Raw genomic sequence first — 72,089 nt, 5'->3', positions numbered from 1 at the left:
GGGTGGAGAGTCTACATTCAGGCCCCTGAACTGGTTTGCAGCAGAAAATGCACTTAAGACCTGGTTCCAGACACTTCTCTTTCCTTTTTCCCCTTCTCACATCCTGGATGTGTCAGAGGCCTTGATGAGACTCATTCCTCAGTTTCCCTCCTGGTCAACTCATAATAAGACTGGTAATAGGCCACTTCTCTGGGAACTCTGCCTAACTCTTGCTAATGTTGGGATTCAGGAATGCTACCCTAATACATGGCACCTGAGAACCTGAGAGAACAGCAGGAGCAAGAAGGTCATTCTCTGACCTACCGCCCCTGAAAGTTAGTCATAAGACCCTCATGTGACAGGTGTCTTGCCCTACAGCCAGAGGAAAGAAATGAAGACACACAGATGCCAACAAGAATCTGAACAAACAGGCCTTCCTAAATTCCCTGTTAATTCTCATACTTCAATCCCCCTTTTGGTCCAATAATGCTTTTACACAAGTGTTCATTCTTCACCGAACCTAAGCATAAAAATATGCATTTTCCCCTGGGTCTTTCAGTTTTCATTTATCAAGGCTCCTATGTCACTTAAAACTTTAGTCCAAAAATTTGTTTTCTCTTTTAATCTCTGTTTTGGTACAGGGGTGTCAGCTGTAAACCTTGCCTTGCATGAGAGAAAGATATTATTTCTCTTCCCTCCACTGATACTCCCATTCTCCCATACACAAACACTACCAGAGGGTCTGCAGTCTACATGCCCTGCCACAGTTGGAAATCTCCCATCAATGGATGGATAGGCCAGTGACACACAAGGGCTGCCGACCCTACATCTCCTACCATTTGCTGTCAGGACACCTATGCTAGAAGTTCCCGATTGACCCTCTCCCATACAGATGCCAGACTGCCCCGAGCCCGGATTTACTTTTCACTTTGGACACCAGGCGGTTCTCAGAGCTGAATTTACATAACTCTCACAACCACTCCTAGGGGTGGATATGTCAGGCCCAGGGTTGAGAAGAGAACACATGGCCACACATTAACTGCAGCTGCTGAACAAGCGTCAGCTCCATCCCCTGTACTAACACGTGGCTCTGTCTTGGTTCCAGTCTTCTGTGCGAGCTTCCTGTGTCTGAAGCAGTTTCTGGCTCCTTAAAGTGAAACAGCTCAAAGCAAAACCCTGTCCACAGTTAGAGCTCACAATGAAATTCAGTTTTATTTCATTATCAGGGACTGCATGGTGACCGAATGGTGCAAAAATAGCAATGAGGGTGATGCAACAAGCGAAAGGGAAACTGAAAGCCTGTCGTCACGTGGGATCGGAAGAAAGGGACGGGGATTCCACGTGGCTGAGGACAGTGTCACTTTCTTCACGGAGCAGGCAGTTCTTCTGGGTGTCTGGAACATGCTTCTGTTATTCTGGTGAAAACTTTAGCTCCTTGAATGGTAGAGAGAACCAAAAAATAGGGAAGTAAACTGTGCCCTGTAGACAGCTGGTGTGTGTGAAGTAGCAGTGACTCTGTCTGCAGCGTCGGGATACTAGTTAGGTCACCCTCGGCTCAGCCAGCCAGTAAATGGCTATTTCTGCCTCTCCCTTGTGAGCAGTTGAGCTGGCGCCACAGTTCCTGGCAGTTGTCTCAGAATTGCCTCGCCTTCCTGTGCACAAACTTAGAACATTAGGGAATAATCTCCAAACCTGACTCAAACAGAAGAGCTAACATGTAAGGAGCCTTAGTAATGCCAGGTACCATCCTGAGCACGTTATATAAATTAAAGCAATTAATCCTCACCACAGTTTTATGACACGATCTTAATTTTACAGATAAGGAAACTGAGCACAGAGAGGTTCATTTCCTTTTCCCATGTTAAGAAATTCAGAAATAGCACCCTGGTCCCAGAATTCTCCTAGGAACATTCAATGCCTCGTATACTTTTCCACCTCTCATTTCTAGACCATTTCTTAGGGAGAAAAACTTGATCTCATTCCTAGTTCTCATTTTTCACTCAGTTTTTAATTTCATAAAATGTCCAATTTTGCCACTTAGCACTGGCTTCCAAATGGCTTGCACACCTTGGTCCTTTCTCCCATTTTCCAGGTTTTACAATGTCTTTGCATCTTTCCATCAGTTCCAAAATGCTAGTTACTTTGTGGATGAACCTCCATTTTATCCCCTGCTCTGAGCCTATTGCTCTTTGCAGCACAGCACTCACATTAGAACACTTAACATTCTGTTCTGTAGCTGATGGCTTGTTTTTTCCCGTCCCTTCCAGATTAGGCTTTTAAAGCCTGATTGTATCCCCAGTCATTAGCACAGTAGCCCATGGTGGGAACTTAGGTTTTGTTTATTAAATCCATACAATGCTAAGAATATGTGCTTTGATGAGCTTCTGACCGCCAAATATCAAGGGAGTAGTCTTGGCACAGTTTGCGGAGGGCTTATTTAACCAATTCTGTGGACAAAAATTGGAGCACCTGCTATCACCATGAGCACTTTGATAAGCAATGTAACAAAAACAATAATTAACATTTAAAAAGAACACAAATTATATTGAAAAGAACTTAAAATACTGTTTTAGCCAAGTGTAGTCCAATACATGTGGGTCTTGTGCTCTTTCTTAGACTCTTTTTGCCATGACGTGACATCCAAAAACATATAAATTCATCATCAAAAGTCTTTAAAATGAGATATAGGCTCTCACTGACGTCTCTTGAAGAGATAACAAAGTGGAAAATTATATCATAAAACTATTTCATAAAACATAGTTCCTGTTTTATCAGGGTATAGAAAAAATGGAAAACTAACCAGTTCATTTTATGAGAATGAAATGATACAACCCAGATAACAAAATCAGAAAATAAAATCATAGGACATTCTTATAAACATGACAAATATTCCATGTTAAATATTAGCAAATCAAACCAAGTGATGTATTATTTATAAACAACTAGAATTTGCTCAAGATCTCCAAGGTAATTGAAGATAAGAGAATCTGTTCATGTAATTCACTACATTAGTATGTGACAAGTTGAAAAAACATACAGTAATCTCAATAGGTCCTAAGAAACTCCGACATTAATTAAAAAATAATACCTAGGCCTGCTGGAACTTGAAGAAGTAGCTTAACTCTGATAAATGTTATTTCATCTCTTAGGAATGCTTTTTACTGTCAGTAACAGACAACTCCGCTATTGAAAGCTGAAATATTGAAGATGTTTGTTCATTCTACATAAACAGGTCTGTAGTGTGATATTCCCACCAGCAGTGATTGAGAGTTCCTGTTGCTCCATATCCTTGGGAGTATTTGGCAGTGTCAGTATTCTGCATTTCAGCCATTCCCGTAGGTGTGTAGAGCCTCTTTACTTTTTATTATAGACCTAGGCCTAAAGTAGCAAGGAGAACCTGAAGGATGTGACAAAGAGGCTTTTCCCCCAAATGACCAGCTGTTTGTCCCAACATCAGCTTTTCCTACTGGCTTGAAATACCACTTTTTTTTATATGCAAAGTTTCAGTAAATTCAATTGTCTTTTTCTCAACCTTTATTCACTTTTCTTGACTGATTTCTCTGTTCTTACAATACTACTGCTTGGTTTCAATTTCTGTAGCATTAAGGATCATTTGGTATCTGACAAAGCAAGTTGATCGGTATATTTCTTCCTTTCTCAGATTTTCTTGTAAATTATTTTTTCTTGATACACTGTGCAGTCAGCTTGTCAACTTCCATGTAAAAATCTTGTTGAGATGTTGTTTGGGAATGCATTGGGTTTATACATTAATATGCAAGGCCGAAATTTAAAAGAATGCAGAAGATTTTTATATACTAATAGAGAAAAATCACTAAGATCTATTGTTAAGTGAAAAAACAAAGAGTAATATATATGGAACCATAACATTTATGTTGTTATTAAATATTTCTACATGTACAGGTTTATAAAATACATGGGAAAATGACTAGAAAGATACCACCCATTTAAGTATTAGACATGTGGTATTGGGGTGGGTCCTCCAAGAGGTCAAGCATAGGCTTTTCTCTTGTATGAATTGTTAGAATTTTTGACCATGACAATATATTTATGTGTATTTTATAAATATAAACAAACTCATGAAATCCTCTTTAAGCCTTCAAAGTCACACTCATCATAGCAGCCACACATCTTTGAATCTGCTTCTCCCTCTGCCAGCCCCAGCCTGCCTCGCTCCTCTTGCTGCACTCTGGAAAGTCCAGTAAAACTTTGTCCCCCTCTGAGTAGCTGCATTTGTGCATCTCCATACTTTATCCCAATGTATCCCACAGAAGAGATAACCAAGTAACACAGTTTGTCCCTTTTCAGAGGGTAAAATGGGGGCCCTAAATACTTCTACTTGAACATTTTTCTGTTACGTAAATTTTAATATAAAATATTTAGTAACAGTAAAAGGCAGTGTGTTATAAGTGTCACATGGAAGAAGTTTTAATAACTAAAATAAGAAGGGATGCTGAGAGCTGAGAGATTTCCATGAGGCTCTCTGTTAGATATTTTTCCTGTATTTAACTGTGATAAAATGTTGACTTCCTTAACACTGTCTTTATGGGCTCAGTTCTTACTAGGACCAGCCTATGGCCTATGGCTAACTCATTACTGACATTACCCTCTTTATAATCACCAAGGACCTGACTGACAAATTCAGTAGACTTCTCAGTTTTAACAATAGTAAAAACAATCAATTTTAGAGGCTGTATATTATTCTACATTAAATATATTATCCTATTTAATGAAATCAATAATCCTGCAGGGAAGGTATTATTATTCCTTTTTTATAGAGAAGGAAATTGAGGCTACTTAACAAGGATAAAAGTATTTCCCAATGTCACACAATTAATCCATAGAGAGCCAGAATTTAAACATTAGTCCAGAGCCTGAATAACTCCCATGCCCTTACCCGCAATGACATAATCATAGTCAGATGTTTGTACAAGACTTTTAAAAACTTTATTTAAAAATTTTAATTGTGGTGAAATGCATGTAACATAAAATTTACCATTTTAACCACGTTTAAGTACACAGTTTCAGTAGTGTTAAGTACATTCACACTGTAGTGAAATCAATATGCAGATGTCTTTTCATCTTGTAAAATTGAATCTCCATACCCATTAAGCAGAAACTCCTGTTTCCCCCTCCCCTTGAGACCCAGATACTTTCTGTATTTATGAATTTGACTATTCTGGATACCAGATATAAGTGGAATTATTCAGTATTTGTCTTTTTGTGACTGGCATATTTCATTTTGCATAATGGCTTCCAGGTTCATTCATGTTGTAGCACGTGTCAGAATTTCCTTCATTTTTACTCTGAATACTATTGCCTGGTATGTATAGACCATATTTGTTTAGCTGTTCATCTGTTGATGGACACATGGGCTGCTTTCTACCTTTTGGCTATTGTGAATATTGCTGCTAAGAGCATGGGTGTACAATTTGAGACAGTGCTTTCAATACTTCTGGATATATGCCCAGTACTGGAATGGCTGAGTACATAGCAATTTTTTAAATTCTGCGGGGGGGGGGGGGGGCGACACTATAGTGTTTTCCATAACTGCTGCACCATTTTACATTTTCATCAACAGTGCACAAGGGTTCCTATTTGTCCACATCCTGTCAACACTTGTTATTTTCTTTCTTTCTTTCTTTTTGTTTTTCTGATAATAGCCATCTTAATGGCTGTGAGGTGGTATCTCATTATGGTTTGATTTGCATTTCCCTGATTATTAGTGATGTTGAGTGTCTAATCATGTGTTTGTTGGCCATTTATGTTTCTTCTTTGGAAAAATACTATCTAAGTCCTTTGTTCATGTTTGACTTGGGTTTTTTTTTTTTTTTTCTTGTTGTTGTCTGTGCAAGACTTTTAACCTCCTTTACTGTCTCAAAGTCTTGTCCTTTGGCTTCTGAGACACTATACATTCCCAGTTCCTCTCCTGCCTTATTGATTATAGCTTCACAGTATTTTTGACCCATTCTTCTTTCTCTCCCAGCTCCAGAAATGTAGAGGCATTAATGAATGAACAAGAGGCATCCACATTATTTTAAATAATTACTACAACAAGCTCAGCCATCAATAATTATTTGCTGAATATCTACTATGGATACAGTTGAGAAAAACAGCAACAGCAACAGTGATGATCTTATATATGAGTGACAACTATGTACCAGGCATTTTGTATCCATCGTTCATTTACTCTCACAAGTCTCTGAGACAGGTCCTGTTATTAGCCCCATAATGCAGCTGTGAAAATTGAGCCACAGCAAGCAACAGGAAACTGGCCCAAGGACCTGCAGTGAACTATGGGAGAGGCTGAGAAGCATTCCTGCTTACTAGGAGTCTATGTCCAAATGAGGATACAAGAGCAGCCTCCCAGACAAGATTAGAAATAATGCAGCATTCACAAAAACACTAATTACTATGTCAACACAACTACTACATAATATGTTTAAATTTTCACTTTTTTAAACAATTTTTATGATCCCCCTTCACTGTCCTGCAAATGGAATAAGACATTATGAAACAGAAACTCATGATCACTACTCTAAAGGATCAATTAGCCATTTAAATGACTCAGGGATAAAAGAGTGTGGTATTTTCTTGCCCTTAAAGAAATATGGAAAGACAAGAACATGGGAAATGAATACAATTAATAAGGCTGTCTAGATCAATATGTCAGATAGGATAATCCTAACTTTTATAGGAATTTACAGAAATAAAAGAGAAGAATTTGTATTAAGCCAAAAGGAATAGGCAGGGTTTGAAGTGACACAGAAGAGGAGGGATGGGGAGAGAGCACAGATAAATTTGTAGGAAGTTCGCCTTTACTATCTACTTCTCCTAAAGCACCCTCTCACCTCCTCGGTATTTCCATATATATTGTGTACTCCTCTCTCAGGGACTGGGTGAGTCTAGCCTAGTGATATTGGACATCCACATTTCCACAATTCTAAACCTTTCTGAACCACTTCCTGAGAATCAGGGACACATCAACTCACCTTCACCAGAACTCTTTAGGAAATTCTGTATTTGCTGCATAATTAGAGAATTGGGGGCAACATTTTTGTGCATACAAGCCTAAATTATTTGATATCCCAGATTTTCTCCTTTTCAAGCATCTCCCTAATCATCAGAGTATATGTATCAATGAATCAGGACAGTCAGTTGTGACTTCTCTTTTTCCTAGTGTTCTGTGAGAATGCTAGCTGCCTCCCTTCATACAGGGAAGAATTCTCCATCACTATCAAATCCATACACCTGAAATAGCTTAACAGAATTTAGTTTGTCAATTTTGGCTTTATTTATTCTGTGTAACTGAGAACATTACTGAATAATTATTATGTGACAGTCATTACCCTGAGATTAAGCTATATCAGTATGATTGACTGTCTAGTCTTGCCCTCAATAATTGTGAAGTGTGATGACTACTACCATCCAGGTGTTGAAGCCGTTCAACTGTGTCTTTCCTGCTCCATGGCAGCCTCATTGTCATAGACCTGGCCATTGTCCTAGCTCTGTTGAAGGAATGGTTAAGGGGGATATTTTGTTCTTAGGTACTTTACACAATTTTAAATTTGTTGCGTCTTCTTTTGCATTTATCTTTCACTTTATAAAAGTTATTCTCATGCTCCTCCATTCTTTTGTATTTTCCACCTTGAGGTTTGTGTTAACAAAGGAAAAGAAAATGTAAATAAAAAATGAGATAATGTACTTTCTTTGAGATTTTCAGGACATGAGAATTTCCCACTCAGTTTTCACTTTCCTAGAAAGTAAAAGTAAGCAATTATGAAAATGTAATACATAAAAGCAAACGGAAAGTAACCTAAAAAGCGAAAATAGAGGAAGTGACATGTTCTCTATCAAGTGCCATAATGTCGCTTTAGTAACTACACCAGCCAGGGATTAAGAACTCTTCAGAGTGACAGGTTTCAACCCAGCCAGAGAAATAGAATTCACTTGTAGCTGCAGACAGGTCTAGCAAGAAGGTAGCTGGCTGTTGCCTAAAGGGCTAATTTTCATCTTTGCAAGATCAGAGAATGAATCCATTTATTCGTTTGTTTACTTGTTTCATTTTCTACTGAGATTATCAAATTCTGGGGATTTAGTCACATTAACCCACAAACAGAAGGAACTGGGTTATTGACAGGTGGCTGTTTTGTTAATGTGACAGAGGTCAGCTTTCCAAGAAGCCATGGGATGTTAGTCATTTGGACAGGGCATTTACTCTGTATATATGTTCATGGTCACACAAGAGATCGTATGAGTCCATTTCTGTTGCTTATGACAAAAATACCTGGAATCAAGTAATTTGTAAAGAAAATTAAAATTTTTGCTTATAGTTTCAGAGGATGGGAGGTCCAAAGTTCAGGGAACACATCTGGTGAGGGTCTTTTTGGTAGTGGCTTTACAGCAATGCAGGGGTCTCACATAGCAGAAAAATAGCCATGAGACCAGACCAGAGAGAGATTAACCTCTCACAAACTCTTCTTTTAAAGTCCTCAGAACCACGCCCCTGACTACCATTACTAATCCATTCACTATGGCATGGTCCTACATCCAATTACCTCTTCAAGGCCCCACCTTTCAATTGCCATTTTATGATCTGCCACTCTCAACAATTACAGTGGGGATCTAAGCTTCAATGAGGTTAGTGGAGGGCATCTAGTCTATAGCAGAGATGAAGTCAGAAATAAAAATGATTATAGTGAGCTGAGAATTAATGGAAGGCTAGCAGATCATCTCAGGGAAACTTTCATCCAGCTTGCATAGCTGAGTGGATTAGTTTTCTCCATTGAGGAAATGGCTAACATGTCAAATGCTTATTTTGTCCAGGCATTGTAACAGGAAAATACCATCATTTGCTTTTCATAACAACCCATCAAAATATTTGTGATCATCATTTCAACAGAGGAAGATAATGAGGATCCCAAGGTCACAAAGCCAGAGCACAATGGGGCTATTTTATGAACCCAGGTAGTCCAGCCAGATTTTCTTGAAGTAGCCACTAGACTGTGCTTCTGACTGAGACGTTACACTGCATTCCTATTTTCCTTAGTTACCAAAAAGCACCATCTGCTCCTTCCACAGAAACTACACTACAGATGCATAGGATACAGCTACATTTTCACTTGCTAGTTCTAATTATGCCTTCATATTTTGTGTTTCATTGAGTTGAAGGGGATCTCTGAAACTCCCTGTTCTCGTGTGAGATATTTTCAGACATTGTCCAGGAGGTGAAAGAATCCATTTAAAATTATTCTTATGATCCAGCAAGTCCCCACCCCTGAGAGAGTCCCATGACACTGCTGCACCCTGGTACCCAAAGCAGCAAAGCCACAGAGTCCCAGCACCCTCTGTGTGGGACCCCAGGCCATGCCAGGTCAGTATCTGCCCTGGAGAGAAGCCCCAGCTGCTGTCAGCCCCTGGGACCAAGGCAGCAACAGGCAGCTGAGCATCAACAGGCAGCTGAGCATCAACAAAGCTCCCTGATTTTGCTCCAGACACCAGGGTGGAACAAGTAGACTGTGATATCCTTTGCCACAATGACTAAACACCAAAGGAGAGATACTAAAAATGTGAAAAACCAAGAAAGTATGTTGTCACCAAAGGAATATAATAACTCTCTCTATAGGAATAGACCCATGGAACAGGAAGTCCTTGAAATGACTGACAAGGAATTTTGAGCAACAATTCTGAGGAAACTAAATGAGATACAAAAAGATTCAGTTAGACAACACAATGAAATCAAGCAATGTATACAGGACCTGAAAGAGGAAATATACAAAGAAATCGATGTCTGGAAAAAGAATGTAGCAGAGCCTGTGGTGCTGAAGGCTTCATTCAGTGAAATAAAAAACAAAACAGAGAGTGTAACCAACATGCTAGAACAAGCAGAAGAGAGAATATCTGACCTTAAAGATGGCTTGTTTGAAATAACATAGGTGGACAAAAAAGAAAAAAAAAATAAAAAGAATTCAAAACCTTGAAGAAAATCGAAGAGAGAGAACAGACAACCTCAAGTGCTCAAACATCCAAATCATGGGTATTCCAGAGGGGGATGAAAAAGGAAATGGCACTGAAAACATATTCAGTGAAATAATAGCAGAAAACTTCCAAGGTATAGGGAGAGATACAGAAAGCTCAAAGAACTCCCAACATATTCAACCCAAAGAAGTCCTCTCCAAGACATGTTACAGTCAAACTGGCAAAACTCAAAGATGAAGAGAGAATCTTATATGTTGCAAGAGAGAAGTGTCAAGTCACCTATAAGGGGACCCCTATCAGACTAACATCAGACTTTTCATCAGAAACCCTAAAAGCCAGAGGAGAATGGGATGATATGTTCAAAATACTACATGACAAAAATTGCCAGTCAATAATACTTTACCCAGCAAGGCTATCCTTCCAAAATGAAAGACAAATAGTATATTTCCCAGACAATCAAAAACTGAGAGTTTACTACCACATGACCAGTCTTACAAGAAATTTCAAGGGAGTACTGAGTCTGGTACCTGAAAAACAACAGTCACAACCATGAATACTCAAGATAGAACAAAAGCCACCAGTAAAATAAAATGTTAACAATATGGACAAAAAAAAGTTTTATCCACTATTCCAATAACCCAACAAAAACAGAAGCCAATCAGTAAATCAGAAAGAAAGGTACAAAAGATATTTAAAACATCCAAACAAAAAAATATATAATGCTAGGAGTAAATCAATATCTTTCAATAATAACTCTTAATGTAAAAGTTTTGAACTCCCCACTCAAAAGACACAGACTGACTGATTGGATTTATGATATGGTCCCAACAATATGCTGCCTTCAAGATACCCACCTCACGTGTAATGACACACATAGACTAAGAGTGAAAGAATGGAAAAAGATATACTATGCAAATAGAACTGAATAAAAGAGCTGGAATAGCTATTCTTATATAAGATAAAATAGACTTTAAAACAAAAACCATAAAAAGGCAAAGAAGGCCACTATATAGTGATAAAAGAATCTATCCAACAAGACAACATAACAATCATAAATATATATGCACCCAACAGTGGAGCAGCCAGATTTATAAAGCAAACAGTATTAGACCTAAGGAAAGAGATAGACACTAATACCATAATAGCTGGGGATCTGAACACCCCACTCAACATCAGACAGATCGTCTAGGCAAAAAATCAACGGAGAAACACAAGACCTAAACAACACTTTAGACCAAACAGACTTGGCAGATATATACACAACATTTCATCCAACAATGTCAGAACATTCACACTTTTCTTCCACACATGGAACATTCTCCAGGATGGACCACATGTTAGGTCACAAATCAAGTCTCAACAAATTCAACAAAATTGGAATTATTCCATGTATTTTTTCTGCTTACAATGGATTAAAACTAGAAATCAATAACAAATGAAACTCTGGACACTATACAAATACATGGAAATTAAACAACATTCTACTTACTGACATATGGTCCCAAGAAGAAATTAAACAGGAAATGAAAAAGTTTATTGAACCTAATAAAAATAATGACACATCATACCAAAACTGTGGGATACTGCAAAAGCAGAACTAAGCGGGAAATTTATTGCACTAAATGCTTACTTCAGAAGAATGGAAAGATGACAAGTAAACAATCTAACACTTCACCTTAAAGAATTAGAAAAACAAGAACATCCTAACTGGGGTTAGATGGTATCTCAGTGTGGTTTTGATTTGCATTTCCTGGATGCTGAGTGATGTTGAGCATTTTTTCATATGTCTGTTGGCCATTTGTATATCTTCCTTAGAGAAATGCCTACTTAGCTCTTTTGCCCATTTGTTAATTGGGTTGCTTGTTTTTTTCTTGTAAAGTTGTTTGAGTTCCTTATATATTCTGGATATTAATCCTTTTTCAGATGTATATTTTGCAAATATTTTCTCCCACTCTGTTGGTTGTCTTTTAACTCTGTGAATTGTTTCTTTTGCTGTGCAGAAGCTTTTTAGTTTGATATAATCCCATTTGTTTATTTTTCCTTTGGTTGCCCGTGCTTTTGGGGTCATATTCATGAAGTCTGTGTCCAGTCCTATTTCCTGAAGTGTTTCTCCTATGTTTTCTTTAAGAAGTTTTATTGTTTCAGGGTGTATATTTAAGTCCTTAATCCATTTTGAGTTGATTTTAGTATATGGTGAGAGGTATGGGTCTAGTTTCATTCTCCTGCATATGGATATCCAGTTATCCCAGCACCATTTGCTGAAAAGGCAGTCCCTTCCCCAGTGAATAGGCTTGGTGCCTTTGTCAAAGATCAGATGGCAGTAAGTGTGTGGGTTGATTTCTGGATTCTCTATTCTATTCCATTGATCAGTGTGTCTGTTTTTATGCCAGTACCATACTGTTTTGGCCAAAAGACTCTGAACGATAAATGCTGGTGAGGTTGCAGAGAAAAAGGAACTCTCATACATTGTTGGTGGGACTGCAAAATGGTGCAGCCTCTGTGGAAAATGGTATGGAGGTTCCTCAAACAATTGCAGATAGATCTACCATACGTCCCAGCTATCCCACTGCTGGGAATATACCCAGAGGAATGGAAATCATCAAGTCAAAGGTATACCTGTTCCCCAATGTTCATTGCAGTACTCTTTACAATAGCCAACAGTTGGAACCAGCCCAAATGTCCATCATCAGATGAGTGGATACAGAAAATGTGGTATATCTACACAATGGAATACTACTCAGCTATAAAAACGAATGAAATACTGCCATTTGCAACAACATGGATGGACCTTGAGAGAATTATATTAAGTGAAACAAGTCAGGCACAGAAAGAGAAATACCACATGTTCTCACTTATTGGAAGGAGGAGGGGGGGAAGTTTTGGTAATGGGCAACAATAATCAGCCACAATGTATATCGACAAAATAAAATTAAAAATAAATAAATAAATACATACATAAGAAGTGAAACAAGAACAATCCAAACCCAAAGTTAGTAGATGGAAAGAAATAATTAAGATCAGAGCAGAACAAAATGAAATAGAAACCCAAAAATAATACAACAGATCAATGAAACAAAAAGTTGTGGTTTTTAAAAGACAAATCAAATTGACAAATCATTAGCAAGAATAAAAAAAGAAGAGAGAAGACACAAATAACAAAAATTAGAAATGAAAATGGTGATATTTCAACTGATACTTTAGAAAAGAATCATTAGAGACCACTATAAACAACTATTCACCAACAAATTTGAAAATTTGGAGAAAATGGATAGATTTTTAAACACACACAAACTACCAAGACTGAGCAAAGAAGACACAGAAAATCTGAACAGACCAATAACAATGAAAGAGATTGAAGCTGTTATCAGCAGTCTCCCAACAAAGAAAAGCCTAGGACTGGATGGCTTCACTGCAGAATTCTACCAAACCTTTAAAGAAGAATTAATGCCAATTCTCTACAAAGTATTCCAAAATATTGAAAGAGACACCACTCTCCCAAATTCATTCTATGAGGCAAACATCACCCTGATAACAAAACCAAAGATACAACATAAAAACAAAACTACAGGCCAATATCTTCAATGAATATAGATGCAAAAATCCTCAATAAAGTACTAGCTAATAGAATATAGCAACACATACAAAAAACTATACACCATGATCAAGTGGGATTCATTCCAGGGATACAAGGTTGGTTCAACATAAGCAAATCAATAAATGTGATATGCCACATCAATGAAATCAAACACAAAAACCATATGATCATCACTATAGATGCCAAAAAAGCATTTGACAAAATTCAACATTCATTCATGGATAAAGACTCTCTAAATTGGGAATAGAAGGATGGTATCTCAACACTGTTAAAGCCATATATGACAAACTCACTGCCAATATTATCATGAATGGAGAAAAATTGAAAGTATTTTCCTTAAGAACAGGAGCAAGACAAGGATGCCCACTCTTGCCTGTCCTATTCAACATACTGTTGGAAGTACTAGCCAGAGCAATCAGGGAAGAGAAGGAAATAAAAGGCATATAGATTGGAAAAGATGAGGCCAAACTGTCCCTGTTTGCAGATGACATGATCCTATATATAGAACAGCCTAAAGACTATACAAATAAACAGAGTTAATAAATGATTTCACCAAAGTTGCAGGATACAAAATCAACATGCAAAAATCAGTAGCATTTCTATATTATAACAATGAATTGGCACAAAAAGAAATCAAGAAATTTAGCCCATTAACAATAGCCATCAAAAAAGAAAAAAAGACCTAGGAATAAATTTAACCAAGGATGTGAAAAATCTCTATGACAAGAACTACAAACCACTGTTGAGAGAAATTAAAGAGGACACAAAAAGATAGAAAGATATCTCATGCTCTTGGATTGGAAAAATTAACATTGTGAAAATATCCATACTACCCAAAGTGATCCACATATTCATTGCAATCCCCATCAAAATTCCAATGGTGTTTTTCTCAGAAGTGCAAAAAAGAATTCTAACATTCATACGGAAGAACAAAAGACAATGAATAGCCAAAGTAATCCTGAGCAAAAAAATAAATAAATAAAGCCAGAGGCATAATACTACCTTACTTTAAACTATACCACAAAGCTATAGTAACCAAAACAGCATGGTACTGGCATAAAAATAGACACATTGATCAATGGAATAGAATAGAGAATCCAGGGATCAAACCATGCACCTACAGCCATCTGATCTTTAACAAGTCACCAAGACTACACACTGGAGAAGAGACTGCCACTTCAGTAAATAGACACTTATATATAGGATAATGAAACCAGACCTGTAGCTCTCACCATATCCTAAAATCAACTCAAAATGGATGAAATAATTAAATATATGTCCTGAAACATTAAAACCCCTTAAAGAAAACATAGGGAAAATACTCCAGGAAGTAGGATTGGGTGCAGACTTTATGAACATGACCCTAAAAGCACAGGCAATGAAAGGAAAAATTAACAAATGGGATTATATCAAATAAAAAGCTTATGGACAGCAAAAGAAACAATTAACAGAGTTAAAAGACAACCAACAGAGTGGGAGAAAATATTTGCAAAACATACATCTGACAAAGGATTAATAACCAGAATATACAAGGAACTCAAACAATTTAGCAAAAAAATAAGGAACCCAATTGAAAAATTGGAAAAAGTAGCTGAATAGGCATTTCTCAAAGGAAGATATATAAATGGCTAACAGACACATGAAGAAATGCTCAGCATCACTCAGCATTCGAGAATGCAAGTCAAAAACACTTTGAGATGCCATCTCACTCCAGTTAGGATGGCTAATATCCAAAACACTGAGAATGAGAAATGCTGGTGAGGATGCAGAGAAAAAGGAATCCTCCTACACTGTTGGTGGGACTGCAAAATGGTGCAGCCATTATGGAAAATGGTATGGAGTTTCCTAAAACAATTACGGATAGATCTACCATATGATGCAGCTATTCCACTACTGGGAATATACCCAGAAGAATGGAAATCATCTTGTTAAAGGGATACCTGTAATCCCATGTTTATTGCAGCAATATTTACAATAGCCCTGCATGGATCATGGCACAATGTGCATATTGAGAAGAGATTGAATGTGATGTCCCCAAGACATAGGTCAGTGGTTAAAAGAAGTGATCGGTGGAAAAAAGTCCAGGGTATGGGTACTGTCACGTGCTTGGATATACTTCTGGGTTTAATGGAGTTCTAAGTAAGCCAAAGGAAGTCAACTTAATATCTATCTGTGGGCCTTGGAGCATCTTGGAGAAGACTGAGCAGCCCTCAAGTCTCAGTTCTTACTCTTATAATCTAAGTATTTCAAGCACAAAATTGAAGACAGTATCCCTAAAATCAAAATAATTGAAATAATTATTGACATCTTATTGTCCTTTTATTTTCCAAGGTGCTTTTATATTCATTATTTCATTTGACTCTCAACACTCTCCTGTGACAAACAGTGGTGATACTTTTACCATAACTACTATTACTCGCTTAACAAATACTGTTCGAGCTCCTGTGTACTATGTATTAGGAGTGATGCTTGGTGCTAGACAATGGGAGCAATGTTAAATAAGATTTTGCTCCTGGCTTCTAGTTCCAAATAGTCTTCTAAAAAGCTGGCCCAAAGAGAAGAAAGGTGCGGTTAGCAAGTGACACATCCCTGAAAAATCCAGAGAATGAGGACACATTAGCATCTCTCAAACTGATTCATTGGTATTCAATCTGAAAATGGATATTGACTAGTATATGACAAAAAAATTTTAGTCAAAATCTGCTTAGATGTGAAAAGAAATCAGGAAGCAAACTACCATCCACCAGACTCTGATAGGAAATCCAAAAATATCCAAAGATAGGGGTTGTTAACTGCTAATTCAGGTAACGGAAGTTGTCCACCTTCTAAAAGTTAAAAACAGAATTCATCCAAATAGAAAATGAAGGAATAAAATTATCTCTATTTTCACACAACATGATCTCAAATACAGCAAATTCTAAAAATCCACAGAGTTTGTTAAAGCACAGTGTTGTAACACCAAGGTCAAGTTTTCAGATCCTTGTAGTGACTAGCCACACGTGTGTGCGCGCGCGCGCGCACACACACACACACACACACACACACACACACACACACAGCACAAGGAACAAAAGAAAGAAAAACAAATGGGATTATGGGATTATATCAAATTAAAAAGCCTAAAAAGCTTCTGCACAGCAAAGGAAACAATTAAAGGGGCAGAAAGACAATCTGTGCAATGGGAAAAAATATTTGCAAACTATACATCTGACAAGGAATTAATATCCAGAATATATATGGAAGTCAAACACTTCACAGTAAAAAAAAAAAAAAAAAAAAAATCCAATTAAATAATGGGCAAAGGAGCTGAATAGACGTTTTTCAAAGGAAGACATACAAATAGCCAAAAGGTATATGAAAAAATGATCAACATAACTAATCATCAGGGAAATGGAAATCAAAACTACATTGAAATATCATCTCACCCTGGTTAGATTGGCCTGTATTAAAAAGACAGAGAATGACAAATGCTGGAGAGGATGTGGAGAAAGGCAAACTCTCCTACACTGTTGGTGGTACTGTAAAATAGCACAGCTATTATGGAATATAAAATGGAGATTTCTGAAACAACTATAGATAGAAGTATCATATGATCCAGCAGTCCCACTTCTGGCTACTTACCTAAAGGAATGGAAATCATCATTTTGAAGGTATACATGGACTCCCATGTTCATTGCAACTCTATTTACAACAGCCAGGATATGGAACCAAACTAAATGTCCATAGATAGACAACTGGATAAGGAAAATGAGGTACATATATACAATGGAATACTACTCAGCCATAAAAAAATGAAATTCTATTATTTGCAGCAACATGGATGAACTCAGAAAAAAATTATGTTAAGTGAAATAAGCTAGATACAGAAACAGAAATACCACATATCTTCACTCATAAGTGGGTGCTAAAAAAGAAAGAAAGAAAGAGAGAGAGAGAAAGAAAAGCCCAAAATTGTACATTGATCTTTCAGAAGGAGAGAATAAATCTGTGGTTACTAGAGGTAGGAGGAGGGGAGAGCGAAGGCGGTTGAGGAGAGATTGGGTAAGAGACATAAGAATAAATATGATTTGTAATAATAAATATGTTATTAATATTGATTTGATCAATGTATGTTGTAACACTTGATGGTAGTCAATGCTGTACCCCCAACAAATATATAATCAATTATTCAATTAAAAAAATGATTCTAAAGAATCCACACAAAAAATCTACCAAAGGTAATAAATGAATTCAGCAAAGTTTCAAGATACAAGATCAATAAACAAAAATGATTTTTGTTTGCATTTCCTGAATGCTGAATGATGTTGAGCATTTTTTCATGTGTCTGTTGGCCATTCATATATCTTTATGACCTTGGATTTGCCAATGGGTCCTTAGATGTTGCTTTGCGTTGCTTCACCCCCCACGGATTTAACACCCCATTTCCCCTGGGTGATGGAGATGCAAAGGATTACTCAAAGCCCATCTCTACTGAGCAGTGAGGGGCCCCAAAGTGGTTAATCTCCCTTGGGATGCTCAAGAAAGAGCCATCCCTTCCTTGGAAAATTAACGCCGAATTGGGGTTCTCCTCCTGCATTTATTTTCCAGACTAGGAAGTTACAGGAATAGAACAAAGGTGGGGTTATAGTTTAACAACATAGGCTTGTAACTTTCAGTGAAACAAGCCAGATGACATTCCAGTAAGGCAATTAAGTGGTCCTATCAACAACAGTTTGATCTTAGCAAACATGCCTTCTGATAGCAATCTCTCGGTATCTTTACATAACAATCAGTAACTAGTCTGTCTTTTGAGCCAGCAACCTGCTGTGCCACAATCCTTATGTTCAACAGAGGCTTATAGCCTGCGGAAAATTCCCAGTCCTCCACAAGGTCAATATTTGAAACTGCAAGGCTTTGGAAAAACAGGCCCTGTAAAGTACATATGATTTTAGTATATTCCACACTTAGATATGATATCAAGGTCATAAGCAACATAGAACATCTTCAGGAAAAAGAAGATAGATTGCACTTCATCAAAATTAAAGACTTTTGTGCTCAAAGAACATTACTAAGAAAGTGAAAAGGCAATCTATAGACTGGGAGAAAATGTTTGCAAATTATATAAATAATATTTCTGTTCAGTGTATAATATCCAGAACATATAAAGAAATCTCACAACTCAGTAACAAAAAGACAAACATCCCAATTTTATAAGTGGTCAAAAGACCTGAATAGGCATTTCTTTAAAGATGATATACAAATGTTGAGGGGTGGGTTCAAGATGACTGACTAGAGGTACCCAGATCTTGCCTCTGACACAAAGAAAGTCCAAAACTGTAAGTGGATAGTCACATGTTAAATAGAATGTTGAAGAGAAAACACAAATTTATCAAAAGAATGAGGGAGACACCCTGAGATTTAGAAACTCGAGAAGGCAGCATGGAAAGGCAGGTGAAGAGGCTGACTGAGATCAGCTCAGAGCCAGGAGAAAGTCCTTGCTGTGGAGAAAAGGTAGACAAGGCGAACACCCAATGGTCCATGCTCTTTCTGTAGACATCTGCAATCCAAGCTATGTGAGAGCTACATGACCCTTGTAGGCTGTGAGCCCAGTGTGGGGAACTGCTTGGAGCCCACATGATTGCATTAATCCAGAGAGGGAATTCACACTCAGTAACTCCACACCCCAGTTCCTTGGCTGCTGCAGGACATTGCCATTTTGATATTAGAGCCAACAGCAGCATGCATTTTGCCCAAGGGCCCAATAGCCCAAGCATCCCCACATTCCTAAGGCCTCCTCATTAAACTGTGACTCCAGAACCCAAACCCACATACCACCTTGCATCCCTGGGGCAGGTGGTTCAGCACAGTGTGGAGGCCACCCCTGAGACAGAAGGAGCCAGTGCTTACACTTGCCAGAGCCTGAGAGTTGACCGAGTGGTACATTTTGCCACCATTGGTGGCCCTGCTATCTTTCGTGTAGTGTATGCATGCCTCTTCTGGGGGCACAGACACCCATCTGTAGCTCCTGTGAGACTACCCAGGGACACCTGCCTCAGTTAGGGAACTGAAGAGCACCTCAGTGTCTCTCTTGGGGTGCAGAGTCCTGCCCATGACCTCAATGATCTCAACCAGAGTGAACCACTCCAGCTGAGGAGATGCAGAGCACCCCGGAATCCCTCTTAATTGTGCAGGGTTCTGCTTATGATCCCAATGTCCCTACCCACTCCAACTGAGAAATTTAAAAGCACCCCAGCATCTCTTCTGGGTGCACAGAGTCCTACCCACAGACCCAGCAATATCATGTAGTGTCACCTCCTTCAGCTGAGGAACTGCTGAGCACCTCAATGTCTCTCTTACGAGGCCAAGATTCTGGCGGTAGTCCCCCAGAGTCATCCAGTCCAGCTGAGGAGCTGCTGACTGCCTCAGTGTCTCAAAGTCCAAAGTTCTGGCTGCAACCCAAAAAATCATGCCCAGAGTTGCCCATGTAAGCTGATGAGCCACAGAACACCCCAGTGACTCTCTCAGGGATATAGAACCCTGGACATGACACCAGTGAGCCCATCCAATTTTCCCACTCCAGCTGAGGAGCTTCAGAGCAAACCAATGCTTCTCCCAGGAGCCCAAGACCTCACCTACAACTCCAGTGACTCTACATAGTGTCTCATATTCCGGCTGAGAAGCTTCAGAATGCCCCATAACCCTCTTGAGAGTCCAAGGTCCTGCCCACAGACCCAGTGACCTTCCCCCAAGGTAAGCCATGCCAGCTGAGGAGCTGTAGAGTTCCCTAGTGCTTCTCCCAGGGGACTGCAGACCCACCTATTACCTGATGACCCTGCCAACATTAGCAAAGGAATAGTCAATTGACACAGCACCTCACCTGGAACCCCAAAGTCTGATGCTGACTCCAGTGACACTAGCTAGAGTTGCCCACTTCCGCTGAGAAAGCACTGAGTTCACAAGCACATTTCCCAGGAGATTGAGGTCCCACCTGGAGCCCCAGAAATCCCATCCACTGTAACCCAATCCAGCAAGGAGTTGATGAGCACCCTAGCACCTGGGCCATGAAGGCACTCACAGACAAATCTGATGTCGAATATAGTCAAGGAAATCGCAAGGAGATTACACAACTGCACTGAACCAGAATCAAACTTAAAACACCCTACCCAACTGACACTATAGAACACATCTTCAGGAAAGAGTTTCTCTCTCCAAAAGCTACTCCAGAAAATTAGAAGAGACTGTTCCACCAGATGCCCAGACATCAATGTTGTTATATAAGGACCATGAAAAAACAAGAAACTATACACCCCCAAAGAAATATAATAATTCTTCAGAGTCAGATCCCAAAGAAAAGGCAAAATATGAAATGCCTGAAATGGAATTCCAAATAATTATCTTAGTAAAATTCAATGAGATGCAAGAGAATGCAGATAGACAATGCAATGAAATAATAATAATAAAATCATACTCTGAAGGAGAGTTTCACCATAAGAAGGAATGAAGCAGATACCTTAGAAGTGAAGAATTCATTAAATGAAATGAAAAACACAACTGACAGTTTAAGCAACAGGATATATCAAGCAGAAGAAAGAATTTCTGAACTTGAAGACAAGTCTTTTGAAATAGCACAGTTGGACCCCCCCCCCCCAAAAAAAGCCAGAAAAAGAAAAAAGACTGAAAAAAGCCTATGAAATCTATGAGACAACTTTAAGCCTACAAACAATCTGTATTATGGGTGTTCCATAAGGGGAAAGGAAGTAAAAAGCCATCAAAAACCTATTTAACAAAATAATTGCTGAAAACCTCCCAAGTATTGGGAGAGACATGGACTTCTAGATCCAAAAGGCTCTAAGATCCCCAAACAGTTCCAACCTAAAAAAGTCCTCTCTGAGACACACTGTAGTCAAATTGTCAAAAGTCAAAGACAAAGAGAGAATTCTAAAAACAGCAAGAGAAAAGTGTCATGCTACCTTAAAAAGAATCACCATCAGAATAATAGCAAATGTCTCAGCAGAAACCTTACAGGCCAGCAGAGACTGGGCTGATATATTTAAACTGCTGAAAGAAAAATACTGGCAGTCAAGAATACTATGGCCAGCAAAGCTATGCTTCAAAAATGGAGTAGAAATGGTGTCTTTCCGATTCAAATAAAAACTGAGGGAATTCATCACGACTAGAGAGGTCCTACAAGAACTCCTTAAGGGATTTTCACATCGGGAAGGAAAAGAATAATAGCTACCATCATGATTACATATGAAAAAATAAAACTACTGGTAGAGCAGATACACAAATGAGAAAAAGAAAGAAATTACATCCTATCACTACAAAAATAAATAAATAAATAAACAAAAAACCAAAGACTAAGAATAAAAGAGAAAGAAAGGAAAAAAATACATAAAACAACCCAAAAAACAATTAAAATATCAGCAGTAAGGCAAAAACTTTCAATAACAATCTTGATCTTGAATGTTAATGGATTGGATACTCCATTTAAAAGATAGAGACTGGCTGAATGAATTAAAAAACTAGATCCAACTGTGTGCTGTCTATAAGACACTCACTTCATCTGTAAAGACACACATAGACTAATACTGAAGAGAAGGAAAAAGATATTTCACACAAATGGAAACCAAAATAAGCAGAAGTAGCTATATTTATAAAATGGACTTTAAACCAAAATCTATAAAATGAGACAAAGAATGGCTTTATGTAATGATAAAAGGAACAATTCAGCAAGAGGATATGATAATTGTAAATACATACACCCCAAATCACCACACCCAGATATATAAAGCAAATATCATTGGATCCAAAGGGAGAAATACCTCCCAATACAACAGTTGGGGAATTGAATACCCCTCTTTCAGCATACAAAAGATGATCCAGACAAAAAAATCAAAGTAGAAACTTTGGTTTAAATTGAAATTGAAACTAGACTCCTATTTTTCACCATGTACCAAAATCAATTCAAAGTGGGTTAAAGACTGAAATGTAAGACTTGAAACTACAAAACTACTTTGAGAAACATAGGGGAAACACTCCAAGACATTGATTTGAGCAAAAATTTTATGGAGAAGACTTCTAAAGCACAGCCAACAAAAGTAAAACTAGATACATGTAATTGCATCAGACTAAAAAGCTTCTGCACAGCAAAAGAAACAATCAACAGAGTGAAGAGGCAACCAGCAGAGTGGGAGAAAATATTTGAAGTTATGCATCTAAGAAGGGATTCATATCTAGAATATACAGAGATCTTTAACAGCTCAACAGTGAAAAAACAAATAACCTGATTAAAAAATGAACAAACAACCTGAATAGACATTTCTCAAAGGAATAAATACAAACAGGGAGCAGGCATATGAAAAAATACTCAGTATTACTAATCATCAGGGAAATGCAAATCATAACCACTGTGAAATATCATCTGACCCAATTTAGAATGGTTATTATCAAAAAGACATAAAATAACAAATCTTAGTGAGGATGTAGAGAAAAGGGATCTCTTATACACTGTTGGTGGGAATGCAAATTAGTGCAACCATTATGGAAAATAGTACGGAGTTTCTTCAGAAAACTAAAAATAGAACTACCATATGATCCAGTGATCCCACTGGTGGGTATTTATCCAAAGGAAAGGAAATTAGCCTGTTGAAGAGATACCTGCACCTCCATGTTTATGCAGCACTATCCACAATAGTCAAGACATGAAATCAACCTAGGTGTCCATCAACAAATGAACAGAAAAAGAAAATGTGGTCTATATAAAGAATGGAATATTACTCAGCCAAGAAGAAGAATGAAATCTTGAAATTTGCGGCAACATTGATGAGCCTGGAAGATGTTATGTTAAGAGAAATAAGTCAGGTACAGAAAGATAAATACCACATATATTCACCCATATGTTGGAGCTAAAAAAAAGAAATTGAACTTTTAGAAGTAGAGAATAGAATTGTGGTTACTAAACGCTGTGAAGGGGTGTGAAGGTGGATGAGGAGGGGTTGATTAATACATTAAAAAATTAATGCTAGATAGAAAAATAAGTTCTACTGGTGTGCAGTAGTACTAAGCATCTATAACTAACAATAATTTCTTGTATGTTCTCAAAATGCTAGAAGAGAGAGGATTGAATGTTCTCATTGCAAAGAAATGATAAAGTTTTGTAATGAGGATATGCTAATTACCCTGATTTGATCATCACACATTTATGCATGTGTTGAAATACGACTCTTTACCCCATAAATATGTACAATCAATATATTCCAATTAAAAATAAATTTCTTTAAAAATTAAAAAGTAAAACAAAATAATTTACTATTCTTATTATAAAAATAATTAGTTATTAATAGTCTGCAAAGAAAAGAAAAATGCATACTATGCTTTCCATGGTGTAAGTTTAATAAAAAAATATTGCATGTGTGTTTGTTTGTTTGTTTGTTTGTTTGTTTATATTTTTGGCAGCAGGCTGGTAGGGGATCTGAACCCTTGATCTTGGTTTTCTCAGCCCCATGCTCTAACTGAGTGAGTCAACCTGCACACACTGTATGTGTATTTAATATGTAGACAACAAGCTAATTTGGCATATTAAAATGTCTAACAGATTAGCTTTGGAATTATAACTTAAAATTTGTATAAGAAAATGATTTTACATTTCTGATTTTAAGTAGAAAATTGTGAGAATATTATTAAGTTTGTGTATTAGTCAGTTTTGTGTTGCTATAACAGAAATACCTGAGACTGGGTAATTTATAGAGAACAGAGGTTTATTTGCCTTAGGATTCTGAAACAGGTGCATCTGGCATGGGCCTCAGACTGCTTCTACTCATGGTGGAAAGCGTCAGGCAGCTGGCAGTTATAAGCAGATCACATGACGAGAGGAAGCAAGAGAGAGAAAGAGAGGGGAGGTGCCAGAGTCTTTTAAACAACCAGCTCTCATGGGAACTAATAGAGTGGGAACTCACTCATTAATACCCCATTCCCCAGGGAGAGCTTTAATCCATTCATGAGGGATCTGCCCCCATGACTCAGTTAGTTACCAACACTGTCACACTGGGAGTCAAATTTCCACATGAGTTTTGGAGAGGACACCACATCTAAACTCCATCAGTAGGTAAACAGTAAAAAATGTTTTGAATTAGACAACAAAAAAAGATATATAAATGTCCAAAAACAACATGAAAAGTAATCAACATCATTAATCACTACAAAAATGCAAATCCAAACCACAGTGAGATGCCACTTCACACCCACCAAGAAGGCTAGAGTCAAATAAATAGAAACAAGAGTTGATGCAGATGTGGAGAAATTGGTGGGAATATAAAATGATTTGGCTGCTATGGAAAACAGTTTGGTAGTTCTTCAAAAGTTAACTGTAAAATTGCCCTGTGACCCAGCAATTTGTCTCATGGAACGTGATGACTTGTCAACTTGACCGGGCTAAAGAATGCCTAGATAGGTGATAAAATATTATTTCTGGGTATGTCTGTGAGGGTGTTTCCACAAGGGATTAGTACTTGAATCAGTTGACAGAGTAAAGAAGATTGTCATCACCAATACAAGTGGACATCATACAATCTGTTGAGGAGCCAAATTGAACAGAAAGGCAGAGGAAGGGTGAATTTGCTCTCTCTCTCTCTCTCTCTCTCTCTCTCTTTCAGATTCAACATCCTTCTTTGCTTCCCCTTCGACATTGTTACTGTTGGTTCTCAGGCCTTTGAATTCAGGCTGAATTAATTACACCACCAGCTTTTCTGGTTCTCCAGCTTTCAGTCTACAGATTGTAGAACATCTCAACCTACATAACTGCACGTGCCAATTCCAGTAATAAATACCTGATCCGTGAAGAATGCTAATTAATGGGTATATACCCAAAAGAATGGAAAATGGGTATACAAACAAATACTTGCACAGGAATCTTTTTAACAACACTATTTACAATACCCCCAAAGTGAAAACAACACAAATGCCCATCAAAGGATGTGTGGGTAAACAAATCAGGGCATATCCGTAAAACGGAAAATTATTCAGATATAAAAAGGAATGGAATACTGATACCTGCCATAATATGAATGAACCTCCAAAACATTGCGTAAAGGACAGAAGCCAGACCCCAGATGTCACATATTGTATGATTCTGTTTATGTGCAATATCCAGAATAGGTAAATACATAAAGACAGAAAGCAGATTGTGGTTGCCAGGGGCTGGGGCCAGGGCAAATGAGAAGGGACAATCACTTAGTGTATACGGGGGTTTCTGTTTGAGGTGATGAAAAATTTGTGGAACTAGATAATGGTAATGGCTGCACAACACTGTGAAGGTACTAAATGCCATGGAATTGTGCACTTTAAAGTGTTAGCGTTATGTTATATAAATCTCACCTCAATTTTTAAAAATATCTGAAGGACAAAATAAGGCCTGCTTTCCTTCAATTGTCCCTCATTCTTGCTAGCCTGCTTCCAATCTCTACATATTTATCTTTGCTTTATCCCCATCTCTTCTCTTCTGTGTCACTTCAAGCCCTGCCCATCCTTTTTGGCTTAATGTAAATCCTTTTCTCTCCTTTCCCTAAGTTCCTATGGAAAGCATGATTATCTTACTTGATATGTTGATCTAGAATGTCTTATTACTCTGTTCATTTCCCACATTCTTGCCTTTTCATATTTCTTTAAGAGCAAGGAAACACAACATTATTTTGATCCCAAGTCACCTAGCCCAGAACTTTAAGTAGAGGAGCATTTAAATGGCTGCTGAGTAGTGATCATGACTTCCTGTTTCATAATGATTTATTCTGTTTGCAAGACAGTGTGAGGAGGTCATAAAAATTGTTAATAAAACTGAAAATTTAAACAAATTACATAGTAGTGTTGACATGGTAATTAGTATTTTTTTGTGAATGCTGCATTATTTCTAATCTTGTCTAGGAGGCTGCTCTTGTATCCTCATTTGGACATAGACTTCTAGTAAGCAGGAATGCTTCTTAGCCTCTCCCATACATAGTTCACTGCAAGTCCTTGGGCAGGTTACCTGTTTCTGCTGTGGCTCAATTTTCACAGCTGCTTTATGGGGCTAATAACAGAATCTGCCTCCGAGACTTGTGAGAGTAAATGAACAATGGATGCAAAATGCCTGGCACATAGTTGTCACTCATATGTAAGATTGTTACTGTTGTTGTTATAGTCATCAAATGTGTACATAGCAGGTACTTAGTAAATAATTTTTGTTGTAGTAATTATTTAAAATAATGTCGATGCCTCTTGTTCAGCCATTAATGCCACTACCTTTCAGGAACTGAGGGAGAAAGAAGAACTGGTCAAAATTACAGAGAAGCTGTAATCAATAAGGCAAGTGAGGAAGTGGGAACTTACTGGGTCTCAAAAGCCAAAGGATAATACTTTGAGGATATAAAGGGGGTTAGTTTTTGCATAGAAAATAGCAACAGAAAACCCCAAACAACCCAAGTCAAACATGGACAAAGGATTTGAACAGACATTTCTCCAAAGAAGAAATACAAATGGCCGGCAAACACATGATTAGATACTAAACACTACCAGTATTTAGGGAAATGCAAATCAAAATTACAATGAGATACCACCTCACACCAATCAGGATGGCTATTATTTAGAAAAAGAAGAAAAAAGAAAGAAGATAACAAGTGTTGGCAAGAATGTGGAGATATAGGAACCTTTGTGTACTGTACTGTCAGTGGGAATTAAAATGATGCAGCAGTTATGAAAAATGAATGGAGGTTCCTCAAAAAATTAAAGACAGAATTAACATATGATCTAGCAATTCCAGTACTGAGTATCTACCCAAAGAATTGAAAGCAGGGTCTCAAAGAGACATTTGCAGTAGTATTCACAAAAAGTAGAAGCAACCCTAGTGTCCATCTGGGGATGAATGGCTAAACAAAATGTAATCTATACATTCTATGATATATTATTCAGCCTAAGAATGAAGGAAATTCTGACACATGCTACAATATGGATAAACCTGGAAGCCATTATGCTAAGTTAAATAAGCCAGTTGCAAAAAGACAAATACTGTCTGATTCCACTTACATGAGGTACCTAGAACAGTCAAATTTATAGATACAGAAAGTTTAGTGGTGCTGGAGAGGGGGAAACAGAGAATTGCTTAATTGTCTAGTGAGTAGAGTTTCAATTCTGTAAGATGGAAAGAGTTCTGGAGATTGATTTCCCAACAACCTGAATGTACTTACTACTGAACTGTTCACTTCAAAATAATTAAAACAGTGAATTTTATGTGCATTTTACCACATTTAAAAAATTTAAATCATTTTTTTAAAAGTCTTGCACAATTATCTGATTATTGTATATCACTGTGGGTAAGAGCCTGGTATTTGTTCAGAATCTGAACCAATGTTTAAATTCTGGCTTCCTACGGATTAATTATATGACATTGGGAAATATACTTAATCCTTTTGAGCAGTCTTGGTTTCCTTCCCTGTAAAATGAGGATGATAAAAACTCCCTTGGAGGATTGTTGAAATGATTAAATGAGATAACATATGCAATTCAGAATAATACTTGGCCTCTAAAATTGATTGTTTTTACTGTTATTAAAACTGAGAAAAGTCTACTGAATTGGTCAGTCTAGTCTTCAGTGATCATGAAGAAGGTAATGTCAGTAATGAGCTAGTCACAGGCTGAGTCCTAAAATGTAATGGGAACACCAAGACAGAGTTAAGGAAGTCATCATTTCATCAGAGATATATGCAGGAAAAATATCTAATGGAGAGCCCCACGGAAAACTTTCAGCTCTCAGCATCTCTTCTTTTTTCAGTTTTTCATAACTTCTTCTATATCACACTTATTAGGCATTGTTTTCTACTATTACTAAATATTTCACTTTCAAAATTTATGTAACAGACAGAAAAATATTCAAGTAGAAGTGTCCTTGCGACCCCACCCCCCACTTACCCCCTGTAAAGGAGACAAACCATGTCGCTCAGTTATCTTTTTTGTGGGATTCATTGTGGTAAAGGGTGGAGATGCACAAATGCAGCTACTCAGAGGAGGACAAAGGCCTAAGGACTGTTGAGAATGTGGAAAGAGGAGCGAGGCAGGCTAGCGCTGGCAGAGAGACAGATAAGCAAATGCAAAGTTGCATAGCTGCCATGATGAGTGTGACTTTAAAGAGTAAAGAGGATTTCTGGCATTTATTTATATTTATTTATAAAATACACATAAATATATTGTCATGGTCAAAAACTCTAACAATTCATACAAAAGGAAAGCCTACACTTGACCTCTTGGAGGATGCACCCCAATTCCACATGCCTAATACTTTAATGGGTGGTATTCTTCCAGTCATTTTCCTATGCATTTTACAAACCTATACATATAGAAATACATAAATGCTATTATTCCATATACATTATTCTTTAATTTGTTTTTTCACTTATTAATGAGTCTTGGATATTTCTCTATATTAGTACATAAAAATCTACTGCATTCTTTTGAATTGCTACATTGTGATTTAATGCATAAATTCAATGCATTCCCAAAGAACATCTTAACAAGGCTTTTAGAACATCTTAACAAGCTGACTGCAACATGTATCAAGAATAATATACAATAAAATCTAAGAAAATCTGATAAAGGAAGAAATATACAGATGGACTTGCCTTGTCAAATATGAAATGATCCTCTGAGGCTACAGATATGGAAACCAAGAAAATTATTGCTAGAATAGAGAAATAGGTTAAGAAAACAGAATACAGGTTGAGGGAAAAAAAGTTATTGACTTTATCAGACCATTGCATAGAATAAAAGTGCCATTTCAAGCCAGGTCTCCATTTGGGGAGAAAGCTAAGATTTGTGTCACATTCTTGCAGGTTCTCCTTGAAGCTTTAGGCCTAGGCCCTTAAGAAAAAGTGGGGAGGCACTGTACTCGTATCAGAATGGCCAAAATTCAGAATGCTAACACCACCAAATGCTGGTGAGGATGTGGAGCAACAGGAACTCTCAATCACTGCTGGTGGGAATATGGCCCTACAGACTTCTATTTATGTGGAGTGAGCAAGTGCCTTCATTATTTCAGCCTCCATGAGCTGAGTTGTCTGTTACTTACAATAGAAAGCATTCCTAATAGATACAATAACATGTATCAGAGTTAAGCTACTTCTTCACGTCCCAGTAGTCTAAGGTGTGGCTTTTTATTTAATGTGGGAGTTTTTTGTCACCTCTCGAGATCAGTGTAATGAAACAGCAACCTGCAGATTGGGAAAAATATTTGTAAATCATATATTTGATGAGGTTAGTATCCAAACTTTATAAAGAACTTATACAACTCAATAACATAAAAACAAATAACCCGATTAAAAAATGGACAAAGGATCTAAACAGACACTTCTAGAAGACGTAAAAATGGCCAACAGATATCTAAAAGGCTGCTTACTGTCATTAATCATCAAGCACACCTGTTAGGATGGCTGTTATCCAAAAGTCAAGAGATAATATATGTTGGTGAGGGTGTGGAGAAAAGGGAACCCTTCAATGCTGTTGGTGGAAATGTGCATTAGTGCAGCCATTATAAAAAACAATATGGACATTATCAAAGAAATTTAAAATAGAACTACCATATGACCCAGCAATCCCTTTTCTGGGTATATACCCTAAGTAAATGAAATCACCACCTCATAAACATATTTGTATTCTCTTGTTTATTGCAGCATCGTTCACAATAGCCAAGATATGGAAGCAATTTAAGTGTCTGTCAATGAGTGAATATATAAAGAAACTGTGATATGTCCATACTATGGAATTTGTACAGCCTTAAAAAGGAAACCTGCCATTTCCCACAACATGGATGAGCCTGGAGGACATTATGCTAAATGAAATAAAACAGACACAGAAAGAAAAATATTTCATGATTTCTCTTATATGCAGAATCTTAAAATGAAAGTCAAATATACAGATAGAGAATAAAATGGTGGTTAACAGGGACAGCAGAAGCAGGGAGAAAATGGAGAGATGTAGGTCAGAGCAGGCAAAGTGGGGATGAACAAAGTCTAGAGATCTAACGTACAACATGAGGATTTAAGTTAATAATAGTGTATTGTATTTAGGAATTTTGGTAAATGAGTAGATTGTAGCTGCTTTGCCACAAAAACCAACCAAAAAAGGGTAATTGTGTGAGATGATGGACATGTTAATTTGCTTCACTATCGTAACCATTTTGCCATCTATACTTATCTCATAGCATCATGTTGTATACCTCAAATATTCACAATAAAATTTATGTTTATTTTTTAAAAGATTGTTGTATGTTTTTTTTTTTCCGTGTCACATACTTATGTGGTGAATTACACCAAAAGATTTTCTTGTCTTCAATTATCATTGAAGTCTTGGATAAATTCTAGTTGTTTATTTACAATACATCTTTGGTTTAATTTGCTAATATTTAACATGGTATTTTTATTTTCATATTTATAAGTAGGAATGTCTTATGATTTTATTTTCTCATTCATTAACTGGGTTATATCATTTTATTCTCATAAGATGTATTGGTTAGTTTTCCAATTTTTCTATACCCTGTTTAAACTGGAACTAAGTGTGTTTTATTGAGTAGTCTTAGGAAAAAATATCCCACTTTGCTATTTCTTCAAGAGACTTTAGTGAGGACTTTATTGCACTTTAAAGACTTTCGATGATGGATTTATATATTTCTTGCCACCCATGCCAAAAAGAGTTTTATTTTTTTTAATTGGTTATGAATACTCATGAGATACAGAGCTGATTGTCACCCCTTGTGCCCAAGATGTGAAGGCCAGATTCATACTGGCAGCATGCCCATTACCACACATTGTGTTTGTACTCCATGTCCCCCACTCAGTTATCCCCACCTCCTTCCCCCTCTCCCTTCCCCCCTGCCACTCCACTTTATATCGCAAAGTATGTTCTCTCCCTCTGAAAGTCCAACGCACCACTGTGGTCTTTCTTTCCTTCCTTCTTTCTCTCTTAGCTCCCACATATGAGTGAGTACATGTGGTATTTATCCCTCTGTGCTTTGTTTATTTCACTCAACATAAGTTTCTCCAGGCTCACCCATGTTGCTGCAAATGGGAGAATTTCATTCTTTTTTATGGCAGAGTAGTATTCCATGGTGTATACATACCACAATTTCCTTATCCAATCATCTGTTGATGGATATTTAGGTTGGTTCTATGTCTTGGCTATTGTGAACAGAGCTGTGATGAACACGGGGAGTACAGGTATCCCTTTGACATGATGATTTCCATTCCTCTGGAAATATACCCAGAAGTGGGATTGCTGGATTGTATGGAAGATCTATCTGTGGTTGTTTGAGAAACCTCCATACTGTTCTCCATTGTGAGTGTACTAATTCACAGTCCCACCAACACTGTGGGAGCATTCCCTTCTCTCCATGCCCTCACCAGCATTTCTTATTCACTATCTTTTTTATTACAACCAGTCTAACTGGGGTTAGGTGGTACCTCAATGTAGTTTTAATTTGCATTTCCCTGATGACTAGTGATGTTGAGCATTTTTTTATGTACCTGTTGGCCATTTGTATGTCTTCCTTTGAAAAATGTCTATTCAGCTCCTTTGCCCATTTTTTAATTGGGTTACTTGTTGTTGTTGTTTTTTACTATGTAATTACTTGAGTTCCTTGTATATTATGGATATTAATCCCTTGTCCAATGAGTAGTTAGCAAAAATTTTCTCCCATTCTGTAGGTTGTCTTTTCACTATGTCGATTGTTTCCCTTTCTGTGCAGAAACTTTTTAGTTTGATATAGTCCATTTGTTTATTTTTTTCCTTTTGCTGCTTGTGCTTTCGGGCTCATGTTCATGAAGTCTGTGCAAAAACCTGGTTTGTGAAGTGTTTAACCTATGTATTTCCTTAGTAATTTTATAGTTTCAGGTCTTATACTGAAGTTTTTAATCCATTTTGAGTTGATTTTAGGATATGGTGAGAGGCGCATCTCTAGTTACATTCTTCTGCATATGTATAACCAATTTTGCCAGCACCACTTGTTAAAGAGGCAATCTTTTCTCCAGTGTAGATTTTTGTTGCCTTTGTCCATTATCAGATGGCTGTAAGCCTGAGGAGTGATTTCTAGGTTCTCAATTCTGCTAAACTGGTTGGAGTGTCTATTTTTATGCCAGCACCATGCTGTTTAGGTTACAACAGCTTTGTAGTATAATTTGAAGTCAGGTGGTATTATGTCTCTGGCTTTATTTATTTATTTATTTATTTATTGCTCAAGATTGCTTTGATTATTTGGGGTCTTTTGTTGTTCCATACAAAAATTAAGATTGTTTTTCCCCTTTCTGTGAATAATGTCATTGGTATATTGATGGGGATTGCATTGAATCTACAGGTCACTTTGGGTAGTATAGACATTTTCACAATGTTAATTCTTCCATTCCAAGAGCATGGAATATCTTTCCATCTTTTTGTGTCTTCTTTAATTTCTTTCAGAAGTGGTTTGTCCTTCTCATTGTAGAGATCTTTCACCTCCTTGATTAAATTGATCTCTAGGTATTTTATTATTTTTATGACAATTGTAAGTGGGCTGGCTTACCTTATTTCTCTTTCTGTTAGTTCATTATTTGAGTATATAAATGCAATGGATTTGGAGGCATTGATTTTGTATCTACAACATTACTGAAGTTATTAACCAACTCTAGGAGTTTTTTCGATAGAATCTTTAGGTTTTTCTACATATAGTATCCTGTCATCTGCAAATAGAGACAATTTGACTTCATCTTTTCCAATCTGGATTCCCTTTATTTCTTTCCCTTGCCTGATTGCTCTGGCTAGTACCTCTAGCATTATATTAGATAGAAGTGGTGAGAGTGGGCATCCTTGTCTTGTTCCTGTTCTTAAGGGAAAGGCCCTCAGTTTTCCCCATTCAGCGTGATACTGGCCATGGGCTTGTCATAAATGGCTTTTATTGTGTTGAGATACTTTCCTTCTATACCTAATTTGTTGAGAGTCTGTATCATAAAGGGATGTTGAATTTTGTCAAATGCTTTTTCAGCATCTATAGAGATAATCACATGGTCTTTGTCCTTGAGTTTCTTGATGTGATGTATCACATTTATTGAGTTTCATATGTTAAACCATCCTCTCATCCCAGGGAGAGAGTTTTAGTCCATTGTGATCTGAAAAGATACTTGGAATGATTTCAGTTTTTAAAAATTTGCTGAGACTAGATTGCTGACCTAATATGTGGTCTATCATGGAGAATGTACCATGAGCTGATGAGAAGAAAGCATATTCTTTTGTTGTTGGGTGAAATGTTCTGTATGTATCAGCCAGTTCCATTTGGTCTAAGGTGTAGATTAAATCCCATTTCTCTGTTGATTTGTTGCATGGAAGATCTGTCCCATATTGAGAGAGGAGTGCTCAGATCACCTGCTATTAATTTATTAGGGCCTATTTCTTTCTTTAGATCTAAAAGTGTTTGCTTTATATATCTGGATGTTGTAGTATTGGGTGTATATATATTTATGATTGCTATGTCTTCTAGCTGAATAGATCCTTTTATCATTATCTAGTGGCCTTCTATGTCTCTTTTTATGTTTTTTGGTTTAAAGTCTATTTTGTCTGGTATAAGAATAGCTACTCTTAATTGTTTTTGGCTTCCATTTGCATGGTATATCTTTTTCCATCCCTTCATTTTTCATCTGTATGTGTCTCTACAAGTGAGGTGGGTGTCTTGAATATAGCATTTACTTGGGTCTAGCTTTTTAATCCAATCAGTCAGTCTGTGTCTTTTGGATGCAGAGTTTAATCCACTCACATTTAGGGTAGTTGTGGACAAGTATTGTTTAATACCTCATTTAATTGGATCTTGTTTAGATGATCTAAATATCTTTTGATCATTACTCCCCCTTTTATTTCTCTTCTTCAACAGTAGCTGGAAATTTAAGGTAGCATAATTTAGCTTCTTTCTCTTTCTTGATGGCATTTTTGTTTTAATGGTGGGTTTTACTTTTTCTTGTGTATTTGTGATACTGGTCATCATTATTCAGATTCCAGATGAAGGACTCCCTTGAGAATTTCGTGCAGGGCTGGTTGAGTGGTGTTGAACTCCCATAACATTTGTTTGTCTGGGAAATAGACTATTTCTCCCTCATTTCTGAAGGGGAGCCTTGCTGGGTAAAGAATTCTTGGCTGGTAATTTTTTCCTTTTAGTATTTTGAATATATCATTCCACTTTCTTCTGGTCTGTAGGGTTTCAGTTGAGAAGTCTGCTGTTAGTCTGATGGGGGCTCCCCTATAGCTGACTTGTTGCTTTCTCTTGCTGCTTTTACAATTCTCTCTTTGTCCTTGAGCTTTGCAAATTTGACTATAATGTGTCTTGGGGAGGATCTTTTTGGGTGAATCTGTTTGGGGAACTTTGAGCTTCCTGAATCTGAAGGTCTGTATCTCTCCCTACACCTGGGAAGCTTTTTGTTACTACCTCCTTGAATAGGTTTTCAATACCTTTTCCTTTCTCCTGCCCTTTGGAATACCCATAAATAAGATGTTGGAGAACTTGGAGTTGTCTGCTATCTCTGTTAGAGTTTCCTCATTATTTTGAATTCTTTTTTCCTTTTTATGTCTGCCTGGGTTATTTCAAAAAAACCGTCTTCGAGATCCGAAATTCTTTCTTCTGCTTGCTCTACCCTGCTGCTCAATCTCTCTGTTGTGTTTTTTATTTCACTGCATGAGTCTTTCATTTCAAGGAGTTTTACTACCCTTATTTTTAAGGTATTAGTCTCTTTGTAAATTTCCTCCTTCATATTCTGGATATTTTTTCTTGTTTCATTGTGTTTTCTAATTGAGTCTTCTTCTATTTCTTTGAATTTTCTTAAGGTCATTGCTCAGAATTCTTTTTCAGACTTTTCAAGGATTCCCTGTTCCATAGAGTGTGAAATTTGAGCCTTACTGTAATCCTTTGGTGGTGTTAGATCTTGTTTATTTGTAGTTCTAGTATTTTTTTGTTGATGTTTGGTCATTTGGTAGAGGGTTTGCTTCTTCTATTACCTTAGGTTGGGTATGAGAATAATGATTTCTTTCTCTATTTGCAGGCTTTACTGGTGATGCTTCTTATATTGGTGTATTTGAGTGAGCAGTAGGTTACCTGTGGAGTGGCCCTGGCTGCTACTTTGGTGGTGAATTGTCCTTGCTTTACAGTAGGTGTGGTGGTGGCTATATTACACCACCTTGGGTCCTGTTCCAGAGTCTGGGGCCATAGAATGATGCCCCAGTGGCTCTCATCAGCTGACCACAGTGGGGCAGACCATGGGTTCTGGAGCTTCCCTCTGGGTACAAGGAGTGGGTAGGGGTCTCAAAAGAGTTTTAGAAAAGGCAAGGAGATCCACATGTATTGGGGATACAGTTTGCTAAAACAGTATTTTAAGTTCTTTTTAATACAAACTACATTCTATTTTAAATTTTGTGTGTGTGTGTGTGTGTGTGTGTGTGTGTTCACATTGCCTATCAATGTGCTCATGTTGACAGTGGGTACTCACATTTTTATCTAGAGAATTGATTAAATAAACCCTTGGCAAACAGTTCCAAGACCACCCCTTGATATTTGGCAGTCAGGAACCCTTCAAAGCACATATTCTTAGCATTGTATGTATTTGATAAACAATACCTTATTTCCCACCATGCGCTGCTGTGCTAATGACTGGTGATACAAAGTTCAGGCTCCAATAGTCCAATCTGAAAGAGACAAGAAAAAACAAACCATCAATTACAGAAGAGAATGATAAGTGTTCTAATGCAAGTGCGATATTGCAAACAGCTATAGGCACAGAATAGGGGGTAATGTGGAGAGACATCCACAAGTAACCAGCGTTTTGGAACTGATGGAAGGATGCAAAATATATTGCAAGGCCTGGAAAATGGGAGAACAGAACGAAGTATGCAAGCTATTTGGAAGCCAGAGGTAAATCGAAGAGTTGGCAAAATTGGACATTTTATGAAATTAAAAACTGAGTTAAAAACAAGAACTGGGAATGAGATCAAGTTTTCCTCCCTAAGAAATGGGCTAGAAATGAGAAGTGAGAACGTTCACCAGGCTTTGAATGTTCCTACCAGAACTCAAGAATCAGAATGGTGTTTTTGAATTTCTTAACATGAGAAAGGGAAATAAACCTCTCTGTACTCAGTTTCCTTATCTCTGAAATTAAGATGATTATATTCTACCTAATAAAACTGTGGTGAGGATTAGTTGCTTTAATTTATATAATGTACTCAGAATGGCACCTGTTATTACTAAGGCTCCTTACATGTTAGCTCTTCTATTTGAGTCAGGTTTGAAGATTATTCCCTAATGTTCTGAGTTTGTGCACAGGAAGGTGAGGCAATTCTGAGACAACTGCCAGGAACTGTTTGGCACCAGCTCAACAGCTCACAAGGGAGAGGGAGAAATAGCCATTCAGTGGATGGCTGAACCAAGGGTTTGCTAACGAGTATCCCAGTGCTGCAGACAGAATCACTGCTACTTCACACACACCAGCTATCTACAGGGCACACTCTACCTCCCTGGTTTCTTGGTTCTCTCTACCACTCGAGGAGCTAAATTAAAGTTTTCACCAGAATAACAGAAGCATGTTCCAGACAGCCAGAAGAACTGCCTGCTCCATGAAGAAAGTTACACTGTCCTCAGCCACGTGGAATCCCCGTCCCTTTCTTCCAATCCCACCTGAGGACAGGCTTTCAGTTTCCCTTTCACTTGTTGCATCACCCTCATTGTTATTTTTGCACCATTCGGTCACTATGCAGTCCCTGATGATGAAATAAACCTGAATTTCTTTGTGAGCTCTAACTGCGGACAGGGTTTTGCTTTGGGCTGTTTCTCTTTAAGGAAGAGCCAGAAACTGCTTCAGACACAGGAAGCTCGCACAGAAGAAGGGCACCAAGACAGAGTCACATGTTAGTAGAGGGAATGGAGCTGATGCTTGTCAGCAGCTGCAGTTAATGTGTGGCCATGTGTTCTCTTCTCAACCCTGGACCTGGCATAATCCACCTGTAGGAGTGGTTGTGAGAGTTATGTAAATTCAGCTCTGAGAACCGCCTGGTGTCCAAGGGAAAAGTAAATCCAGGCTCGGGGCAGACTGGCATCTGTAGTGGAGAGGACCAATCTGGAATTTCTAGCAGTGTGTGTCCTAGCAGCAAATGGTGTGAGATTTTGGGTGGGAAACCCTTGTGTGTCCCTCGCAGCCTCACACACTGAGGGTGAGAGTGAGGAAGCAGGTGGAGGATGGGAGGACAGACTCTGCTTTTCCCTTACCCCCAATATAGCCATTTCCATTGTGTTTCCCAGGTTCCACAGGAACTCTAGGTTGCTGAGCAAAATTTTCCAGCATAATTAGTTTTTTGTTGAGATTACCACTCATTTTATTATTGTGGAGGGTATTGTTTTGAATGAGGCTCTTTTTCCTTTTCTGTGTCCTCTTTACCTTCCACTTCCATCTTTTTCCAATTGACTTTTTCTAAGTATAATCTGGATCTGCCACAGCCACTGCAACACCACATTTGTTTTTCTGTGATTTGTGTAGGACAACTGATAAAGAAAAACAGACTAATATTATTATAGGCCCATAATACTCAACCCCAATTAACCACTGAAATAGGTTGTTTTAAATATTATGAACATCAGCAATTCTTAAATATTTTGGTTTAAGGAGCCACTGATACTCTTGAAACTTATGACAACCCCAAAGAAATTGTGTTTGTGTGCTTCTATTTATTCGTATTTGCCATCTTGGAAATTAAAACTAACAAAGTTTTAAATGTTTGCTTATTCATATCAAAATAACTAAAATAAACCCACTACATGTTAACATAAAAGCAAATGAGTACAAAAAATAACTATTTTCTAAAATGAAAAAATTAGTAAGAAGAGAAGCAATGTTTTAAAGTATTCATATCTCTTTCCTGTCTGGCTTAGTAGAGTGATTTTTGGATTCTCATATCTGTTCTACATTCAATCTTTTGTCCTATGCTGTTATTTTTGAAATCTATGCGTGAAATCCAGCCTTATAGAGATATGCAGTCGGAAAAGGGAGGAACTTGGAGACCCCTACAAGAATCTCTTGGAGACCCCTAAAAGAATCTCTTGGAACTCCAGGGGTCCTCAGACCGCACTTTGAGAACCCTTGATATATGTGAGCATCTTCTAACGTTGAAATGATACTTACTTGCCCAGAGTGAGCTTGAATTTCTGCTCATCTGACTATTTCTCAATTCTGCTTGTTTTCATTATAATTTAGAAAATTGAGAAACATGAGAAAACATACTCTTGTGGTGAATATTATTTTCAGGTTTATCTGTTAAAAGATTTAGATAAGAATAAGTACACACTCAAAGTTTGGATTCTTGTTTATTAACATTCTTTAATTGAGAAATATAACAATCATACCCAAAAGTGCACAGAATGTAAGTAAAAATTTTGATGAATAATTATAGAAAATAGTTACATAACTACCAATGAATAAACACAATCATGTTTTGCAGCATATTAAAATCTCTGCCCCCATCACAACCCCTTCTTGGACATAACTGCATCTGAGAGTAGCAGCCAGACTGATGAGAGTTAGGGTAAAGAGCAGAGACCATGCACCAGGATTTTCAGAGCCAGAACAAAATTCACTATTGAGGAGTATTTGGTGAGGTGAATAGCTCCTGATGAGGGTAAAGTTGCAATTTTTCCAGTCAGATCCATCCAACAACCTTCGTAAAATCATCACAGGGTCATTCTAAATATCTGGACTATAGAAAGCCAAATTTCATCTTCATCCCTTGAAGCTAAGTTTCTGATCTGTCTTTCAAGTAAGTGGAACCTGGTATTCTAGTCCCAGATCAAGATGGATGATCATGACCAATTCCTGAGCCTTTCTGTGAAGTGCTGAAGGAGGAGGCCATGGGCTGGGACCCCTGAAATTACTGAGAAGTGACCATCGGCTACCATCAAGCTCAAGGGGAAGGTTGAAAGTAAGCAGCCAGGTAGGAGTCAGTGGGACAGAAATCAGATGAGTATGGAAACAATTCAAAGCAATAGACAGGCATAAAGCAGGACAAGATGTGACTGAGAAGTGTAAGGTACATTATTAGAGCTCCAGTTGCCCCAGGTAAGGGGAGGAAGCTATTAAAGGACCTGGATCTTTGTAAGCAACTACCTTGCATGTATCCCTTTGGTTATCCCTTGGTCGACCTTACCACAGTTGGGTTTTCCTTTTCAGGGGAGCTGAAGAGCAAACAGTAAGAGAGGAGTACCTACTGTCCATCCTAAGACATATTGCTTCTAGACCCTTCCCATAGGATCCCAAATAGGAAGATGACTACAAAGAAGTACTGTGCCAAGCCTCTTACCATTTCATACCTAGCCAACATCACACAGATAAAACACCTGAGACTCAGAAGTTGAAAAGTTTGTCTAAGAAATCTAATAACCAGGATCTACTAGAGCAATTTTCTTTATACTAGTCCCCAATACACATACACATTTTCTCTTCACCAGGTAAATGTCTTTCCTCTTCTGCAGGAAATGTATCTAAAAACTGGACTTTTGGGCCGGCCCGTGGCTCACTCGGGAGAGTGCGGTGCTCATAAAAACTGGGCTTTTTTTCTCCTTTTTCTCTCCATACTTTTATAAATTAATTATTTTAACAGAGAGACATTTGAAATAGGAATTCTTAGGAAGGATTAGAAGATCATCAATATTGGAGAACAGAGTAGTCAGGGCAAGGAGTAGAGTGGGGACTAGGACATCAGTCCACTGCTCACAGACCGTCTATGTGGATGTGGTAGATGACTCCAGAATAAATTTCCAAGCAGCTGATTCAGAGTCCATGGATTGGCTTATTAAGACACCCAAAAAGAACAGGCCTTCAGCCCTTATTCCTTAGCTACCTTCCCAGCTCAGGTGTGTCTTGGCCAAGCCTCTCCATTGTTTCAGGGCTGACATGAACAGTGATTCTGTGCCTCTGAGAGTCTCCAATCATAAAGTACTAGACATGTCCTCAGATAGTGGAGTCCTATCAAATGGAGAGTACATGGTCCCAGAGATCTGAGATTCTGTGCTTTTCTTCTGCACGGGACTAGTGTGTGGAATTCTAAAATAGGACCGTGGGTAGAAAGCTGTGGGGTACACAAACATTTAAAAAGCAAATGTATTTCACAGGGCCTATTTTCCAAAGCTCTGTAGTCTCAGGTTTAGCCTAACCTTTTCTAATTACATATAGAAATGTTAACCTTGCCAAAGACAGGAAACCTTCTTCGGGATAAAGTCTCAGTAACACAGCAAAGTTACTGCTCAAGGACAGATGTCCTTGGTTAACCTACTGATTGATATGTAAAATACTGGGGAAAGTGCTCTAGGGAAAAAGAGTGTTTGCTAAGATCAAGCTTTTGTTGGTGGATAGACTCATCCTTTTGCAAATTGCATTATGGAATGTCACTTCTCTTGTTTCACTGATGTTACCAGCTTATATTGTTAAACTACACTTAGCCATAACCCCACCTATGTTCTTTTTCTGTAACTTCCTGGTCTGGAGAATAAATGTGGGGAGAAAAGCCCAGTTTGTGGTTAATTTCCCAAGGAAGGAATGCAACTCTCGTGAGGGTTCTGGGAGATTAACCCCTTCAGGGTCTCTCACTGCTCAGAAGAAATGGGCTTTGAGTAATCCTTTGCATCTCTGTCACCCAGGGGAAGAGAGGTGATAAATCAGTGAGAGGCAAAGCAACAGGAAACCATTCCTTATTTGAGTTTTTCAGAGAAGGTTTAGTAAAAACATTTTTACCCATTTAAAAATGAACAATGTAAAGAATACAAAGCTCAAAATCAATGTAAAAAGTTCAGAGTCTTCACTAGTAATGAAAATCTGCTGCTTTCTGAGAAGAAGGAGAGTGAAATAATATGATCGTCCTATCATGTTATTTTTTCTTGTCTTTTAGCATCAAGACAGAGGCAAGCAGAAAAACAAAACTGGAGTTTTGAAGGGTGGTGTTCTGCTGTTGAATTCTAGGCTCTCCCTAGGTAGACCTTAATATCTCTTTTCGGTGAGGTTTTAGGGGTAAAACCACAGAGGACATCAGTTCCTAGAACCAGTCCTTCTCAGAAAATGATAACTTCAGAGAGGGGAGCCTCTTGCAAGGATATCAGGCCTGGGACACTTCTAATGCCTGCTCTGACCATCGACAGGAATTGAATGATGATTGAGATGGGCCATGCTTGTTACCCACTAGGTGACGGTGTGAGATGTCGTGGAAGGACTGTTGGTGTTGGGGGCAAAAATTCTGGGTCCTGCCTTCGGACATATTACAAGTTAATGTTCCTAAATTTTAGACTCCTTGTTTCAGACAGTACTTGTCCTGCAAACCTCACAGGGTTATTGTCTTTAAATTTAAGTTAATTTTATTTTATTAATATATATTTTTTACATGCTGTGATGTTGTTGCAGAGCAGTTGGGAGGGAGAGGGAGAGGGGAAAGGGGAAAAAATGGGATGGAAGGAGGAAGAGGGCAGAGGGGCAGGATTGAGGCTGTGGCACCCCCATATTCCCACAGGGGAGACCAGGGGCCTTCCAGCAGTGGCTGGGTCACTGTTGGGCTGGGTGCAGATGTCAAGGGGATATGGCAAAAGCCCTCACTTCTCGAACAACCTCAGTAGGCAGCTGTGACCCTGTTGTCTTTTGGTGAGGTGCTCAGGTGTCAAGTATTTCCATAGCCTCCAGATGACTGACAGGAACAAAAGTTATGTTTGGTATGTGTGCGTGTGGTCAGGGGGTTGGGTAAATTATCCTTTTTAAAAATCATATGTGTGGTAAATAACAAAAAGTTTTTATTTTGCCAAATGCTGATTTCTGTGTTGAATTCAATTCATTAAACTGTAGAACATTTATTATGCTCTAAGTTTATGGGCTGGCCACAGAGGATTATTTGATGATTTTTTTTTCACATCAGAAGCTTATATTGAAGCTTCTTGGTTCTTCATTCTGTCTCACAGTGAAAAGGTAGGGCAGTGAGGACCAGCACATGGTATTAGTTAAAAGTAGTCTACTTTTCTTTACTCGTTTCAGAGTCTTTCAATTTTTGTACATTCTTTTTAATTTTCAATTTTTTTTGGCCAGGATTGTCTTGTTGCTTTTGAATTTCTATTTCTTCTGGAGGTTAGAACCTAAAGAGGGAACTGAAAATGGAAATGGAACGGGCTCGTACCATTATTTTCCATAATGTTCAATTCATCATTTTTTCTTTCTCTATTTGACTTTCCTAGAAAGTGTACATTACATTTGCAAAAGACGAGGCAAAAATAAAACAAATACAAGTCTGAATATAATGAAAGTGAAAGAAATGACTCCCTACATAAAAAAAAAAATAAAGGAATTATGTTCTGTTAATCACCCTTCCATCTACCCTAATATGATTCCTGCTTATTACAACACAGATCGATTCCATCTGTTTTCCCGCTATAGTTGATAGTTTCACCCCAAAGAGCAGCTCACTTAGATTCAACATCGTGTTAATAAAAATAAAAATAAATTATCATCGTAAATAATTTTAAATGTTATGATTGAAAATAATTAACATATTTTACTCAGTAATATGATTTAGCAATCCTTCAAATCCATGAAATATATCTGGACACAAATATATTCCAAAAGGTGAAAACTGTCCAGAGAAAAAAATAATCCGCATTCTTTTCCAGGCCCCCCCATACCTTTCTCCTCCACTTCAGAAGTGCAATTCTCAAAATTATTTTCTGTATTTATTGTCACTAACTTCTCAAATTCCCCCTGCCATCTATTACAGTTTGGTTTCTGCTAATTAATTCTACCATACAAGTTCTAATTATGATCACCCAAGCAATCTGTTTTCAAAATGTAGTGGGCAGTTTCCGTCCACATTTTGCATGAATGCATTGATTTTCGAAGTAGTTTTAGTCTTTTAAATAGAATCTTATCAACATTCTCTCTTCTCCTACTGTATTCCAACTTTCTTTCCTTTGTGGCTTGTCCCTCTCTTTAAAGTTGAACGTAACAGGAATCAATTTTAAGTTCTTTCTTCATTCTGTACAATCTTCTCACATGACCACTTCTGCTCCCAGGCTTTCAGTTAATGGCATTGGTTGTAAATTACACACTCAAATACCCAATTGCCAGTGGACCTTTGCACTTGGATGTGTACCAGTCAACTATAGAGGATATTTACTGCTTTTATTTTCATTTCCTGATATGCCTTGCTGCCGTTTCTGCTAAGAGAATTTTGTTTGGTTTTCCTTCTTCTCATTATAGCTCTAAACCTAACACAAATTGTTAAATATGATTACTCTTTTTTGGTTCCTTCCCTTACATAAATCAATGTTACAAGAAAGCATGGACTGAATTTGGTAGCTCACCTCTATATCCTAAAAGCAACATTCCCTTGTACAACTTAATTTAGAGAAAGTTGATTTTTAGTTATAACTTGAATATAATGGTAATAAGAAAATAAACTGTACCATCTATTTTTTAATCAGGTTGCACAATCAGACTTGGTGTTTCTTATTTAAAAAATAAATAACTACAGTAAGTTTTTTATAGTAAAAATTTAGTTAACAAAGCAAAACAAATTGGCTAAATATAAAAACATTTTTTGTTATATTAACCACAATATAAAGGTACACATGATATTATATGAACAAAAGTAAGTGCAATCTTATAAATAGGTAAATAAATAAATATTTAAAAAGGAAGGTAAATACATCATACATCACCTTAGGGCTAGCGCCTATAAAGATGAACATGAAGTTCCTTAATACTCCTGAAAACATTTGACACATTTGATTCAACTCATGCCATGGTTACTCCAGCAATGAGAGTCTTTGAAATGGCAGAATTCATGAAAGCCTGATACAATGTATTAGTCAATGACGATCATTTCCATGATGGACCAGGTCTCATTGTCTTCTCCCTAATCTTCCTTGCAAGTTTATTGATGAAGAGAAGGATCTCATGATTTCTGATCTCACAACATCCCAGGCGCAAGGGCTGTGCTACTTCTCTTTCAGGTAGAGAGAAGATTCTTTGGAAGAATTTCCTCATGGCCAGTGTGAAGTCCTCGTTCAACAGGGGAGTCTCTTCCACCCCCACCTCTGGCATCAGACAGGTTTCCAGGTCGTCCAGCTGCTGATAGAGTCCAGTGCAGAGTTCGTCCAAGAGGGTCTCATCCCAAGCAGCCGATGAGCCCTTTGTGCAGAAGAGGTTGAAGCTCTGCTGGGTCATCTCATGGAGGACAGAGATGGCTCGGGCCTTCTGCAGCTGGTGGCCATCCAAGTCTTCCTGGGGGAATCCGAAGTCATTTCTGTCCTTCAGGCAGGACAGAAGGGAGATTCTCCTCATTCATCGCAGGAGTATCAAGGCCCTCCAGGTCCCTAGGCTGTGGGTCTGAAGCAGATCACAGCCCAGAGAGCAGGTCGCCTGGCAGCTGAGCACCAGCACGGCCATCAGTAAAGAACTGGACAAGGCCATTGGAGACATTGCAGATGCTGCTGGCCTGGCTGAGATGGGCGACCCGGAGCCTTGGCCTCTAGGTTCTCTGAAGAGTTTGCTTTGTGCATGTGTCTTAAACAGGGAACACACTAGTTTCCATTTTCTAAATGCCCCCCTTGCTTTCTACTTCTGTTTTTGCTTTCCTTTATGCATGTTCTACATGGATTTAGAAGCATTTTTTCAACCCTTTTATTATTATTATTATTATTATTATTATTATTACCTTCTCTTCCCCCACTACCAAAGTTTTTTTACATGATTTTTTCTAATTGAATTCCCTATGAAATTTTCATAACACAGACATACTGTATATCCCTTTATATACTCCATGTATATCTCTAGTATACAGAAAAGAAGAAAAAGTGTAAAATTTGCTCTTTTTATACAGTGTGTGGTTAAGAATGACAAAAAAATTAAGCTATAATTTAAATTTAAAGGGTACTGACATGTAACTTATATTTATAACAAAATTTGAAAAACAACTTTTAATGTAATTTACTCATATAAATTTTAATTATCAAATTGCATAATCCAAAATTTATATAAATGAATGATAATAATACAAATTTAATAATATGCTTATGACTCAAAACTGCTGAAAAAGTTGAAATAAATTATTTTCTTTCCTTTATTTTACTGTACTTTACTTTTCATTTTGCTTCATATGAGAAGATAATTTGTGAACTTCTAGGTAAAGATTATTATCCAGACATGAGTATTGTTGAACGTTTTTTATTTTCAGCACTTGACTTAATTATCAATGTGCTGCATAACTTAGGTAGTATTAATAATAAAACATAAACTATCTGCATTTAATTCTGAAAGACCACAACACATTTAAAAGCACTGAGGACCAAATGTATGCAACATCCACAAGACAGCCAATGGCAGCCCAAATGTGTGCAGGCTAAGGCCACATCTTGTGGTATGACTTTGAGACCCAGTAAACAAAAGAGAAAGTCCTCCAATCACAGTCAGTATTCACTATAAATTTGTAACACTGATATTGCATACATTTCGTGTATCTTTCACGAACTCAATGTCAGTGCTTCCTATGTGATACATAAGAAAACTCAACGAGAAAAATGTATACTAAGGAAGAAGATATATACTATTTGTTGGATACTTTGAGTTTTGGAGGGTCACAAACTATTGTACTATCTAAGATTTGTTCACACCCAGGAACTAATCTTTGTACTCTTGGAGAAATGTCAGTCCCAATAAGAGCATGTTATTTAGGAAATATTAATTTGAGTCTCTTTTTTGTGTGTATTTTTGCACTAAAGTTCAAATTTCCCAAAGGTTTTCGGAAGTTCGAATCAAACTCAATTCTTATCAAATAAAGGAAAGAATCTTAATCCTAAATTCATATCTGGACAATAATGATTATTATCATGTGAAAAATTAACTCTCAGCTCTAATCCTGACCTCTGGTCTTACTTTTTTTTTTTTTACCTGTAAGGAATTAGGTTGCCTCAGCCTTCTAGATTCCTACTCTAAGTGGTAGGTATGAGACCACCTTAGCAAATCAGCTATTTAGTAGCTGTAATTTTTACTGAGGCAGTTTCTCAGACTTTCTCCTTTTACTGGAAAGCATTCATAAATGATCAAGGGGTTTGGCTTCATCATGGTCATATTTGCTCATGTTATAATAAACAATGACTAATATTTCTAGTCCGTTCTTACTGACTGTCAATAATGCCTACTCAGTTTATTTCTAAAACCACTAGAATTCTAGTTCCTTTAAGGCACATATGGCTCTGGGGATTGTAATTGCAAGAGCAGCATATGTCAGCCTTTGCCTAGCACTATGTGAAACTATATTATGACTTCCTCTCTAGTTTGTCCTCTACTTTGTCATAATACAACATAACCAGCTGGTGTCACATGCAGAGCCACATATGAACACTGAAACTCTTCTTTATTCGCACAGCTCAGAGCTACCAGAAAATTTACCACAGTACATTTTGAGAATAGTAGTTTCTGTCCCCCAAACAATTAATTTCTGGTTTTCCTTTCCTGGTCAATCAGGGACAAAATCCCCAGAATGTAGGATTCAAATCATTTGATAATCTTTAGATGACACTAATAGAAAATCAGTATGTCTTTATAAGGGTAAAAATTATGGAAGGGATCGATTTTTTTAAATAACCAAAATAAATTTTATTATTACTTATTTTTCATGTTTCAGTTTAATTCTTTATATCATTGAACAATTAAAACGTTCTAAGTTGTGAAATGTGCACAGGGGTTTCCATAATAGATAAGTCTTCTTTCCAGAAATGTATATTGCAAAAATTAACTACTTTTAGTAGTTTATCTAGTCAGCCCATTTTTATTGGATGTTCAGTTCATCCTTATCATCAAACGCTGAGAATACAGGGCAATAACGTCCAAGCTGTTTTTCTTGGTCTGTCAAACACTGGGAAATGAGTGATTTTTTTTTCATTGTTGTTTACTTGAGATTGTGTTGGGAATTTTTTGCATATTCCCTTTTCCTTATAGAACATTACTGCGAAAATTTGTTTTGCTACCCCTGGATTTCTTTTCTCTTCTTTTCATCTTCAGGTCACTTTTCATGAAGAAATGTGAATATGATAAGACAAACGGACTGTACCATGGTCACATCACCAGATATATTTCTTTCTCATTTCACTATTTCTAGAAAGAAAACGGGTCTGGTGTTGTTTCCCAATGCATGGGGACAATAAGAAAACAAATGTACGTCTAAATGTGATAAATATATAAGAATGATCAAAAAGGAAATTAGAAAATATCTTGAGACAAATGAAAATAAAAACACAACATACCAAAACATGTGCTTCAGTAAAAACAGGACTAAGTGGGAAACTTACATCTGTAATAGCTTTCACTGAAAAAGAATAAGGATCTCAAATCAAAACCTGAACTTTACAACCTAAGGAACTAAAAAAAGAACAACGAATAAACCCATAGCTAGCAAAAGGAAGGAAATAATGAAGATTAGAGCAGAGATAAATGAAAGCAAGAATAGAAAAACAATAGAAAATATCAATAGATCTAAGAGTTGATTTTCTGAAAGGATCAACAAAGTTGACAAACCCTTAATTAGATTTACTGAGAAATAAAGAGTGAAGACTCAAATAACAAAACTCAGAAATGAAGGAGAAGACGTTGCAACTGATGCCACAGAAGTCAAAGGAACATAAGCAATTACTATAAACAATTATGTCCCAAGAAATTGGATAAGCTAGGAGAAATGGATAAATTATTTTAAACACACAACCTACCAAGACTGAATCAGGAAGAAATAAAAAATCTGACCAGATTTATAACTAGAAGGAGATTGCATCATAATAAAAACCTATCCAACAAACAAAAGCCCATGACTGGATGGCTTCACTGAAGAATTATACCAAACATTTGAAAAATTAACACCAATCATCCTCCAACTCTTTCAAAAAATTAAAAGGAGGAAAAAGTTTGAAACTCATTTTATGAGGTTAGTATTACACTGATGTCAAAATCAGACAAAGATACTACAAGAAATCTACAGACCTATATCTCTGATGAATATTGATGCAAAATTCCTCAAAAAAATGCTTGCAAACCAAATGAAACAGCATATTAAAAGGATTTTACACAATGACTAAGAGGAATTTATTCTTGAAATGCAAGGATGATTCAACACATGAAAATCAATCAGTGTAATATACCACATTAATAATATAAAGGGAAGAAAACACACGATCACCTCAGTTAATGCAGAAAAAGCATTCCAAAAAATTTCAATATCCTTTCATGACAAAAACATTCAAGACAGTTTTAACAGAAGGAAATTACCTCAACATAATAAAGGCCATATAGGAAAAGCTTACAGCAAACATTATGCTCGATGGTAAAACTGAAAGCTTTTTCTCTAAGATCAGAAACAAGACAAGAATTCCACTTTCACCACCTGTATACAATATAATACCCGAAGTCCTACGTGGAACAATTAGCAAGAAAGAGAAATAAAAGATATCCATATTATAAAGAAAGAAAAAAATTATCTGTGTTTGCAGATGACATAATATCATATGTAGAAAATTGTAAGTTTACACAACACACACACACACACACACCTGTTAGAACTAATAAATGAAATCAGAAAAGTCATAGGGTACAAAATTAACATGCAAAAATCAGTGGCATTTCTATACCCTAAAAATTAACAATGTGAAAATAAATTAAGAAAACAAAACCATTTATAGTATCATCAAAGCAAATAAAATACTCAAAAATGAACTTAACCAAGGAGGAAAAGGAGTTATACACTGAAAACTACCAAATATTGCTGAAGAAACTAGGGAATATACAAATAAAGATAAACGCAGCCTGTGTTCATGGATTGAAAGACCTAATATTGTTAAGATGTTCATACTATCCAAAGCAATCTACACATACAAGGCAAGCTCTATCAACGTCACAAAGGTATTTTTTGCAGAAATATAAAAACTAATCCTAAAATTCAAATGGAATTCTAAAGGACCAGAATAGCCAAATCAATCTTGAGGGGGAAGAAAAGCAAAGCTGGAGGCCTTACACTTCCTATGTCATAAACTATTACAAAGCTACAATAATCAAAACAGTATGGTATGAGTACAAAGCCAGAAAAATACACCAATGGAATAACATAGAGGGCCCAGAAATAACCCCTCATGTATATGGTCAATGAACTATGACAAAAGTGCCAAGGCTACACAATGGTTAAAGATAGACTCTTCAACGAATGTTTGTAGGCAAACTGTATATCTATATACAAAAGAATAAGGTGTGACCCTTATGTTACATAACATACTAAATTTAACTCATAATAGATTAAAGACATAAACATAAGACTTGAAACTATATAAACCCTTGACAAAAACCTATAGGGAAAGCCTCATGAAAATGGCTTCGGTAATGAGTTCTCAGATGGGACACCAAAAGCACTGGACACTAAAAATTAGATAAACTGGGCGATATTAAACATTAAACAGATAAACTGGACAAATTAAACATTTCTGTCCATCGAAGGACAAACTCAAAAGAGTGAAAAAGCAACCTTTAAAATAGAAGAAAATGTTTACAAATCATATATCTCATAAAAGGGTAACCTTTGGAATATATAAGGAACTCCTACAACTCAACCGCAGAAAACACATAACTCTAGGGCCAGGCCCGTGTCTCACTTAGGAGAGTGCAGCACTGGTAGTGCCAAGGCCATGGGTTCGGATGCTATATAGGGATTGCCAGTGCACTCACTGGTTGACTGTGGTGAGGACAACACTGTGCCGAGAGTTGCGATCCCCTTACCAGTAAAAAAACAAAACAACAAGAACAAGAACAACAAAAAAACACATAATTCTATTAAAAATTGCACAAAGGATTTGAACAGCTGTTTCTTCAAAGAAGACATACAAAAGGCCAACAAGTATATTGCTATGGTCTAAATATTTGTTCCCCCATCCCGCCCCCAGCAAATTGATGGTGCTGAATACTAACCTTTGAGGTAATGATACCAGGAGAGGGAATCTTTAGAGGAGTGGTTAATGAGGCTACACCCTTATGAATGGGATTAGTGCCCTTATAAAAGACACCCCAAAGAACATCCCTTCCACAACATAAGGATGCAACAAGAAAGCACCATCTTTTGAATCAGGAAATGGGCCCTCACCAGACATCAAATCTGCTGAGGCCTTGATCCTGGACTTTTCACTTTCCAGAACCATGAGAAATAAATTTATTTTTTTGTATAAACTACCTATTTAATAGTATTTATTATAACAGTCTGAAAAGCAAAACAAACTCACAAAGAGATATCACCTCATATCCATCAGGAAGGCTCCTATCAAAAGAATAAAACAACATGTGCTGATGAGGATGTGGAGAAATTGGAACCAGCATTTATTGTCGGTGGAAATGTAAAATGATGCAGCCACAAGGAGAAACAATATAATTTTCCTCAAAAAATTAAAAATAGAATTCTCATAAAATACAGCAAATCCCTTCTGGGTATATATCCAAAAATATATTTAAAAGACAGGTTTAAATATATGTATTTGTACACCCATGTTCGTAACAGCATTATTCACATTAGCCAAAAGGTGGAAGCAACCTAAGTATCCATTGATGGACAGATAAATAGATAAACAAAATGGGGTAAACACATACAATGGAATATTATTCAGACTTATATGTATTTCATTAAAAATACCATAGAATATTATTCAGCCTTATGCAATGTAATATAAATCTGTGTTGTTATATTTTTCAGCAAAATGTGGTGTGTGTGTGTGTGTGTATATATATATATATATATATATATATAATGGAATGTAATTCAGTCTTATTCTGACATATGCTCCCACATGGATGAATCTTGAGGACATTATGCTAAGTAAAGTAAGCCAGTTGCAAAAGGACAAATACTGTATGATTCCACTTATATGAGATATCTAGAATTCATAGAAATAGAACGTGGTTTCTAGGGGCTGGGGTTAGGGAAAAAGAAATGGGTATTGGTTTAATGAGTGTATAGATTCAGTTTTGCAAGATGGAATATTTCTGCACGTTAGTTGTACAACTGTGTGAAAATGCTTAACACTACTGTACTATATACTTTGAAATGGTTAAGAACCTAAATTTTATGCTAGGTTTATCTTATCATAATTTAAAATATGTGTAAGAAGAGCAACATTATCTCACTGGAAAAAAATGACACACACACAAAAACTCACCTACTTTCAGCCCCACCTAGATGAAGATTAAGACAAAAAGCTGAGCAGAACTGGGTATTTCTATTTTTCCCTTCTACAGATTACATTTGTAAATGCACATCACTAATATCAGACTATGATGAAATCTCTGGCTTCATGCTTTGTTTTATGGTATAATTAGCCATTTTGGAATCTACAAATGTTTATGATATCATAAAGCCAATGCTATTCACCTTAGATCAATTCTCAAGTTAATCAGGAAATAATACAAGCAATAATATTAAAATATACAAAGGAGTTCTTGGCCTTAGCCAGCTCAACTAGAACAATAAAATGAGTTTTAAAGCATCAGAAATAAAATGAGTGTAGCAATGAGTAAAGTTAGTAATCACATTAATAAAAGAAATAATCTCAAAAGTATTAGTTATATTAATTAATACTCAAAAGTAATAATTATATCTATAATAAAGACATATGTATCATTAGTGAGTAAGGAAATTTTCAATATAACTTTCTAGAAAAATTACTGCCACTCTAACAAAAACAAATTGAGATTTTTACATAATAGATAAAAACTTCCTGATGGAAACAGAATTGAATTCAAAAACTAATTTACACAAAAAGAAACTGGATACGTGTAAAGTCAAAAGAGGAAAGTGACTTAAGGAGAGACATGGTTCTATGTCCTAGACAGGGCTTGGAGAAACATCCAAGGTTTTTTTACCCAGGTGAAATTAAAACAAGTATTCTTCAAAGGATTAAGGCTATAATTTATAGGAAATGTTTATGCCAATGGTTAAAAATTATAAAATTATGAATTACCAATGTAAACACTGGAGTGAATGAAATAACAGATAAATAATCAATAAAATGCTAGGAATAAATCAACACTTTTCAATAACAACTCCTAATGTAAAAGGTTTAAATTCCCCAATCAAAAGACACAGAGTGGCTGACTGGACTGAAAAGGAGGACCCAACTATATGCTGCCTTCGAGAGGCCCACCTCACCCATAAAGACTCACATAGACTAAGAGTGAAAGGATGGAAAAAGATTTGCCATGCAAACAAAAAAGAAAAATGAGCTGGAGTAGCTATTCTTATATCTGATAAAATAGACTTTAAACTAAAAACCATACAAAGAGACAATGAGGGACACTACGTAATGATAAACGGATTGATCCATCAAGAAGGCATAACAATCATAAATATATACACACCCAATGTTGGAGCAGCCAGATTTATAAAACAAACTCTATGAGACCTAAAGGAGGAAATAGACACTAATACCATAATAGCAGGGGACCTGAACACCCCACTGTCAATATTGGACAGATCATCTAGGCAAAGAATCAGCAGAGAAACACAAGATCTAAACAATACTCTAGACCAATTGGAATTGGCAGATATCTACAGAACATTACATCCAAAAACCTCAGAGTATTCATTCTTCTCATGAGCCCATGGATCATTCTCCGGGATAGATCACATATTAGGTCACAAATCAAGTCTCAACAAATTCATAAAAATTGGAATTATCCCATGTATTTTCTCAGACCACAATGGATTAAAATTAGAAATCAATAACAAACAAAATTCTGGAAACTATGCAAACACATGGAAATTAAACAGCATTCTACTTAATGACATATGGGTCCAAGAAGAAATCAAGCAGGAAATCAAAAAATTTATTGAAACTAATGACAGTAATGATATATCATACCAAAAACTGTAAGATACTGCAAAAGCACTACTAAGGAGGAATTTTATTGCATTAAATGCTTACTTCAGAAGAATGGAAAGATGGCAAGTGAACAACCTAACACTTCACCTTAAAGAACCAGAAAAACAGGAACAATCCAAACCTAAAGTTAGCAGACAGAAAGAAATCATTAAGATCAGAGCAGAACTTCATGAAATTGAAACCCAAAAACAATACAAAAGATCAACGAATCAAAAAGTTGGTTTTTTGAAAAGATAAATAAAATTGACAAACCATTAACATGGCTAACTAAAAAAAAGAGAGAGAAGATCCAAATAACACAAATTAGAAATGAAAAAGGTGATATTACAATTGATACATCTGAAACACAAAAATCATTCAAGACTACTATAAACAACTATATGCCAACAAATTTGAAAATCTGGAGGAAATGGATAAATTTCTGGACACACACAAGCTCCCGAAACTGAGCCATGAAGACATAGGAAATCTGAACAGGGCAGTAACAATAAAGGAGATTGAAGCTGTTATCAGAAGGCTCCCAACAGAGAAAAGCCCAAAACCAGATGGATTCACAGCAGAATTTTACCAAACATTCAAAGAAGAATTGACACCAATTCTATACAAACTATTCCAAAAGATTGAAACAGACACAAATCTCCCAAACTCATTCTATGAAGCAAACATCATCTTTTTACCAAAACCAGATAAAGATACAACTAAAAAAGAAAACTACAGGTCGATATCCTTAATGAATATAGATGCAAAAATCCTCAGTAAAATACTAGCAAACAGAATACAGCAACACATATGTAAAATTATTCACCACGATCAAGTGGGATTCATCCCAGAGATGCAAGTTTGGTTCAACACATGCAAATCAATAAATGTGATACATCATATTAATAAAATCAAACACAAGGACCATACGGTCATCTCTATAGATGCTGAGAAGCATTTGATAAAATTCAACATTCATTCAAGACAAAGACCCTCTATAAGTTAGGTATAGATGGAAACTATCTCAAAATGATTAAAGCCATGTATGATAAACCCACTGCCAATATTATCCTTAATGGGGAAAAGTTGAAAGCTTTTTCTTTAAGAACAGGAACTAAGCAAGGATGCCCACTCTCACCACTCCTATTCAACATAGTGTTGGAAGTACTAGCCAGAGCAATCAGAGAAGAGAAGGAAATAAAGCGCATCCAGATTGGAAAAGATGAAGTCAAAGTGTCCCTGTTTGCAGATGACATGATCCTATATATCAAACAGCCTAAAGCCTCTACAAAAAAACTCTTGGAGGTGATAAACGATTTCAGCACAGTAGCAGGATACAAAATCAACACACAAAAATCAGTAAAATTTCTATTCTCCAATAGTGAACATGCAGAAAGAGAAATCAAGAAGGCTTGCCCATTTACAATAGCCACCAAAAGAATAAAATATTTAGGAATGAAGCTGACCAAGGAAGTGAAAAATCTCTATGAAGAGGTCTACAAACCACTGTTGAGAGAAATTAAAGAAGACTGAAGGAGATGGAAAGATATCCCATGCTCTTGGATTCAAATAATTAACACTGTGAATATGTCCATATTACCCAAAGTGATCTACAGATTCAATGCAATCCCCATCAAAATTCCAATGACATTTTTCTCAGAAATGGAAAGAACTATCCAGAAATTTATATGGAATAACAAAAGACCACGGATAGCCAAAGCAATGCTGAGCAAAAATTAAAGCTGGAGGCACAACATTATCTGTCTTTAAACCATACTACAAGGCTATAATAACCAAAACAGTATGGTACTAGCATAAAAACAGACACACTGATCAATGGAATAAAATAGAGAATCCAGAAATCAACCCACACACCTATAGCCATCTGATCTTTGACAAAGGCACCAAGCCTATACATTGGGGAAGAGACTGCCTCTACAGCAAATGGTGCTGGGATAACTGGATATCAATAGGCAGGAGAATGAAACTAGACCCATTCCTTTCACCATACACTAAAGTCAACTCAAAATGTATAAAAGAATCTATTATACACCCTGAAACAATAAAACTTCTTAAAGAAAACATAGGAGAAACACTTCTGGAAGTAGGACTGGACATAGACTTCATGAATATGACCCCAAAAGTATGGGCAACCAAAGGAAAATAAACGAATGGGATTATATCAAACTAAAAAGCTTGTGCACAGCAAAAGAAACAATTAACAGAGTTAAAAGACAACCAACAGAGTGGGAGAATTTATTTGCAAAATATACATCTGACAAAGGATTAATATCCAGAATATACCAGGAACTCAAACAACTTTACAAGAAAAAAACAAGCAACCCAATTAACAAATGGGCAAAAGAGCTAAATAGGCATTTCTCTAAGGAAGATATACAAATGGCCAACAGACATATGAAAAAATACTCAACATCACTCAGCATTCGGGAAATGCAAATCAAAACCACACTGAGATACCATCTCACCCCAGTTAGAATGGCTAATATCCAAAAGACTCTAAATGATAAATGCTGGCATGTTGTGGAGGAAAAGGAACTCTCATACGTTGTTGGTGGAAGTGCAAAATGGTGCAGCCTCTATGGAAAATGGTACGGAGGTTCCTCAAACAATTGCAGATAGATCTACCATATGACCCAGCTATCCCACTGGGAATATACCCAGAGGAATGGAAATCATCAAGTCAAAGGTATATCTGTTCCCCAATGATTATCGCAGCACTCTGTACAATAGCTAAGAGTTGGAACCAGCCCAAATGGCCATCATCAGATGAGTGGATATGGAAAATGTGGTACATCTACACAATGGAATACTACTCAGCTATAAAAAAAAGAATGAAATACTGACATTTGCAACAACATGGATGGACCTAGAGAGAATTATATTAAGTGAAACAAGTCAGGCACAGAAAGAGAAATATCACATGTTCTCACTTATATGTGGGAGCTAAAAATAAGTAAATAAATAAACAAAAAAACTGGGGGTGGGGGTGGGAAGAAGACATAACAATTACAATTCCTTGAAATTGATACGACAAACATACAGAAAAGATATTGATGGGAGTGAGCGGGGAGAGGGAGGTGGGAGAGAGGTTTCGGTAATTGGCCACAATAATCTACCACATTGTAAACTGACAAAATAAAATAAAATAAAGCATTTTTAAAAAAGAAATAACAGATAAAATAAAATGAAACTTGATTGTAAAATTAGATTGAAAAAAGAACTGAAACTAGCAAGCAAATGTGTTACTATTTAAATTTACTACAAAGTGATATTAATTAGAACAATAATAAATTAGTACTTAGCTAAATAAATTAGCAATGTTTTGAATTAAATAGGTAAGTAAGTAATAGTTTAAATCATATAAATCAAATATTAAAAGTTTTCAGCAGGCATGGTAAATATAGTTAATAATAATGCATTGTACACTTGAAATTTGCTAAGGGCCAGATTTTAAGTGTTCTACTCCCCCAAACACACACACGAAAAGATAACCATGACAGGTCATGAATGTGTTAATCAGCCTAATTGTGGGAATCATTACACAGGGTATATTTATACCAAAACACCATGTTGCAGACCTTAAATACATACATGTTTTACTTGTTAACTATGTATCAATAAAAATATGTTCAAAAGTTTTGTTCCAATTCACTCATTTCTCAAAATGATTTTCAGAAAGCATTTAAAAAATATGCATGGAGATGATAACCGAAGTTCTTCTCTAGGTATCACCTTATTTTCCAACTCCACCTCACATAAAAGCCAAACAAAATGATTTTATAATCACACGGTGCACCCAATTTCCCTTATTGTGTTTCTTCTTTAACCTACTCACATTTGGCTTCTGTCCCATTAATTTTACTAAACCAGATCCCCCTTGGTCACCAATGGTGCCTATTGTCAGGTCCACTGGGACAGTTAGTCCTCATCTTCCCTGAAATCACCACTGCCTTCCCCTCATTTGTCTCTCCCCCACTTTTTCCTATTTCTCCTTCTAACTGCACTGGCTGCTCCACCTCAGTGCCCTTGGAAGATTCTCCTATGATCTACCTTTGAGGATCTGCAGGAAGTTTAGGTCTTAGTCTCATTGTCCCATCTATTTATCAGTGACCACATCTATTCCCATGCCCTTATTATCAAACATACAGTAAAGAGTCCCAAATTAACACCTTCACCCAAGACATTTGTTTTCATTCTAGACCTAAATTCCAAACTGCCAATAAGACTTCTGGAATTACCTGTCTCCCAGGCAACGGAGGAAGGACAAAGTAGGGAGGACAAGTAATATCTTTTTTCCTAAAGCTTCTGGAGTGGGAACATCATTTTCCATTACTTCTCTTTGTAGCATTAAATATAATTGAAATAAAATAGGAATTAGTATTGTTTTTATGTCTCCTTCCCTCTAAGACTGAGAGTTTCAACACAGCAGGAACTCTCTGCTTTATTCAGTGGTATTTCTTGAAGGAAATTCCAGAATCTGCCACGTACTCAATTTACACATACAATGTGAATAGAATGAAAGAGTAAATGCATTTTTTAACCTTTCTTCAATTTGCTTTAGAAAATGAGGGTGTGGATTTTGTTTTCAGATTAAAGAAGAAGTTTCTTTGATAAAAATTTAATAAAGCAATGAGCAAATTTAATAACATCGAAAGTGAACATGTCATAAATTTTAATACAATATGGAGATGAACATGTTACTACATATAAAATGTCAAATATTATAAATACCAAAGATACAAAAGAATAAACATAAATAAATAAATAGATAAATAAATAACATCAGGACAGTAATTTTTTAGGAATTGAAGCCCAGAGCTGAATATTTTTAACATACACTTGTTTAATACTATTAACAAGATATTTCCTGAATTAATTCAATAATTTAGTCACTAAAGAGGAAATAGCCTTTTGAAATGAGCAAAGACACATGTGCAAGTGTGATAATGGCAGATCAGACAGTGAGAATCCTCTCAAGATGACTGCAGGTCTTGAGCGTTTCTTCTTAACCTTTCTTGCAAGTTTGTTGATGAAGAGAAGGATCTCGTGATTTCCACTCTGACAACCTCCCAGGCACAGTCACTGTATTTCTTCTCTTCTAGGTAGACACGGATTCTCTGGAAGTACCTCTTCAAGGCCAGTATTGGACCCTCAGTTACACGAGCAGATTCTTCTTCTCCCATCGCTTGCACCGGGCAGGTCTCCAGGTCTTCCAGCTGCCTATGAAGTCCAGCACGGAGCTCGTCCAGGAGGGTCGGGTTCCAGGCAGCAGAGGAGCGCTCTGTGTGGAAGAGGCTGAAGATCTGCTGCAGCATCTCGTGGAGCACAGACATGGCCTGGGCCTTCTGGAACTGGCTGCCATCCACCACCTCCTCAGGGAATCTGAAGTCAATTCTGTCCTTCAGACATGAGAAAGGGGAGATTCTCCTCATTTGGGCCAGAAGCACAAAGGTCTTCTTGCTAAGCAGGACAGAGTTCTGAGGCAGGTCACAGCCCAGAGATCCAGCAGGGCCATAGCTGCCCACCAGCAGGACTGTCAGTAGAGGGAGCAGGAGGGCCATGGGAAGCTGAGGATGCTGCTGGCCTGGCTGAGCGGGGGCTGGGGGGACTGTGGACTGTAAGTCCTCTGAAGACATTCTCTCTATGCACGGCTTTTAAATAGGGAACACAAGAGTTTTCATTTTCTGAACATTTCTCTCCACTTTTACTTCCCTTTTTTGTTTTCACTTGTGTATTCTCTCTATCACCTAAGAACATGTCATTAACCCAAACCCTTTTAGCAGTAGAATGTTGTCAGTCAACTTCCGACGTGCCAATCCAAATAGTTACTTATCAATTAATTGAGAAACATTGTTGTCCTAAATACCATGGTTTATGTAGGTATGTAAATTCTCATAAACACACATACATATTTTTTGTTTTCATATATAAATATCACTCTTCTCTGTTAGGGGAACAAATTTTTAGTGCTGATCATGGATGACTTATGCACCTTCCATACTTTACACAGGATTCACATCCTCTCAGCCCTATGAGTTTATTTGTTTAGAAATTTTCCAGATCAAGTGTGGCAAATAATCGCTTTAAAACAGAGAGCGGGGTTTTGTTAGCTGTTTTATTCATGGAAGAGTCTGATGATTATTAGGGAATGAGTTTCTCTATTGCTGCTTTTCTTATCAAAAATACATATTGACAGGTCCATATGGTTATGCTTCAGGATTAGCATAGGCAGCACGGTTGCCTTCCAGCATTTTTTTGTGGGAGGTCCAGATTGCTCCTTAGGCTGTGCCAATACCCCTAGCTGGAATCCTGGCTCTTTTTTGGTGATTATGGGTGTGGGAATTCTAATTTCAAGATGATGTTATTTCCCCAGGACCACCTCACTCACAAGGTAGTTAGCCCATCTAGTAATGCCTTCTCCTCTAGAGTGGCAAAGTGTCTTCAACCCAAACTCTTCCACACTCACTCCCTGAGGGCAGGCTCAACACATTTGATGACTTTAGATATCCTTTACTGAGGAGGGGTTTTCTTCTTTGCTGTCAAGGTAATAAATCCCCCAGGATCCTTGCCCTCACCCTTACAGTGTTTGTGTCAATGACCCAAGTTCTCAGCGGTGGCCTCCTCCTCTCCTGACCCATGAACCCAGGGGTCAATAGTGCCAACAGCCCTCAGATGCTGATAGGAAAAGGTTGTTTTGTTTATGTAGGTGGAGGGTTTATCTGATTACAATCATTTTTACCTAGTAAAATAATATTTATTTTGCCAGGTATAGTTGCCATTGATCAACTCTTTCACTTAAACTATTGAACACTTGTTACCCTCAAAGTTTTGATGTGGGAACAGGAAATTCAGTGATAACATGGTCTTTTATTAGGAGCTTATATTACAGAAACTAGTGTCCTTCACTTGTTCTTTCAGTCAGTGTGATTCCATTCAGGCTCTTTGTTCCTCTGACTCTGTCTCAGTCCAAAAAGGCAGGTCAATAAGTGCTGGGCTATCATATTATGGAAAGATAGCCTTCTTTAATTGCTTCTATGTTTTTCATTTAAAATTTTCATATCTTCTTTTCATGGAGCAGTTTGTAGGGCAAGGTTTGTCTTACTGTTCTTGCATTATGTTGTAATTCATGATGAAATAAGACAAATAAAGAGAAGTAAAAGAAAGGCAAGGGGACTGCACTGTTCTTCTCAATAATTTTCATGCCTTCAGATATTTTGTTTCTTATTTCAACTTTCCTAGAAAGGAAAACTCGACAGTTGTTTGTGGGCAAAAAGAAAACAAAACTAAGCCTGATGTCATGAAAGTGAAAGGAGAAAAGTGACTTTCTGCTGACATAATTGCAAAGTGTAAGTTAGCAAACTTCAATGAAACAACAGTGGGGACTCGGAGCCACGGCAGAGCGAGACTGAAGGTCAATGGTGAAGTGCACAGAGGCACGAAAATGGCTGCTTCTGCCAGAACCTCAAAGAAGAGCAGGTCCTGGGCCCATGAACTCCCTCAGCTTTGCAGGACCTGCCACCTGACTTTTCTTTCATTTAATCAAGATGTCATCAGCTCTGAAGAGAGAATTGAGGAGCCACAGCAACCAATTCAATTCTGGGAACCAGAATCCTGCTGCTAGAATACTACCCTTTCCTGCACCATAAGGGATATTAGCCTAGTCTGAGCACACTACCTAATTAGTAAATCTACTCAGGAAAGGAAAAGACTGTTTTGAGAACCCTAGAATGAAAATAAAGGGAATTAGATGATTCCAAAAAAATCTGCTCTTAATCTAGTTAATCATAATGATGATATTAAAACATGATAACATCAGAATTTATTGCATGTTAAACAATAGACCAATCACTGTTTTTAAGATCCTTGGAAATATTAACTCTTTCCTCTCAATAACCTTATTTGCATTACACTCATTTATACAATAGTCTGGAGAAAACTACAGATGTGGAAGAATAGAGGAATGACCCAGTGTCAAAGCCCGATGGAGAGTTGAGGTAATGGCTTATCTGGAAGGTCGCATAAGAGAAGCAAAGGATAGACATGGACATGGGATTTATGAACCAAGTAAAGTCAGGAAGTCAGTAGAACAGGGAGGTGAGATGACAAAGGATTTGAGTTCCATTTCAGATGTCAAAGGGTTGTTGTCTATTGTTTTGTACAGCAACGGGGGTGCGGTATGAGTGTACTGAACTGAGATTTAAGTTCTAAGTAAAAGTAGACAAAATGACTTTTAAATAGCTAAATTTTCCTGCCAATTGAAAAACATGTCAAAAATTGAATGAGTGATTTCTTCAACGAAATGTATTAAAACAAACTATTCACTCATCAACTGCAGACCCATGGAAAACTATTTTTTATTGACTTGAGTTTTTGAGTAAATAAAAAACTTCTAATAATTTCCATACTGATGACAACCTAGCTGTGTGGGTCCCAACTTACCTCCTTCGGATCCTCATTTATTCCAAGGCAGACTCTCTTCAGGCCCCCTGCTATTCTCATTATTCCCAAGAATGACAAATCAGTTCTCACCTCCAGCCCACACTGGACTTTGTGTTGTCTGGTGACAGAACCCAGTGAAGATTGTTTTCTCTTTATCTTTCCATCTGATGGTTGGGTTATCAGTGCCACAAAGATCTTTTACATGGCCATGATGGAAGAATATTATGCACTTTCTATAAGGAAATAGTGAATGCCTTTAAAGGGATAATTACTGAGGACAGTCTGACTTTGATTCTAAAAGCAGCCAGATTGCTTAGTGTGATTGTCTTTGACTATCTATGGTGGTGTATGGTTGGCATCAAAACAGATGAGATTTCCCACATCTTCCCCTCTATATTGTCTATGTTTTTTAACTTTAGAAGATGTCATTTTGTTATTGCAAACATTTACCAAAGTCTGAAATAAAAACCCTGCCGTTGTTGAGATATTGACTTACCTACCTGTGTGCACACACACTTGTGGTCCACACAGACAGGGAGGAACATGGAACCTTTTCCTCTGGCCCCAGGTTGCCCACTAACTGTCGAAGTGTGGCAAAGGCCCTTGTGCTCCTGCATTACTTGCTGTCCAGCAGCATCCATAGCTGTTGGGGAGTTGAGGTGGAGCTCTAGGGCCATCAGTGCAGAATGTTAGCTTGCATCCTGTGGGACCACAGCAGGTGGAGCTCGTGATAACTCCTTCACTGGAGTTTCTGTTTGCCAGACAAGAAATGAGTCTTTTTGTCTGTATGTCCCTTGGATTTTTTTTAGGGCTTCCATCATTACCAGCTTCATGATTAATTATCATGGGCTGCTATGTGACAGCCCTTTAGCTACCTCCATTATACCACAATTCATGTTTGTCATGTATATACATCTGATGTTTGGTTTTTGGCCCCTAATCCTTAGGGAGTGTTCCTAATTCTAAATATGCCTACTCAGTGCAGAATACACCAATTGGAAAGAAAAGAAAAATAATTGATTTACCAGTGTCTTCTTTTCAATTAACAAAACTAAATAAATGCATTGTCATGAAGGTGTTAGCTGCCATTAGAAATTGTGATCTTCCAGTATGCACATTACTAGTATCTGTACTGCCAGGAAGGTCTGCCTCACTTGTTGCTGAATGTATTCAATACCTGCCTGGAATACTTTTGTTCAAGTCTTGTTTTCATACTTGTTTATAAAGGAGGCTACAACATAACAAGAATTTTAGAGATTACTTGGGTTGCACTGGCACCATGAATAATTTTCCCTGCCCTGTGATGACTTGTTGGTTCCTAGGGAGAAAACACAAGATGCAGCAGGTACCGGAATAACCCGGAAACCTTCCTATATCCTGTGATATGTCTCACCCATGCTGGGAACACTGTGGCCGGCCTGGTCCTGGTGGGAGAACTCTCCACCGTCAGCTTCCACTTCAATCCTCTCTCCCTCTCATCAGAGTTATACGAATAGTTAACTCAGTGCTGTCCTGTCTTGTTGTTCCATCTCCTGAGGACTCGCCACTGTTCCAGTTGAGGCATTGTTCTGCTTCCACATCTGCAGATGCTACTGGCTCTTTCAATTTGTTCATGTGTCATGATGTGTGCTTTGGTTTTTTTTTTTGAGGAAATGAGAGTCATGTCCGGTGCAGTCTCCTCCTGTGGTATCAGAACAGGGAAGTGCCTAAACAGAGGCACAGATGAGCTCCTGGATTTTTTGCCAACTCATCAGATGTAGATGTGTGGGCAGGGCTCCCTCTGTTTACTATGTTTCTGTGCCAGGCTGGACATGGGTGGGTATCAGCAATCAGCAGGCAGGAGGGGTCCAAATGTAGCTGCGTTCACAATCCTGCTCCTGAGGCTCGAATATCTTGGCTATCTTCAGCTGGGCCTGCGCGGTGATTCCTCAACAACTCTCCATCAGCACTGGGGCACTGCTGCTCCCTGCGTATCTGCATCTGCGACCCCTTCTCAGGGGGACTTGATGCGCCTTGGGGGAGGGGTGGGGAGTAGAGTCTGGCTCCGCCTAGGGACATGGGTGGGGCGGGCCGCTCAGCGCTCACGCCTCGCTTCCCACCTCCTGTCCTGGTCCCTCCAGCCCTGCTCCTCAGTCCTTCAGTACTTTTGTGTGAAACAAATCAGTAACTATGGGATATGAAACAAGGTATGGCTATAGAGATTTCCAGGGCGAGATGACAGTATGGAGCTTTTGCACCCTGAAAATAAAATAAAAAGATACAATGTAAAAAAAAGAAAAAAAAAAAAAAAAAACCAGCAACCAAAGAATAGAAGGGATCATATTTGAGAGATATTAAGCAGTCACATAGACAGCCAGATTTATTTTTTTTAAATGTCCGGGTAGCTCTGCTCCTAAACTGGTTACCCGACAAGTGTTGGAGAAGCAGAGGAAAGGAAGGGATGAAAATTGTTTAACATATAAGACCCCTGCATCCCATCAATAGGAGAGGAGACATCTAAAGGGTAGGTCTCTAACCTGAGGCAGAGATTTGAGAGATCCCAGCGAAAACCTCTCCCTGCTACCTGAGCAATTCACACGCTTCCTAATTAACTTCTTCAGTTACAATGTTGCTCACATTATGTTAATTACTCTCAATTCTACCCTGACAGACAGTCCACAGGTGTCAGCTGGTAGTCATGACTGTATTCTCTGAAATTCCTTTTCTTCTGTCTTTGCTCTCTCTGCCACTAAGTCAAGGTGGAACTGATGCCAGCTCCTTCATTATTCAAAGTGATAGTGAGATTTTCCTCCTGATTATAAAGTTAAGGAACATGATCTGATAGTAGGAGTGAATTTGTAAAACTGACAACATACTCTTAAGAAAGGGTTGATGTACCATTAAACAGGAGATTTTTCCTGATTTTCCTCGCAGTCCACACCCAGGTAGGCAGGCTGTCTCTCCTCCATGTGTCCTACAGTAAGTAGAGGGGGTGACCAGTCAGGAGGCTCTGCATGGCAAGGGACACATTCTGACCCTTTCTCTCTCCACCTAGGTGCCCACTGCCCAAAGAAGATATGTCCTGCTTGAAGCAGAGAGTCTCATTTCCCTCTAAAAAACAAAAGCTACTGACACAGGTTTATTCAAGTGCTGGGGTCAGTTCTTACCAGGAAAGAGCCTCTTTTTGGCTCTGAGGAAAAAGCCGGTGGAAGGAGACAGACTTCTGCACAAACACAAGGAAGCCTGCTCTCCACAGACGTGGTGTCTGCCTTGGTCCATCTTGGCCAGTAGTAGACTATCTTCCTCTGTAAATACTTTACTAGCACCTACAGTAAAATGGGTCTTGCTTTCTCTCTCCTTTTTGTACAGCTACTGTCAGTTACATCATTGTAAAAGGGGCTGTGTTAGTCTGTTTATGTTGCTCATAAAGAAGTACCTGGAACTGGGCAATTTATCAAGAAAATGAAATTTATTGCTTACAGTTTCTGAGGCTGAGAAGTTCAAAGTCCATCTGTTGATGGTGACAGTGACCCAGGGATCTCACATTGCAAGATAGTGAAAGCAGAGAGAGAACAGAGCAGAGAGAGTCTCTTCTTTTAAAGCCCTCAGAACCAAGCCCTTGACCACCATTTTAATCCATTTAGTATTGCATGGTCCTACAATCCAATCACCTCTTCAAGGCTCCTGCTTTCACTTATCATAATAGGATTTCCCACCCTGTTAACAGTCACAGTGGGGGCTAAGTTTCTAATACATAAAACTTGGGGGACACAATTGAAGCTTCAGGGAGTACATAAATTGACTCTACTCCAGGGGCATTTCCACATCTAAAATATTCATCATAGGAAAAGAAGAAAAGGCTTTTATAAAAGAGTTTCTAAAAAAACCTAAAACTTTCACTCAACTTTTGCTTTTAATTTGTAGGTTTGTAATCTTAAGGGGAAACCGATGCCCAAAACCCACATGGGTAGAGAAAACAGCTGTATGAATAGACAGTGCAGTTTGAGGAGGAGTGAACAAGATGAGCACACTGGAAATTTCTAGAGCAAGAAGAAGGAAACTATTGTATATAGGACTGAAGAATGGGATACTGAAAAACAGAAGGGAAGGGGGACATGTTCCAGGTATCAGAACCAGCAAATTAATACTATATATGAATATGCAGATGTAGATATTTCACTTCGGTTCAAGAGAATAACTTGTCTTGAAGATATTTTAGCATGTTGTCATTTCCTAACTGAGTATAATGTCAGTCATGTAAAGGGTGAAAGTCTTCCCGCAAAGGACGCACAGAATTCAGTATTTTAGACTGTCATGTTTTTGCAAGTAGTTACTGAGAAAGGGGTGAGAGAATTCACTATTCTGATATACACACACGTATATATATGTGTGTGTGTGTATATCAGAATAAGAAATTAAGCTTATCTGAAGCATTCATGGTGCGGGAAATTCGAGTACTCATTAAGTATTTTTAAATGTTTTGGTTTATTTAACATAAAAAACAACTCTGGAAATATTTGCACCCTACTTTCATTTAAGAAAATATAAGGCTTAAAGAATTAAGTGAACTTCCCAGGATCATGTATAGTTGCTGGCAGAATGAAGATCCAGTGCAAAGTCCTATATTGCATATTACAGGCAATTAAAAAAGTTTCACATCTTAGAATTCTGCTGTTTTAAAACGTGCTTGGATTCCAAAGTTGAAGAGACATTTTGCTCCCTTGACTGCCCTTTATCGGCGCATACTATTGCATTTTGCTGGTTTTCACCTATTCTTTATTTTAGATATTTGGGAAAGAAATTTCCGGATTAAGTTTTCCTCTTCCCTCTTATGGAAGAATTGTCTCATACTATTATATTAATTGGAGTTTGGTTATTTGTGCGTAGCCAAGAGCCTATGATTTTCATGAAGTGGATGCTCTACATTCCAGATGAAATATAAATTTAAATAAGAATTTTTCCATAATAATGTGAAAGAACAGAAGAAGAATTCTTGGCATGTCTATCTCCACTAGAAAATGAACTGAGATTACAATAATAATACTAAAAACAGTGTGACAGTGAGAAATCAGGTAACCAGATTTTTAAAGCATATAGTTCTTGAAATTACATTATCTCTCATAACTAGATTTAGGATAAAAGATATATTTGATGTTAATATGGTAGAAAAATGTTTTCCATAAATTGTTCTAGGATGGTTAGTTCATGATAAAGACACAAATCAATGCAAAATCTCATCTCACACCAGAGATAATAAAATCCTGATGGAATGGAGAATTGATGGTAGGATTAGATTTTTACAAAGGAAGAGGAATCCTGAAGTAACATTGTACACTCATGAGAAAGCCAAACTACAAAAGTAATGGTGGTTGTTGTTTAATACACACAAATTCTAACATCTTCCTATGAAACACAGCATGGCTATAGAGACTTTCCTGGCAAGGTGATGAATTAAAGCCTGATTTCAGGGTGCCAGAAACAAAAAATGTAGGAAAATTACATAAAATATATAAATCATATATAGACATCGAAGAATGGAAGAGAAATAATAACTAAAAAGTGCTTAGGACATCAATTAGAGAGGGGCATTACCATGGTTAATTTATGCGTCAAGGTCGCTAGGCTATGATGCCCAGATATTTGATCAAACATTACATGGTTTTGTAAGCTATATTTTCTATTAGATTAACATTGAATCAGTAGACACTGAGAAAAAACCGTACTCTCCATAACATGTGTGATTCACCAATCAGTTGAAGGCCTAAAGGAAAAGATTGACCTCCCTAGAAGAAGAGGTAATTCTGCCAGCAGATCACCTTTGGACTTGAACTGCATTTTTCCCTATTTTGGATTTGCCAAGATTATACAATTAAGTGAGCCAATTCATTAGGATGAATCCCCCCAATCTCCCCTACCCCCATCTCTCTCTCCCTGTACACACATATCCTGCTGGTTCTGTCCCCCTGGATAGTTGCAACAGATACAGGCTGGGAAGCCAAGCCTTGCCCATCTCCTAAATTGGTCCATCCTCCCCTCTGGAGGAGAGGTGAAGACTGCAGAGAATGAGCTACACTCAAGTTTCACTGATGTCCTGGTCAACACCAAGTGTGAGAGCAGCAAGTGCAAGTGTTGAGAGTGTAGACCGAGGAAAAGATGCAGGAGACCCTTGTGCAGTGCAGCGACCCGCCCCCCACCTCAGCAGTTCACATACAGTCCTGGTGAAATGCCTTGATGAAAAAATGGTGCCAATTACAGAAATGCCTTTCAAATTATTAACCAAAATTGAGAGATTTGAATAAATAAACCTCACTGGCTCCCAGGTAACAATGATATTGTTATTTCACATTCCATAACTTTTATGGGAATTGTCTCTTTTGTTATCTAAGAAGACGTGTCAAGATACTTATTCACAATGACTGTGAGAATATTCTTTCATTTGCTAATATTTGAAGTCTTGTATTAGGAATGAAACTGTAATGCACTATTAAACATGAGCTTTTTCTGATTACCATTGAGTTCCATGCCCAGGATACTAGGAAGTCCCTGGTATGGACTAGGCTATATGCAGGACATACATTTCTGTCCCTGGTATGGACTAGGCTATATGCAGGACATACATCTCTGTCCCTATAACTGCTCAATCCCAAGGAGTCCATGCCCTGGCCTGAAGCCAGAGACTTGTTCTTTTTGTAGTAGATAAAAGGTAAGGAAACAGGCTCATGACAGAATTGGAATTTACTCTTGCCAAGAAATAGCCTTTTTGCACCAAAAGGAGAAATCAGGAAGTGGTAGGATTTCTCCATAGACCAGAAACGTGCCCTCCAGTCGTGGTTGCGGCCTTTGCCAGGCAAGGTCACCGGGGGCGGCCTTCCCCTGAGCGGGTTGTCAGTGGCCTGCACACAAGCTCGATCCTGCTTTCTCTTTCCTTTTAGCTGCAGCTGCATCATTTGTTACTGCAGCTGCATCATCGTCGAGGGAAATTAAGGAAAGCCTCTCTTGCAGATGTTTCTGCAAAACCTAGACATTTTATTTCACTTCCACTTTCGACTTGTGCCGTTTTGCTTTTTAGGGAAACCACTAAGCTGAAACCACAACAGAAGAGAAAGTGGCTCCGTGTGAAGCAGCAGTAAAGCGAAGGGACTGAAGGACAAGAGGCCCATGGGGATTTCTACTTTGGAAAAGAAGTGAAGACAGAGATGTGGGAATGTATCCTGGAATGCTGAGAGTGAGGGAGGGAATGCGCCAGGTGCCAGGGTCAGGAGATAAACATCACACCTGTTCACTTCTCTCTAGAAAGTTCTTTCCCTCTCTCAGGTATTATACAAGCCGCCATTGCCTGACTGAGTATATATAGGACACTTCTTTGAAATGAGGAGTGACAATTTTTCAGCCTGTCTAGAATTCAGAACAGAATTCTGGGGTTTTAGTCTGCCTCCTGAGGAGGTCGCTTACTGAAAGGTAGGACACAGTGCCTATGGCTTTTATAGAAAGACAAATAATATTCTCATATACAGCTGTACTTGTATGAAAAAAAATAGGAAAACCCCTACTATATTTTCAGTCCTTACTCTATAGAAGATACTATGCTAAGTACATTTAATATTCATAACAACTATATAAATATTTGGAACCCATTTTATTGATGAGAAAAGTGAAGCTCAAAGAGATTAAGGGGTGGTTTAATATCACACAAACACCAAGCAGAAAGGAATTCCAGTGTAGAATCCTTTATTGTGAATTATGGGTGATTTTGTAAGTTTTGTATTCCAGATTTCTGTAATACTTGTTAATTCTCCTCTTATTGGTGAATTATACAAACTATCCATTACTTTCTGGATTTCCATGATCCATGTTTTATTTTCAGTTGGTTTTGACCAATTTTTTTCTTTATGATAAATATTCAGAAAGAAATTCTCTGATCCAGTTTCACATTTTTATTTTTTGAAGTAAGTTTGCCAGCTTTTATGTCATACTACTTTATTTGTGGATACACATGAATCATGATGTTCATAAAATCAGGATAAATTACAAAGAAGTTGTATAAAAGAATTCCTGTCCTATCTAGTTTTACCAGAAAGTGAAATGTGTTAGAAACCTGCAGTAAAACTGTTGTAAGTCAGTGTGACAATAATGTAAGTTAAGTAGCTTAGTTCATAAAGCCAATAATTTCAGGAATCATTGTATTATCAGTAGTAATTAGATAGTTTGATGAAGGATTGAATTAGTTGTCTATTCCTCCTAGCAACTTAACAAAAACTGAGTAGTTTACTGATCAAAGAACTAGTATTTAAAACAATGATAAACTATAATTGTAAGTTATTAGCCATGGCATGATTTAAATTAAATATGTTAAACATATCGATATTATTTGCCAGTACATCAATTACATGAAATCTCTCCAGAAGAAATATATTGCAAAAAAGGAAAAACTATGCACAAGAAAAATAATGCACATTCTTTTCCAGATTTCTTACTATTTCATTCCTTACTTCAGAGTCACTAACTTCTCTTATTTCACCAACTCCAGTATAGTTTCAGGTATTTATTTCAACATTTGTTACCATTTGTTGGAATATTTCCTTCTAGACTGAGATTTCTTACATTTTCAATGAACGTGTTGAACTTCCACTGTAATAACACTAGTGAAGTGTTGAAGCCATGACATTATCTGAGACTCGTAAATGGAAGACAAAGTGAAAGAAAGTGGAAACAAAATTGGGACAAGTCCAAAAGCTGAAAACCCTGGGGTCTCTGTGTTAGATTCTCACATGCAAGAAGGTGCTGAGAGCAGCTGGGGCGAGGCTCACCCTGCCAGGCATCTCCATCCCACCAGTAGGCACACTTCCTCTTCCCTGGTGACATGGACGACGATGTTCTCCAGCTCTCTGTGTCCCCTTCGCTGTGACCTGGTCCAGACTCATGACCTGATAAGGCAGAAGACCTCCACAGTTCTGCGCCTTGTTGGGAGCATCTTCCTTTTTTCCCATCTGAAGGACAAGAACGTTTTCAAGCTCCCCCTGGAGCAGCTGGATGGTGGCAGATTCCAAAAAGCTCAAGCCACCTCTGTTCCCCATGAGATGATCCAGCAGATCTCTGACTTCCCGCGCACAAGGGCTGAAATTCCTCACTGGACTCGATGACTCACTAGAGTCTCTGGAGCCCTGTGTGGTGCAGGAGATGGAAGAGACCCTGGGCAGGAGGAGGAAAACATACATTCCAATTTTAAAAAGCCTTTCTCGATCATTTTCACGTTTGCTTTTTACTCCTTTGTAAATATCAGGTCTGATTGGATAATTGTTCCAGAGCCAGTACACGTGCCTCGAAGAAGAGTTCCTCCCAACAGAGCCAGCATCACCTTGGCCAGATTCTCCTTCACGGGGTGGTTGCATAATGAGAGTGCACTTTGGTCATTCTTTCTAGACAGGAAACTTTTCCTCACTTGCTCATGTAGTAACTGTCGGTTTAGTTAACACTAGACGCCACTTGTACACATTGCGTGTCCGCTTGACTGGGTGCACACACTGCGGGAGAGCGCGGGGTGCTGACAGCATGTGAGTGAGCGAGGTGCACTGCCAGACCCTGCGCGTGGGGAGGAAGAGCGCTCACCGGACTCCTGCCCGGACCTTGAACATGACGGGTGGCAGCGAGCGCCCCAGGGCCAGTCCGTGTTTACATAGTGCAAGTTCTTATGAACCATCTAACACCTCAGACAAAAATAAAAGTAGGTAGGAGTTCTAAGGTTTCCCTTCAGCACCTGCGTGTGCACCGAAGGGTCTTTCTGTGACCTGCTCCGCTTCTCCTGAGCACCGGCAACACGTGGCCACCTGCGTGGCACTTCTGCACCCACAGCCTCCTGCACACCCACTCTTTACCCGTCTTCCCCAAGTCCCCTGGTCTTCATCTTTCTTTTCTGGTATTTTAAATCGTTATACAATAGTTATTCAGTCCTTTCTTGAGACTTCATATTAAATAGTAAATTTCCTCTCTTTGAAACCCAATAACACAAAAGTGTGTTTGCAATAAAAATCACAGATAGATGAGTTGCTTTCAGAATTGGATTTCATTTACTGTACAGTCTTTGGGGAATATTCTACACCAGTTAGTTTTCCCCTCTACCTCTCATGTATGTCTGTTATAGCG

At 37.7% G+C, this 72,089-nt stretch overlaps 1 protein-coding gene and 1 pseudogene across 1 annotated transcript; both read right to left on the bottom strand.

Annotated features, from left to right (window-relative positions):
• Window positions 1-44,477: 44,477 nt before the first annotated feature.
• On the bottom strand, window positions 44,478-45,048 carry LOC134365000 (interferon alpha-4-like; annotated as a pseudogene).
• A 13,456-nt stretch (window positions 45,049-58,504) lies between these two features.
• On the bottom strand, window positions 58,505-59,092 carry LOC134364858 (interferon omega-1-like). The gene has a single exon (XM_063081033.1). The coding sequence runs from the start codon at window positions 59,090-59,092 to the stop codon at window positions 58,505-58,507; it is 588 nt and encodes a 195-aa protein (XP_062937103.1).
• Between the last annotated feature and the right edge of the window lie 12,997 nt (window positions 59,093-72,089).

This window comes from Cynocephalus volans, chromosome 16 (assembly GCF_027409185.1).
Source record: "Cynocephalus volans isolate mCynVol1 chromosome 16, mCynVol1.pri, whole genome shotgun sequence".
In the NCBI taxonomy this organism is placed as follows: domain Eukaryota; kingdom Metazoa; phylum Chordata; class Mammalia; order Dermoptera; family Cynocephalidae; genus Cynocephalus; species Cynocephalus volans.
This window is presented reverse-complemented; position numbering and strand designations above follow the sequence as displayed.

Coding starts and splice junctions, on each gene's coding strand:
- LOC134364858 (XM_063081033.1), bottom strand. CDS start 59,092: ATGGCCCTCCTGCTCCCTCTACTGACAGTCCTGCTGGTGGGCAGCTAT.